Source organism: Arvicanthis niloticus, chromosome 14 (assembly GCF_011762505.2).
Source record: "Arvicanthis niloticus isolate mArvNil1 chromosome 14, mArvNil1.pat.X, whole genome shotgun sequence".
NCBI lineage: Eukaryota > Metazoa > Chordata > Mammalia > Rodentia > Muridae > Arvicanthis > Arvicanthis niloticus.
The window spans coordinates 53,326,593-53,398,681 of NC_047671.1; the positions used below are offsets into that span (position 1 = coordinate 53,326,593).

Genomic DNA, 72,089 nt, shown 5'->3' on the forward strand with positions numbered 1-72,089 from the left:
TGAAGGGAATTTCTTTTTCTCCCATGACAATAGGTCTTTAGGTTGCAGTCCAAGGCTAGAACAGCAGCTCAAAGATCTCATCAAGTCCCAGGCACTTCCTACATTCCATTGTGCCATCCTTAGCTCAGTGGCTCCTCCCGTCACACCACGTGACACAGTAGCTGTCTTAGTTCCAAGCTTGATTTTCCCATTTACTGCAGGAAGGATACCAGAGACGTGTTGTCCTTCCCTTTGTTAAGGAAAACAAGAACTTTCACTGAATCTCCCTATCCGTCTTCCCCGTGTATCTCTCTAGAAGAACCATGACCAATGGCCACCACAGCCACAAGAGGGGCCACAAATGAATGCGCAAAATTTCCTAGGCTCTATATGGGAATAGAGTAAGACAAAGAGAGATGGAAAAGGGTTTGGTCGGTCACCCAGCAGGGTTGATCTCATTTTCTGGCTACATCTAGTCAGCTGTTGCTTCTGTACGTTACATTTTGTGGAGCAGCTTTTGAATCTCCAAAACCAGAGTAGTTTCTATTTATAAGACACGTTTGCCGAAGTATTTGAGACTATTCAATTCTGCTAGAGGTGTGAAGCATTCATAGCAAGTAAGTGAGATTCAGGCAAAACTCATAAGATGTGTTGAGTAAAATAGTGGCTAAATTAGCAGCAGAGGGGACAGGATTCTTAAAATGTATTAACTGCAGATGGTTGTCTTTCCATGGGTATCTGGGAGCACAACACCCAGCTCGGTGTTGTGTAGAGGCTGGGCTCTTTGAGAATCAGTCTCTGGGATGGAGATGACCACACAGATGTCCTGGGGGAGTACCCTTGGAAGCCTTTATTATCCCCTCTAAGTAATCTCTCGGTGTGACATTGTTGTCCCTCACTGCATCTGAGGACAATTCCTAGAGAGTAGCCACTCTGACCTAGATCCTCCTGCCCTGATCTGAGGATACCACCAAGTCTGTGAGATTTCACCTGGTCTCTTACCAGCTCTCCATGTCATGTCTTTTCTTTTTCTCTCTTTCTCTTTCTTTCTTTCCTTTTTTTTTTTTGTTCTTTGTTTTTGTTGTTGTTGTTCCATTAAAGCCAAGTCCACTGAGAATCTGTTGTCCTTGTTCATGTATCCCAGCCACCTCCTCCCCCCTGCCAGGTGCACAGCATTCCTCCTTCTCCTATAATCTCTCAGCCATTGCTACTACCCTTCCGACCTGGACCTGCAGTTTCTCAGATCAGTGCTGTTCCCGTTCCCTCTGACTCCGAGCTGGTGGGCTAGCTCACAGGGAGAACAGGGCTGAAGCCCCATATGAGGCTCAGATGGAAACAGTGCTGGGACAGGAGAGCATCAAATGACATCTTCTCTCAGGATCCCTTCCAGCCTGTGCTGCCACCCCAAAGCCAACAACAAGAAACCGGACATCATTTTCTACCAGTCTATGCTGCCACTCTAAGCTGAACTTGGCCATTTTCATAGCAGGCTAAAAACACAGAGGGGGCGGTTTTTTGAAGATGCCCTGCAGCTGGATTTGTTTTATGCTAGAGCAGTTTTGCTGCCTGGCTGCTTCCTGCTGAAAGCACAGATGTGTTGAAATGCCGTCATTGTAAACAGAGTCACACTGATCAGGCAGAAGCCTGCCCCTTGCACTGACAGATCTACCTTGTAAATTGCTGGCAGTGGTATTGTTTGACAGATGCAGTGCTGGGAAGCAAAGGGCTTCAAAAATAACATCTGAAAGGGGGAATTCCTTAACACGGGCTTGAAAACAACTCACTCTGCAAAGGATGTCAGCCTTACCCAACACAGTGCCACTAGTTGATAATTGAAGAATCTGAAGCCAGGTTACGCTGGGTCAAATGAGTCAGGCTGGGTCACACAGGTAATGAACACAGCTTGAACTTGGCATCGAAGCTAATTTTTGTTCCCCTCCATTGTGTTTTAATTCATCACTTCACCTTAATGTCTCTGTTTTGCCATTGTGTACTGCAGAGGACCCTGTGCTATTCCCCAAAGAAAAATAAGTGAACTATCTTGCTGCAGCTGGAACGGCTATCGGTCCTGCCACAGGAAGGAACAGCTGACAAGTTCACTGATCGGCCTGTTGTATTCATGTCTCTTTTCAAGGCTAATTACTTGTTTAATTAAGGCATTTGTTTTGATCATAAATGTCATCACATAACATATCTATGAATCTAGGACCAGGGAGATGGCTCAGCAGTTAAGTTCTTATTGCTTTCACAAAGGCCTTGAGTTCAGCTCCCAGGATCCATGCAAGTGGCTAACAACTCCCCTGCAACTCCAGCTCCAAGGGAATCAGTATCTTTGGTCTTTGCAGGTAGGTACCTGCAAAACACACAAGCATATCCACACAAAGACACACATACCTACACATAAGTATTTAAAATGTGATGCCTCTTGACTGCATTTTGAGGATTTAACGCACAATAGAACTTCTAGGTAGAGAAGATAGCTTAGTGGGTAAGTGCTTGCCACAAAACTATGAGGACCTGGGTTCAAATCTCCAGAATTCACACTGGCTGCATCATGAGCCCAGTGCTCCTGTGGGAGATGGCAGGTAAGAGACAGGGGAATCCCCTGAACACAGCTAGCCTGGTGTAAGCAGAGGAAACGCAACAAAGAGACCTTGTCTCAAACAAAGTGGAAGGCAAGGACAGACACCCACAGTTGTCCTCTGATCTTCATATTACATCTGCTCCCTCCCTCCCACATCGCTGCCCCCTCCCTGCACCCCCACGCCGAAGTTTTAGAAAACACGACAAAAACTATAACAGCTAATTACCTTTGGGATGTTTAAGTCTTAAGCAGGTGCTGGAGAGAAGGCTCAGATACACATGTGGGCAAAACACCTACACATACACACACACACACACACACACACACACACGCACACATACACATCTTAAATAGAAACATATTTATGGATTTAAAATTTTTCTCTATTTTATATATTAGTTCATACATAGATGAAAACCCCTTAAATGTGTGGAATTATTTGTAAAAATCATAATCTTCTTGGTCAGGATTTCAACAGGCCTCATTAGGCTATTTGTTTGTTTAAGAATTCTTTGTGTTCCTATAGTCGCCTTTCCTTTTTGCAATGCAGAGTGCTTGATGAATATTAACTCAAGAATCCTCAGTACAGCATAGCCGAGGAGAGGGGCTGGCAAATACTAATGTACTGCTCTCGGTAGGAAAGCCTGGAGTCTGCCCAGAAGACCTATTGCAGCCGACTCGCATGCTGATGTATTATCCGAGTGCCCTGTGCACTGTGTGGAAATCATTTGATCTATATTTGACTGGTCATTTGCTTCTGGGCATCTTTTTACTTGAGAAAAAAAGAACTGGCAACAATACAGTGTACTGTTGAGCTAAAAAATAAATCAAGTTGTAAACAATATAGGATGTTCTTTTCTGAGGCAAAACCAAAAATAAAACACGGGAGGGGGAAAAAAAGCCACTGTTCTAATTTCATTCTGTTGCTGTGACAAACACCACAGCCAAAAGCTACCTATGGGAGAAGAGGATTTATTTGGTTTGTATTTCAAGGTTACAGTCCATCACTGAGGGAAGTCAAGGCAGGTACTTAAACAGAAACCATGGGGGACTGCTGCTCACGGGCTCCCTGTCAGGCCCTTGCTGAGCTGGCTTCCTCATACCTCCCAGGACCACCTCCTAAATAATGGTACAGTCCCCCGTGGGTTAGGCCCTTCTATAGCATTTAACAATCAAGAAAATGTCGTGCCCATAGGCCAGTCTGATCAGGAAAGTCCCTCAGTTGAGGCTCTTAATATAACATGACCCTGGATGTGCCAAGTTGACAATTCAAGTTAACAAAACACCCACCAAAACCTAAAACTAAGCAAACGCCTATCTTACATCAGGCTCAGTGCAGAGTGTGCTGCTGGTGTGTCTCTAATCTTCACACCTGCCCTGCAGGAGGTGCCGGGAACACAAGTGTCCTTGCACCCACTGGTCACCAGGGAAACCAGGAATGTTAAACATGCAGGATTGTCTTTTCAAAGTAAAAGATGTATAACCTGTTTTTCCACCCAGAAGGCTAGAATCTGGAGGTGATTAAAGGCCTGGTTATCTGAAAGGCCAGGCATATCAAGCTCCCACAACCAGGACAGGAGAAACCAAATAGTCTAGGTGACCCTTACATTATCTATATAGCCAGGGGCTTCTCCAGGCTCCCACCAGCAGGACCAGAGGTGGATAACAGCCCAAATGATTTCTGCATCATCTGTTCGACGGAGACCAAGCTGGATCCTTTACTAGACTGGTAAGCTAAGACATGTAGCCTGTCTCTAGAACTCATCTTCTTGGAAGAAATGACATATACTTGAGTTGAGTTTGGTGTAACTATGCCTCCTTGTGCACTGAGAATTGTGTCACACCAGGAAACTTTGTTTCCAAATTACAATGTATTTAAGTATGCTTACAATAAACTGCCTGGTGGCAAGGCAGGAAGTAGGACAGTTACCAGTTACGTGGAGGAGCAGTACCTGAGAGGTCTACAGTTTGATCCATAGGCAGCAGACAGTGAGTGTTAGACGGCTGTGCATGGTGAGAACAGATCACACCAGTTCCAAGTGGGGTTTATTCAGGAGATAGGGCAAAGATGGGGGTGGGGGGGGGGAGAAATAGAGGAAGAAGATGGAAGAAGAGAAGGAAGAAGAGAGGAAGAAGAGAGAGGTCAGGGGTTTTATATGGGCGGTGACATAGCCTCTCCCAGGTAAAGGTGAGATAGCCAGGTGGATTCTGGGAATGTATGGAGGTTGCCTTGGCAATGATGTGGGGGTCGCCTAGATGTGATGTCACTGGGTTCAGAGCCTGATACCAACAACAAGAAAGACACTGGGCCTGGGGTGGGCTTTTGAAATCTCAGAGCCTACCCCCAGAGACATACTTTCTCTTCGATCACACCTACTGCCACAAAGCCACGCCTCCTAATCCTTTTAGCCATTCTCAATCAGTTCCACTCCCTGGTGACTAAGCATTCAAATATATGAACCTATGGGGGCCACTTTCATCCAAACCACCACAGGTTCTAAGAAACTCCCCAAACAACATGTGCTTTTGTGATTGTCCTGTTACCTGCCATTTGAAGGTAATTGCTGAAGACATACTTTATGTACTTTGGACACGGGACTTGGATACATCGAGTGGAAACACATCTGGACAGTTCTGTTTGAGAACTGTTTCTCATCGTATCAGAAGACGTTATACAAATTGCCAAGGGAGAAGAGTAAGCAATAGTCCCAGCCAGCTACAAAGCCTACTGACCATGACTGGCTCAGCAAGATATCCTCATGGTATAATGGCAGCACTTGTATCTTGTGGTAACCAGCAACCATTTGAATGGACTTAAAGCCTGCTCAATAAGAGGGAGTTTATGCACACTACCACAAACCCGGCCAACTACCAGTGGATGGAAAAGGGCCACCGGTGGAAGAGCACAGATTCTGGAGGAGAGACCACTATTGCCACTTTCCTAAGCCAATATAATTTCTCACCTTACTCCAAACTAACTATCCTTCAACTTACAGGACTAAACTCTTTCAAATTCACATCTATTGGGACTTCTGACTGTGACCTCATTTGGAAATAAGGTCTTTCAGGATAAGGATTTACTTTCAGGCTCAGCATTTTGCCTCAGGCTCGGCATGTGGTAAGCTCCTTGCTCTTTATGAAGCAGTTGAAAACACACAGAGACAACTGAGGAAGGAGGCCTGGGGAAAACAGAGATGGCAGTGATGTAGCTTGAAGTCACCCAAACTAGGATTCTCCAGAAGACAGAAGAAGTGATGAAAAAATGATCCCACGAGACTCTGGCAGGGTTGTGTCCTCCGAGACCTTGTTTGTGATGCTAAGGGGTCATTTTCTAGGAAGATGCCACACATCTTCAGGTACAGTTCCCTTCCATGTTGGCATCAAAGCATGACCTCAGGGAAGGGAACCATTCTTTCCTGGGATTTCTCAGCGATGAAGCTTAAGCACCGTGCTTCACTTAAAACTGCTTTTACTGGGGTTGTCATGACTGCCCACCCCCCTCGGTCATTTGTTTGTGTTGGAGACATTCCCTTCCATGGTTACATTTGAAACTCCCTGGCTTCTGCTGTGTGGTCCTTGTTGCAGTCTTAAGCTGCCTGGAAATAACAGAAAATCTCAACAACATGGCTGCCTAAACAAGACCTGAACAAAGATGACACCAGCAACCATGCTAACACAGAAAGGGAACATCTCTTGGGACCTTACAGACAAAGAGCTACAGGCAACTGAGGAATTCTCAGAGTGGGAGAACACATTATCCCTAACAAGAGTTCCAAAACTGGTTTATCTAATACCAGGTGCTCAGCCCTGAAATCATACAAATAATATTATATGGACTGAGAAGACTGTGTTTATATCTTTAGAAACACACACACACACACACACACACATGCACATATATATGTATTATTCATATTCACCACAATTAAAGAAAAAGAGGCCAGAGACTATGAATTTGAGAGGGAGTACGTGGGAGGGGTTGGGGAAAGAAGGGAGAAAAAGGGAAAATGATGTAATTTTATTTTAGTTCCAGAAATAAAGTAACTATAGCATTGGAGAGTTGGCAGCCTGGAAAGTGGAATCACACCCATTTTCTATTCCCATCCGTCCCTCGACATCTACTTGGGGTCCCTAGACAAGGGCCTCAGAGACTGGCTTATAATTGTGCCTTCTCCTGAGCTCTTGAGCATTTCCCAGGGCCCTTTCCACAGTTTTCCTAAGTAGTCCAATGCGTGAAAAGTCTTTATGGGTGAGAGTCTGGGGAGTTACCCAGACCCTTTCCTAGCTTCACAACCTCGTCCAGTCCCGAGGGTTCCTCAGCAGGGCTTATGGGAGGGGACCGCACTGGGGTTGGGGTGACAAGATAACAATTAGATACAGAACCTCACACCATACCCCGTCTCAGTATTACTGCACTGCAGCAGTCAACGCCACGTGAAACAGAATCTGTCTGGCGAAGGGAACCTGTCATTCATTCATGCTTTAATTAACTCTGGCACAAATTCCTAACTTTCTCTAGGGGAAAACTTCTCTCTCTAGCAAAGTCTGTTAAGATGCTAGTAAGAAATGTACCATCCCTCCATGCACCTGTAACTTCATTTTTGCATTAAAAGCTTGCAAAGTCTTTCAAAGGTAGCTTCTTCGTGGGAAAGGAAACTGTCTTCGTTCTCTGTTTTATTGTTTCTGGTCTAGTATCTGGGCCCGAGGATTATAAACAAGATTGTAGTCTAGATCAGAGGAACGGAATAGAAAATAACGCAGATGAGGATGTCTCACATGCCAAGAGCCAAATTGCTGTAGTGATGAATAGATTGTAGTATGAGCAGTAATTGATCAAGGTAAGTGATGTGTTTATAAAGAGATAAAGAGATATAGAATATGTTCTATGGGGGTGTGGTGAGGTATGGGGGAAGGAGATGTCTCAGGGGCCCATGCCGGAGGCATCCCTTCCCCCTGAGGGACCAGCCACAGGGCGGTATAGTATAGAATAAAGTTTATTCAGGGCATGGGGAGGGGAGTTAAGAGAGTGGTAGAGGCAGAGAAAGGGAGGGGGTGGAGAGAGAGAAAAAGAGAGAGAGATTGAGAGAAGTAGAGGAGCAGAAAAGTAGAGGCCTCCATGACCATGTGGAGAGAGGGGGAAGGGGAGGGGAAGGGGCGAGGGGACAAAGAGGAGCTAGAGGCAAGAGATCAAGAGAGCAAGAGAGAGAGGAGGGGGCAAGCAGCCCCTTTTATAGTGGGCCAGGCTACCTGGCTGTTGCCAGGTAACTGTGGGGTGGAGTTTAGACAGAATGCTAACAGTAAGTGTACACCTAAGAAGAGAGACAGAAAGTAGCTCTGAGGTGTGGAAGGGCAGAGAAGAGCCTGGCTACTGGAAGAAACATAAACACAAACAAAGACCCTGGGCTGCTCAAGGCCATAACCTTTGCCCATCATTGGTCCACAGCAAGCACTGGTTCCACTTGAGACCTCGTTGGCAAAGTTGGTATGGTACCCAGAAATCTGTAGCTAGCCAACCTTCGAGGTAATACTGACTCATTCGTAAAGCCGAAGAACCATAGGGTTAAAGTTTTCTCTTCAGTAGGTAGACTCGGATTCAAGAGGCCTGGTATGGGATATGCTGAGGCAGTGTACTCAAGGATGCACGTGTGCTTCACATGGGCAACTGATTCCAAACATGTCTCCTGGCCAGGACTTAAGAATGTCTGGGAACTGAAGCCCAGGTGCCCCCCACCCTCACCCCAAGGGATCCTTCAGATTCAAAGGAAGACTTTAGAGCTGAGCCACCAAATAACTGAAGCCAGATTAATTAGTCTCTGGCAATTTCCCGTAAGACCTGGAAGGGCCTGTATAGAAACTAGCAACCAATTATCTCAGTGAAGCAGGGAGAGAGGGGACCAACATCATCGCTAAGTCCTATGAAAACCTTTCCCCTCCCAGAGGGGTTAGAGGCAGGCTTGTCTCTCCGTGTTAGTCTGAAAAAAACATTCTTTAACTGCTGGGAACTGGGCTCAAGAGGGGAAAAAAAAGGCAGGTCTTGTGTAAAGTCCAGAAAACTGTGTTCCCGGGCTGCAGGCTTGCCTGTTTCCCTTCCTATGTGTGCTTCCTTCCTGTGTCTCTTCCTTCTTCCACAGTGGCCTGGGGTCTTAGGTGCAACAGCCAATTCAGAGTCAACTGACCATGGCCAGTTGTAGATTCTGGAGTCTTGTGGAGACTTGAGTCCATCATTTTAAGCTTCCAAGATGGAATTAGATATTTACTTATGTTCCTTCTAAGTTTTGATAGTTTTCTGAAGAAAATTTTCAGTTGAGAGCTTCATTCCAGTGAAAGATGTATGTGGAGGTCTAGTCTTGTCATCTGCCTTTCAAGAACGCGCTAGTCCAGCAACTGTCCAGTCAGGCTACAGCAGCAGGAAGAGCTTCTCCAGCATCCTAAGGCCGAGAGGAAGAACAACAGGAAATAGCCATGAGGGCTGGTCAGTGTTCATAGGCGTCCATGCAGGGTGGTCAGTACCATCTCCCTCCTTCAGTGCGGATGTGCAAACTGACCACACCTCACTGCCAGGCCCATTCCTTCACCTCCCCTCTCACCCTAGCCATAGAGTTTGAAGCAGCCAATCAGAATGTATGTAGCCATATATAGGAAATGGGGTGGGGGTTTGGGGGAAAACCAAACATATAGAAGCCTCAACACTACATCTGGGGCTATGGCGTTTGAAGGATGTCTACTAGAAAGCTGGCAGCATAAGAAACTGCTTCCTGGGGGCTTGGAGGTTCCATTTCTTAGACTTGAAATCATGCCTCAAAGTGTTGCGTTGTAGTTAGGCCAGCCTCTTAACTGCCTTATCCGTAGCACAGACAGGATCAGGGATACTGAGTACACTAATTTCAACATTTCTATGTATACATTTTTAACATAATGACACTTGTATCTATTTTTCTAATGGTCATGGATATTTATTAGATTACATTTTTATGTTGTTTTATTTTATGTGTATGAGTGTTTTGCCTGCATGTATGTCTGTGTAACACGTGTCTGCAGTACCCACAAAAGCCATAAGAGGGGGGTCAGAGTTCCTGGAACTGGAGATACAGACGGTTGTGAGCCACTGTGTGAGTGCTGGGAACTGAATCTGAGTTCTTGGCAAGCATAGCCAATGCTCTTAACCACTGAGCCAACTCTCTAGCCCTACAAAAAATTTTTTTAAACTAAATTTGTGGACTGTAGACATGAGGGAAGTTCAGCCAGAGAAAGTAGAACATAATAAACTATGAAAAGCAATCTAAGAACCTTTGGAGTAAGGTCTCCAAAAAACTATATGCCTTGATCCAATAAAAATCGTGCAAGTCATTTACGGGATAGATTGCTTTTACCTATTCGGACACCACTGACTGTAAATTGTCGGGGGGTATGCATAGATAAAAATGACTTTGGGCTCATGAGGCTTTTGTTAGTGACCAAGTTGACAGAAGTGTATTTATGAGAATCTGATAAAAAGATTGAATTTCTGAGATTTATGAATAGGGATATGGAAAAACACGCAGAAAAGCAAAGATAAATTAATATTATTCTCTATAACTAGAGCCTATAATAACTGTTCATCTCTAGGCTGCTAAGTAGTCCATAATTTGACTTCCCACATACTCATAGTACCTTTCAAAACTGTCAGCTCTAAGGACTTAACAGGGTGGCTCCTACATGAGAGTATTTGTGCTGCTTAGTTATTTTCTTGCTTCTGCAGGGATGCTAGACCAGAGGAAGGTTGTCGTCAGCCTCACAGTGAATTGTTGCCTGTCACCGCCTTTGAAAATGTTAAGTGCCAGAGAAGGGCCCAGCAGGGCTTCTGCTAACCTTGTCTTATTGTTCTACCAAATAACCATGGCAATGTCAGGACATTCCCTACACGGAGTTTAACATATCATTTGCATTTACAGTGTAAAGTTGTTATTAAAGGCAGGATATTTTTACAGCACAAACATCTCTCTCCCCTCTTCTGTAGAGGCAGGGTACTTAAGAACCTGCTGCTCTGCCACCTGGTCATGTTTATTCATGTCAGGATCAAGTTCCCATCAGCAGGAGTTTTCTTTCTCTGATTGCAATGCTGCCCCCATGCATCCAGGCTGACCAACTTCAGAAAAGATGTGGCTTTGGGCTCAATACTTAGGATGTGAGCATGGCAATGGAGGGATTTAGTTAGGATGAGTCTCTGAGGCCAGGGACAAACCAGTCTTCTTGATCATAAGATCTTTAGGTAAAGGTACCTTCTGGTTCTCATGTTTTGACCATGCTACCACACATGCACACAACTGCCAGCAATTAATTTCTTTCTTTCTTTCTTTCTTTCTTTCTTTCTTTCTCTCTTTCTTTTTTCTTTCTTTTTTTTTTTTTTTTTTTTTTTTTTTTGGCCCACATCATCACAAATATAACTGAGTGAGCAAAGCTCACTTGCAAGCTAGTTTATGAACATCTGATGAGAGTCTGAGGAGCACAAGATCTCAGTCAGCCAACAGTAACCCATTCCAAAAGTGGGCAGAGAAAAAAGAAATGAAGTTATATAGCGTTCTTTGCCAATATAATTCATTTGAGGATAGTAACATTTTAGGACTGTGGAATGTTTTGTTTTTAATACAATAAAAGGTTGATTTTTAAAGTAGAACCCACGATGGGAGATAAAGATAGACAAGACCGTTTCTTGCTATTGCAGTCTAATTTATGCCTTTCTCTATTTAGCAGGAAGAAAGGACTGGAAAACAGATGGGGGAGGAGGAGAAAGGGAAGGAAAAATGAAGACAAAGATTGAATACAGTAAAAAAGGAGGAGGCTCCTGCAGAACCGTGTGTAACATGGGAAGCCCTACAGATGATGAGCAATGACCAGAAGAACCTTGGGTCTGACTGTGCTCCTAATGCAGGAAAATAGAACCAGGCTCAAAGAATCCAGTCTGCCTCAACACCCAGCCACCCTGAGCCTTGCTAGGGCTCTGTCCTTTGATGACTGCTGGGCCACTTGGGAGACAGTCTGAAGGGAACATTGTGGGTTGGTTATCAGGATTAAGACACTGATTAAAGAGGGGAGGTTGTTAGTATTCTGTCTAAACTCCACTCCCCAGTTACCTGGCAACTGCCAGGTATGCTCCTCCCCACAGTTACCTGGCAACCGCCAGGTAGGCCGATCCACTATAAAAGGGGCTGCTTGCCCCCTCCTCTTCCTTTTATCCTCTTACTCTCTTACTCTCTCTCTTACCCTCTTGCCTCTCTGTCCCCTCCCCCACCTTCCTCTCTCTCCACGTGGTCATGGCCGGCCTCTACTTCTCTTTTCTCTTATCTCTTCCACCTTCCTCTCCCCACCTTTGCCCTTTCCCCTGAATAAACCTCCCCCTTGGAACCGCGTGGTCTGGAGCTGTCTGTTCTGAACTGCGGACTTTTTCTTAAAAAAACTAATAGAGGTTGTTTCTGAAATGGAGGCAGACAGCATCCCCTCGAGTGGAGGACAGGGAGCACAACAGAGAGGACAGGGAGCACAACAGAGACTTGTTCAAGAGAGAGAAATGGTCCCTGGGAAGAATGGATGCTACAGTTGACCAGAGCCATTTCCTTCTCACACTGCCAGAGCAAGAGTGTAAGCTCCTTTTAAAACAAACAAAGCAAAACTAAACTAAATTCAAAAGCGATACCTGTTGGTGTGATGTTTTTGTGCACTGTGTGAAGATGTGTCTCTGCCCTTCCTTGCCTGCCTAAGGCATCTTCTGATTGGTTAAAATAAAAACCCTACAGCCTCTAGCAAAAGGCAGAATCGTAAGGTGAGGCTTCAGGACTGAGAGAGGAACTGTGGGACAGAGCCAGCCCATCACTATTGGGATTCACTTTCAAGACACAGAAAGTCAGACATGTGAAACCGAGGAAAGAAAAGCAGCCATGAAGCAGAATTTAGATTAGCATGCACTGGATAATTGAGTTATGCGCTAGTTGGCAACAAGCCTAGCTATAAGGCCAAAAGCTTATAAATAAATATGGGCTCCAAGTCATTATTCAGGAGCAAGGACAAGCATGGAGAGGCCCAGCTACTGATGGAAGTTCATTATTGATCAGCGGAAAATAAAGCTTCTCTAGAAGGAAGAAAATCATTAAAGCTAGTTAGTAAAAATTAAATGACTAGGAAAACCAAATAACATCAGCAAGTTATGAGATGAAATAGATCATCAAAATCACAGTGATTCTAGGTAAGCAGTTGTTTTTCCCATGGTTGGGGAATCAGATCCACAGGGAACAGGCTCTGGGCATGCGCACTCACAGGGAACAGGCTCTGGGCATGCACACTCACCTTCCTTTGTTACCTCTGAGCATTGTATTGCTGTCTGGAAGAGAGCATGGAAGAAATGGCCTCTTCTGGAAGCCAGCACGAGTTAACCTACAACTAGAACAATTCAAGTTAGATTGTTTATATCCACCACCCCGTGGGTGTGTGTGTGTGTGTGTGTGTGTGTGTGTGTGTGTGTATTGGTATTAGGCTTCGAACCCAGTGACATCACATCTAGGCATCGTTGCCAAGGCAACCGCCATACATTCCCAGAATCCACCTGGCTACCTCCCACCTTCACCTGAGAGAGGCTACATCACCGCCCATATAAAACAGGCAGAACCCCCGACCTCTCTCTCTTCTTTCTCTTCTTCCTTTCTTCTTCCATCTTCTTCCTTTTCTTCTCCCCCTCCCCCCCAATCTTTGCCCTATCTACAAATAGCTTGTACAGCCAGAAGTTGCTCATCTGTAGTCCAGCGAGAGTTGAACTTGGTAGTGGCCTCAGGGGGGCGGAGAGGGTCAATGCCGCCCTCCAGTGCTTGGCAGAGGCTACTATTGGTCTGCTTCATGTTCTGAAACTGGTGTTTAAGAGAGATAAGCTGTGAATCGAGACCTCGGAAGTGTGAAGTTAGCAAGGTCTGGGCTTCCTGATACGGCAGTGAGGCCTTCGGGACTCAGGTACATGCCCTTGGGCAGACGTCTCCAAGTTCGAAGTGGGTGGTAGCAGTACTGAGATACCTGGACCTCCTTCTTCCCAGGACCAGGCTGTGCATTCAGAGGTCTGGATGGCAGAATCTCTCGCTTGGGGTCTCCAGGATCCGGTTCTCCCTCCCTCACAGCTCTTCGTCCCTCTTCTAGCTCATCACTGTCTTCTTTGTCCTTGCGGCCATCCAGCCACCTGGCCTGCCTGTCCATCACACTAGTTCGACTTCGGGTCTTCTTCCAAGAGTAGTAACACTTCACCAGGCTGGGAATCAGCTTGTCAGGTAGCATCTGCTGGATCCGCTGGAAGCACTTGCCATGGAATCCAAAGGCCTGTTCAAACAGCACCTTGTCCTCGACCATCCACTCATCAGGGAAGGGAGTGAAGTTGGCTAGATCAGCCAGGGATTTGTCCACATCATGTTTATGCCACAGAAGCATGCCGAGTGCCTGTTCGTTTTTTTTAGCCATGCTTCTCCTTGGCTATTGCAGTGTACTTGTCAAGTTTGGCATCTGATACACAGTGGCTGGGTGACCACACCAGCATCCCCTTCAGCTCCTTGTTGCTATAGCACGCAGGGCTCTCAGGCTTGCACTCCGGAATTACTGCTTGGTAATTGGTTCCAACTCGGATCATGCTGTCATGAGAGTGCTCCTCCTCTCTGTTGTTGTCCTCCAAGTGCAGCTGTCCGCAGTTGGGTGCCGTCTGGAAAGGTATAGGAAACTTATGAAAAATAAAAAAAAGTTTTTATACCCCTAGATCTGAGCAAAAGAATGCAGGCTAGCTGGTTCACTAGTTCCACCAAGAAAGCAAAACTAAATGTGAGATTTTTAGGTCTTCACTGCCCCAGGATACATTCTACATTCCAGGAGGGGTACATTATCCCTGAGTCAGAGGACACTTGCTGGATTAACATTCAGGAGAGGAAGGGAGAGGCTGATGAACATTCCTCAGACTTCAGGGAAGAGAACCCACCTGCGGGTGGGGAAGGCCCAAAGCAGGGATTGTTGGATAAGGTTACATTCTTGCGAAAGATGAGTGTACAAGATGTTTCCGAATGACTGACTGAATTATGGGTTGGGACTTTTTTTGAGACATTCCACTGTTTTTATGTTATGTTTCCTTAGTTACCTCTTCACTCCCCTTTTGTGGGTTCCCCTATATAAGACCACCCCTAACCAGGCTGTCTTGTCAATTCCTCTGCTCCTACGTGAGTTATGAGTTGACCATCAGCCAGTTGATCCTGAAATATACCTCTTGCTGATTGCATCTGGATCAATGTCTTGTGAATTATTGGGTGGCTATGACATCCCGAGATTTGAGTAAAGGACTCCTCTCTCGGGGATCTTTCAGTCTTGGCCCGACTTTGGGCCAAGATCCCTGATCCCGGACTGGGCTTCTCCATTACTGAGTCCATATTGGTCTTGTCAGATACAGATGCTAGGATCGCGGACCAACCATTTCTTCTACCAACATCCCAAGACACTCTTTTCTACATACAAGACCTACAGGATTCCAGCTGTGGTGCTTCAGAACCAATGGGGGCCAGATGTCCTGATAGCTAAAGAAGATGGTCTTCCCCAGTTCCTCCAAGAAGAATGCTGTTTTAGGAAACTTCCTGTTACAAGATTACCAGCTGTTGTCCACAGAGGAGCCTGATGCACACATCTACCAAGTGGACCCCAATGGTGAAAGCCAGCTACACCTCAAAATGGTCTACACCCCTACATAGCAGGAAGTAGTTTAAGAGAGCCGGCACCCTGACTCCCCTTTCACCACTGGCTTCCCCTCCACTTTTTTCTTCTCTTTATAACAAGAAAAAGGGAGTTATGTTGGTATCAGGCTCTGAACCCAGTGACATCACATCTAGGAGACTCCCACATCATTGCCAAGGCAACTGCCATACATTCCCAGAATCCACCTGGCTACCTCCCACCTTCACCTAGGAGAGGCTATGTCACTGCCCATATAGAACATGCAGAACTCCCTGACCTTTCTCTCTTCTTTCTCTTCTTCCTCTCTTCTTCCATCTTCTTCCTCTTCTTCTCCCCACCCCCCTTCTTTGCCGTATCTCCTGAATAAACCCCATTTGGAACTGTTTGGTCTAGTGTGGTCTGTTCTAAGCCACGTGTGGACGTATTTCAGTGCGTATACACAAATACCACTGCATTTAATTAGGGCTGCCTCCATGCCTGCATAAGCATGGTGTGCATGTGATTGTTTACTTGATTAAGGGCAACTTTCTAGTAGCTACACCACTGAGGAATTTGACTATCTGTTCCCCAGCAACCATTAACTACAAATGCTCTCCAGTGGGAATGGAACTTTCTAAGCCCCTCTGCACAGGGAACCAGCGTCTTTGAGCCCACTGTTGGATGACTTCTACTGACCAACTGTGTCCTTTCTGACCATCCCTAAGCTAGGGAGTTAACATACGTGGATTGTGTTCTTGATCTTCTCACTGTCAAACTTCTAATTGCATTGACCAATAAAACATGCAGTGAGAAGCTCAACATCAGGGAATTAACACCCCTACAACTGCATCAAGGATACATGTTGCTTCCCAGTTCCCACCAGACTTCTTCTGTGGCTGCAGAGAGATAGCTGTGGCATCTCCAGGTGTCACAGGATTATGCAGCTCCTTTCCATGAGGAAAGACAGGCTTTCTCTGTCAGAGAGAACCTATAACATGGGAGACTACTTTAGAATGATTGGCTTTGATGAGGAACAGGCAAATATTGCCTTGGGGTCAAATCTGGCTTGTTGCCTGTTTTGGTTAATAAAGGTTTTTTGGGTTTTTTGTTTGTTTGTTTGTTTGTTTGTTTTTCCAGACAGGGTTTCCCTGTGTCCTGGCTGTCCTGGAACTCACTCTGTAGACCAGGCTGGCCTTGAACTCAGAAATCCGCCTGTCTCTGCCTCCCAAGTGCTGGGATTAAAGGCGTGCGCCACCACTGCCTGGCAGTTAATAAAGTTTTATTGTAACACAATTACACTCAGCCTTAAGTAGTCCCCTAAGGAACACAAAAGTTTAAATAAATGAATGGGGATTGGCAGGGCATTTATATACTACTTACAGCTAATTTTACAATATAGCAGCAGAACTGAGCAATTGTGACCGAGCCAGAGGCTGAAAACATTTACAGAACATTTAAATAATATAATAATACATTTTACAAGACATCCTCAGGCTTAGAGCCATCCATCGCCACCTCCTGTGAACACGAGGTAGAATGGACTCTATCCATAAATAGGGGATCCTACCAGTAAAGACAAGGGGAGCAGAAAATAGCTTGTTATCATAGGCAGAACAAGCCCGTGCTAAGGGGTTGGTGTTAGACAGGCACCGTGTTGCTGCTACACTGGAGAAGACCACCAAGTGGGGTTATGGGGGTATGCAGCCCTATGTCGGCTATGTCAGCTTCAGCCTTAAGGTAGTGGTGGTCCCTGCTCAAATCATCCCCTGTTCGCTCAGGAGACTACTGGGAGAAATGGCTGGAGAATGTCCCTGGGCTATCCCGGAGAAGCAAACTGTGGCCTTCTGCCTCGAGATTATGTACAGAGTAGAGGCTCTCTCACAGACTGCCACCAGAAGCTCCACAGAGTTGGAATTACAATGATCCAACCTGAGAAGGCCAAGCACAGGCTACCACCCTTTTCTATTAATGAAGTCTTGTCATGTAGTCCAGGCTAGCCTTAAACTCAAAAACCTTCTGCCTCAGTCTTTTCAGGACTGGGATTATGTCACAGCCCCCAACAGGATTATAGGCACTTATCACTATGCCTGGCTGGATGAGGCAGATATCTCTTTTTAACTCACACCCTCTGTCTTCTTTTCACCCATTGGCTGGTGAATTTATTTTTAATTGAACTGAATTTAGTTTATTAAAGTTCAGATAATTCTCACTTAAAATTTTTTTCCACACTATCACACCATTGAGTCAATTAAGCTCTGGACAAACCTGGACATAAATTCTTCAAATAACTGTATGGTATCACCATGTATGAACTATTTCATTTCTGAAGGCTCTTAGATTACTTTTTATATATGATATATATATATATATATATATATATATATATATATCATATGTATTATGCAAACGTATATATGCATGAAAATCTTTATTATATATAGATATGTGTGTGTGCAATGTGTGTGTAAGTGTGTGCATGCTTACACTCATGTCCATGTGTGAGGGTGTGTGTGAGGGTGTGTGTACCATGGTGTACAAGTGAGTCTGCAGAACAGCCTCAGATGCTGTGCCTGGTCTTCTAGCTTGTTTGAGACAAGCTTTCTTGTTGTTTGCCATTTGTACTCTAGACCATAGCCTTCAACATAATTATAATTTATATTTACCTTATTAAACATCCGGTCAGTGGTGGCGAATGCCTTTAATACCAGCACTTGGGAGGCAGAAGCAGGCAGATTCTAATCTAGACTTTGGTTCACTGGCCTGCAGGGGATCCCTGTCAACCTTCCCCATCTTCCGGTAGGAGTGTTGGGCTCACAGATTTCTAAGATGGTCAGGTTTTCTTGGCAAGCACTTTCCCCCCAGAGCTATCTCCCTGGCCCTTCTTTGGTGTTTTGGTGCTGGGGATAGAAGCCAGGGCCTGTACAGTCTAACCATAAGTTCTACCACCGAATCACATAAACTTTGGTAAACAGATTTGATCTGCTCTCCTCTTGCTGATCTACCTTTTGTTTATGGGTAGCATCAGCATCCACCCTTGCTGGTTGAAGAAGGATTACCTTTCTTCCCCGGCAGAGGTCGCTGAGAAACGGAGAAGGGAAAGCAGGATGTTCCAGGATCCAGTTATAGAAGCAGAGGAACAATTCCTGTCCCGTGGGAGGACCTTAGAGTCCTGGTTCTCTCAGGCCCTGGCCAATCATCCTTGAGCCAAGTGAGGGTTGAATTATTTGTGCAACGAATCCACGGGAGAGAAGTAGACAACAAAATCTGTCTTCACAGTCTTTTTTTGACCCTGATTTAATGTGAAAGCAGGAGAGAGCAGGTGGCTAAGAACAAAGGGAGCGAGGCCGAGCGCTCTGCAGCGCCCTTGACTCTGTGCGGTTCTCAGGAAGCTCACGTTTCTGTGGTTGAGTTTTCTTTTCTCTCTTTACACGTTGGGAAGAAGGTTTTTGTTGTTGTCGCTTTAATCCACGGACAGGAAAGAGATTATTGTTCAAGATTCTTCGAGTATCTTAAAAGGATTTTAAAAGTCACGCTCAGCAGATTTTTTTTCCCCAGTCAATGAATTGTATTTATTTGAACACTGTTTTGTGTTTATTTAAGTGATTCTGTTAGTTTTCTTATGCTAATGAGCACAACTTCCCTGTCTTGAGACTTGGAAGTCAAATACAATAAAGACCTAGCCAGTGTAAAATGGTTCCCTATTTCATACTTTGCAAATTATTGGCAGAAATCATAAAGCATCTATGTAAATAAAAATCTGTTTTTTTATATTAGATTATTTTTAAAACGGTGTGTGTGTGTGTGTGTGTGTGTGTGTGTGTGTGTGTGGCTATGGAGGTCAGAGACAGATATCAGGTGTATTTATAGCTGAATAAGATCCCATTGTGTCTACGACGTTGGCATTTCGTCTAGGCTCCGCCCCACAGTTACCTGGCAACCACCAGGTGTGCCTGACTCATTATAAAAGGGGCTGCTTGCCCCCTCCTCGATCTCTTGCTCTTGCTCTTCCTCTCTTCCCCTCTTCCCTCTCTGTCCCTTCTTTCCTCATTCCCCTCCCCCTTCTCCCTCCAGGTGCTCATAGCCGGCCTACTCCCCCCCCTTCTCTATCTCTACTACCCCCTCCCCATGCCCTAAATAAACTCTATTCTGCACCATACCGTGTGGCTTGTACCTCAGGGGGAAGGGATGTCTCAGCATGGGCCCGCAGAGGCACTCCTTCCCCCACACCATGCCGCACCCCCACCAAACATAGCCCTGGCTTTTCTCTCTTTTTTATAAAACACAACATAAGAACCTCATTTTCTTTATTCATCTGTGATGGGCGTCTAGGCTAGATCCATATCTTGATACTGTGAATAATTCAGTAGCCAACATGGATGTGCGCATATCAATATGGTGTGTTGACTTAAAATCCTTGGGGTATACGCTGAGGAGGGGTGCAGCTGGATCAGATGGTAGGTTCATTTTTAGTCGGTTGAGACGGCTCCATGGCAGCAGAACCAGTTGTTCATGCACAGGGTTTCTCTTCCTCCGTTCTCACCAGTATTTGCTGTTATTCCCCGCCCATTTAAAAAAAATAGTGTACAAAATAAACTTCATTATGACTCTATTGGCGGTTTTTTTTTCTCTTGAGAATGTAATTTAATTTTATTCTCTTTTCCTTTTTCTCCAACTCCCCTCCCCCCATATATTCTCTCCCACTTTCCTTCAAATTCATGGCCGCCATGAATAACCAGTTACTGCATGCACATATGCATTTGCATATACTTACATATTCCTAACTGTAACCTGTTGCATTCACACAATGTTACTTGTGTGTATGTTTTCAGGGCCGACATTTTGGGACTGGACAACTAATTGGTGTGCTCCTCCTTGGGGAGGATCGCCTCTCCCACCCCCTGCTTTCCTCAGCCGCCTGTAGTTTTTGTATAGGTTGAGGCTTCTTGGGCAGTTTGGTGTTGTTTTTCTTGATAATAAACAGCCATTCTGGTTGGGGTGGGATGGAATCGCAGCATATATGTATATCGCAGCATATATATATATATATATATATATATATATATATATATATATATGTGTGTGTGTGTGTGTGTGTGTGTGTGTGTGTGTGTGTGAGTGTGTTGGGGGGGGGGGTGTCCATTATCTGGATTCAGTTCTCTTCTGCCACCTTGTGGGATCCTGGAATCAAACTCAGGTTGCCAGGCCTGTATTCAAGTACCTCTTCTGGCTGAGCAATCTCACAGGTCTTCAACATAATTTTCATTTATATTTCCCTAATTAAAAATATAGCTTGGTGGTGGCAACAAATGCCATTAATCCCAGCAGAGAGGCAGAGAGGCAGAGAGGCAGAGAGGCAGAGAGGCAGAGAGGCAGAGAGGCAGAGAGGCAGAGAGGCAGAGAGGCAGAGAGAGGCAGAGAGGCAGAGAGGCAGAGAGGCAGAGAGGCAGAGAGGCAGAGAGGCAGAGAGGCAGAGAGGCAGAGAGGCAGAGAGGCAGAGAGGCAGAGAGGCAGAGAGGCAGAGAGGCAGAGAGGCAGAGAGGCAGAGAGGCAGAGAGGCAGAGAGGCAGAGAGGCAGAGAGGCAGAGAGGCAGAGAGGCAGAGAAGCAGAGAGACAGAGAGACAGAGAGACAGAGAGTCCAGAGGCCTGAGGGCGGAGGGCAGAGGCTGGAGGGCAGAGGCGGAGGCAGGCAGATCTCTGAGTTCAAGCCTGATCTACAAAGTGAGAACTGGAACAGCCAGGGCTATACAGACAAACCCTGTCTCAAAAAACAAAACAAAGAATATAACAACAGTTTTTCAAATCTCTATTGATTTGTGCTTCTTTTGGGAACTCCTGTTCAGTTCATTAGTTCAGCCATTGGTTTATGGCTGATATAAACTCTCAAGAATCAAATAAGAACAAAATGTCGGCAAAAGGAATAAAAGTAGTGAAGGGATGACATAAACCCCCTTTGTCTCCATTTGAGGACCAGGTCTAACTTCAAAAAGAAGGCCATAGGCACCAGCTCCAGGGACAGAGTATAAAATCCAGAAACAAGGCCATAAAGGCCCCTCCCAAAGAACAGCCTGGGGACGACCACAAACAGGAAAATATCTTATCTCAGAATGGGCAGCTGTGCTGGGCAGCCCTATCTCATTCTAGGGTTAAAAGGAATGCAGACCACTGACCACCTGTGACTCTCTAATTACATACCAGTGAAATTTTAGGTTACCTAATCCTTCTAGAGAGTTCTCCCCTGTTCCCTATAAGAAGGCCTGTACCACCTTTGTCTGGGATCGCCACTTGGAAGGATGGCTGACCCCAGCAAACTGGCTGTTTCTGCAGAATAAACACTCTGCCTTTGATACTGTCACTGTCTGAGTCTAGGGTCTTCCTTCAGTGATTTTCGGACTCTAACACGAGAATAAATGGAATTTTAAGACTAGGTCTCTAACGTCCTGGGCCAGGGTAGGGTTTGTGACCTCCTGAAAAGTGTCCTCCTCCCAGGAAAGGCAGATGTGAGGCAGAAACAGGAGCAAGGAAACTCTTAAGTTTGTACCCTGGGATAGAAACAGTGTCAAACAAAGACCAGGAGAGAATTTCAGATGCTGAAGAGGACACTGAGGTGATACCAAAGAGGTTTGAGATGAGTGGGAAGAGGAGCGGGGACCAGCGACGGGAGCCTCCTTAGTGAATGAATGAATGAATGAATGAGTCCCTCACACGCCCACAGTGCGCATGCGCAGGATTTTAAAGCTTAAAGATTAAATAAATGGGATGTGCTTTTGTTTAGTTAACCTGAATTTTGCCACTGTTGTCTCGGCCCTGAATCAAGCAGTATGTGAAGAAAAGAAATACTTTTTTTTTTCTTCCTGCCACAACCTAGCTAGGTAGATGTTTATGAACATGCTTTCCAGGAAATCACAAACCCTACCCTGGGCCAGGATGTTAGCGACCTAGTCTTAACTGGCTCTGATCACTGTCCTGGTCCAGTATCGGCAACTTCAGTAAGGAGACGACCAGGAGCTCGACTGAAAAGAGCTAAGACTAGAGGAATGGAGCCTAAGAGAGCAGTGTGGGCATCAGTAAATGGATCAGCGGAGTATTCCGTGATCCAGGTTTTATGCCTAGTCCTTCCCTCTCCAGGGATGTGAATGGAATAGAGTAGAAAAACCACAAACACCACAATGCAGTACTTTACACAAGTAAGGCTAAGATTTTCCTTAACTTCTGTTTCGATCATAAATAAAACTTTATGTGTAAGTATAGTAGTCAGTGTCCGGGTTTGAACGTGAAACGCCCCACTTGGTCCTCAGTAATGGCGATGTGGAGGTGGAGCCTAGTTGGAGGAAGTGAGATACTGGGATGGGGGGGTGGGCCTTAGGTTTTTACGCTATAGCCCCACTTCCTGTCCGCCCCCTTCACCCTCTTACTCTCTCTACCCTTCCCCTTCCCCTCCCCTTCCTGGTCTGTGGAGGTGGAAGGAGTCCTAGCAGCCGCCCTCACCATGGAGCTGCCTATCTTCAGCTACCATGGACATCTAACCCTCAAACTAATCCAAAATAAACATTTCTGCCTTCAAATTACTTCAAGTAATTGATCAGAGTGATGAAAAACGAAACTACCATTCTAGGTCACACACACACAAAAAATTACTGCTTGGATCGTTGCCAAAACAATTGATCTTTGAGCACATGGTATGGGCTAGCGGTGAGGGTTGGGGCACAGCTGGTGTGAAATGCTGAGGACAGAGCCAGCCAGTGTGTTCCAACTCATAAACAGACAGATTCAAGTCATTATCCTCACCCTGCTTGAACACCGTGCCATCTGGAAAGCTATACAATGTTACTGCCCTCTCAGGCACTAGTGATTCTAGTTAAGTTAAGCCTTGGGCTGGCCCTGATGTCAGGATTTTTAAACACCCAGGTGATTCTAATGAGTAGCTGCACTGGCTGGTTTTGTGTGTCAACTTGACCCAAGCTGGAGTTGTCACAGAGAAAGGAACCTCCTTTGAGGAAATGCCTCCATGAGATCCAGCTATAAGGCATTTTCTCAATCGGTGATCAAGGGTGGGAGGGCCCATTGTGGGTCCTGCTATCCCTGAGCTGGTAGTCCTGGGTTCTGTAAGAAAGCAAGCTGAGCAAGCCAGTAAGTAACATCCCTCCATGGCCTCTGCATCAGCTCCTGCCTCCAAGTTCCTGCCCTGTGTGAGTTCCTGTCCTGACTTCTTTTGGTGATGAACAGCAGTGTAGAAGTGTAAGCTGAATAAACCTTTTTCTCCCCAACTTGCTTCTTGGTCATGGTGTTTTGTGCATGAATACAAAGCATGAGTAAGACAGTAGCCAAAGCTGGGCATTGTGGGTTATGCACAGGGCCCTTGCTTCTAAAGCATTCCCTATGTCAAACCGTCAGTCTTGCCTCCCTCATCCCAGCCCCCACCCCATGCTGCTTAGTAGGACCAACAACATCTAACTCTTCAGGCTTTACAGGTTTCTTATAGGGAGCTGTTAGCAAGTCCATCCCTTAGTCCATTTGATCCTTTGGCTGGATAGATAGAGGTTGAGCTTTGTAAACACGTATTTGTGGTAAAATGCTCCTTGGCTTCTTAAGATAGACTCTCAGACACTGGCGTGTAAACGAGAGGGTTTTGTGCTGTTGTTTTGATCTTTGTTTCCACCTCTTCTCTGGTTTTGGTGGAATTTTTGAACTACTTGTTAGTAAAGTTTCTCTCCAGACTCTGTACTTCCAGCTTCTTGGTGTCTTGCTCAAAGAACTGAAGAAACAGACAGAAATAGCCAAGTAGCAAGGGAATTTTGTTAAAGAGCGAAATGAAGTTGCTGGCCAGATGAGCCGCAAGGGAGCAGTGGACTACTCCAGCTACCGTGTTGAAGAGCGCAGTTGGTTGCCGTTTGGAGTCTCCAGTTATGGGGTCCAGCAGAAGGAGGATTGGTTGCTACAGGTGAAGTGTGGATGGGTTTCCATTTTGATTGACAGGCTTGGGTGATGCAAGCTTTAACTCACTGCTCTCATCCTTTCCCATAGTGCATCTGACTTTAATCATTTTCACACTTAATTGTGTGCAGGCATCACATGCTGTAGTAGGAGGTTTTCCCTAAAAGTTCATTCCAAGGACACAGGTAGCTTGCACATGCGTGAGCCTGTGATGGATAGTGTCATCAGCTTGACACAAGTTGGAATCGCTTAGAAGATGGGCTCTGGGCATGCTTGGGAGGTTGCTATAGTGGCTATGGTTTAATTGAAGTGGGAAGACAATTCCCTGGGGGCGGGGGGGGGCCTGAATTGTATAGGACAGAGAATGGGAACCGAGCTAGCCGCTAGCATGCAGTCCATGTTACCATCTGCTTCTTATTGCAGACTCGGTGTGACTAGCCACTCTTCCCTGGTGACTCTCCTTCAGGCATGGCTGCTGCAACCATGAACTGTGAGCTGAAATGAACCCTTTCCCCTTCCATTGGTATTGTCAGAATATTTTATCACAGCAACAGGAAAGAAACCAAAGCACACCCCAAACCAGATCAGACCGGATCATCCTGTTTTCCTTAGTTTTGGATACATTTGGACCCTGAGGGGGAATTACTGAGAGGTTGCTGTGGGGTGGAGATCTGAGGCATCGTTCAGAGCCAGGTGTGTGTGCAGCTCTGTCCGTCCAGGTGCTAAGGGTCCCAGGTTGCTAAGAGCTTTATTAGTAAGGGTGTGTGTCCAGCTCAAACTGAGTGCAGACTGGGTTGCTAGGCTCCCCTTATGCCTGCCTCATACTTTACTTTTGCAGATGGTAGCTAATTCATACTAGTGAGATAAAAATATGGTCCAGCTTGAGCTATGGAGGGAAAAATAAATGAGTACAAAGTCATTACAGATTGTTTTGGATGACAAATGTAGTAGAGACCTAATTCTGTTATTCTTAATCAGATATTAATGAGGCAATTTTACCTTAAATATTAAGTAATGAAGAACCGGTCTGTAGCTCAGTTGGCTGAGTGCTTGCTTTCACAAAGGAGCCCTGGCTTTGATCTCTAGTACTGCTGCGTGTGCTGGCTTCAACCCCAGTGCTGGGAGGTAGGTAGAGGCAGGAATATCAGAAGCCCATCCTTAGGTACAAAGCAAATAGGAGATCATGCTGGAGTACATAAGACCCTGTATCAAACAACACAAAAAGCCAACTACCACCTACCAACCAACAAAACAAATAAACATCCCCCCCAACACAATCCTAAATAGACTAACAATCAAATAGACACTTAGAAACAGAAAAATGCTAGACAAATAGACATTTGAGAACATTGCATTTAAAAAAAATTACCACTAGCTATTTAGAGAACTCTAAGGAAATCAAAACACAAATTTGCAAAATCAGAGCCAAACTAACCAGCTATCCAAAGGAAATGAAATATTTCCCTTTCTGAAAAAAATCTAAGCGCTGTGCACAAAAGACGGATCAATTGGACTGATTTTCTATTACTATAATGAGATATTAAAGGTTACATAGTGTCAAGAGCCCAGTATCTTATCTGTTGTGAGCAGGTTGTGATAAGGCCTTAGTATCCCAGCAGGGAGAGGAGCAGCAGGTCCTGTGCACTCAGAGGTGGTACACTGGATTGACTGTAAGATTGTCAGTTCAACGAGAGGGGAGAGAGAGTACTCCAGAGATGGAGGGTTTGACATTCAATTGCTCTTTAATAATGCACAGCAAACAATATATTATTACCAATGCCAAGGCTATTGCCACAATGAGGTATTGCCACATTTCCTATGCATTGCCTCTGTCAATATCAGCACAGTGAACACAAATAATAATTGCTAATTACCAAAGAAACAAGCATAGCAATAAGTACATCATTCATTCATGGGTTATACGACCTGAGTCCTTATGCTGGTTTCAGGTTCAGGTCCAGAATCCGGAGGTCCAGCTGATTGAATTGATAATTTGACCTCGTAGGGGGCTTGACCACACAGTCAGGGGTGTCAGTCTCTTGGCTGCTGCTTTGATGGTCGATATTGCAGAAGAGGCTTGGGCGGAGGATCACGTTAGCCAGTCATGGCTACCAGTATGATATTGTGCTCTAGTCGGGGCTCCTCTTTTATGCTGAATTTGGGGTTACTGCTGACGTGCACGGCAGACAGCCAGACACGTCAGGTTATTGCCGGGCTATGACGTCATTGCAGGTGGTTATCTTACTTATTTAAAACAGCTTATTTTTACATATTTTGATTCATGAAGTTTCAAAACAACTTTTGGTTATCATAGTGCTTTAAAATATGTCATAACTTGTTCTCTTTCCTATTACAAAATGGAGTTGGTCCTGTTAAGGGCCTGCTCCTTACACATAACATAAAAGAGGTTTATTGTAACTCATGTTTCTGACTCTAGGTCAGGGACCTGTATCAGATGGGGGTCTTCCTGCTAGCACAGGCATCACGCGGGGAGAGAGAGAAATCTGAGGGAATACGTCCCTTGTCCCTTCTGGATTCTCTTTTCTTATAAAGCAACTAATATTCAACCATGACAATGACCAAACTAGCCCCCAAAGGCTCCATTACTAAATACTCTGTGTCTTTTTACCACCAAATACCTCACAGTGGGGATGGTATTTCCACTTGGGAACCCTAGAGACATACTGAGGTAGCAAAAAGGATGCCTTCTAGGCAAGTATGAGTCATCCAAAATGACCCCAGGGGAGAGATGTTTCAACAGATCAATTAAGTATTCCTTTTTCTTTTTAAAAAACCTTTTTTTGTTGATTCTTTGTGAATTTCATGAGCCCCAATCCCACTCATCTCACCTCCCTTTGTATCTGCCCTCCACACTTGCAAACCTCTCCACGCTCCACCAACAGAGGGGGAAAAAAATCTCACTGTGGAAGTTGTAGTGTGGTCCACAGTATTTCCTTTTGTCCACACTTCTTTGCTTGAAAGTGTTCATTGCAATGATTCTGTCTGCTTCGAGGCCTCTGGCTTCTGCTACCCCATCAATATTGGATCCTCACTGGGACTCCTCTTGGATATCCTGTTGTTGCCTGTGTCATGGAGATGCTGCAGCTTTGGATCTGTAGTACAGGCCTTCACTCACTCCAGCAGTTTATCAATGGGGTAGATGTTAGGATGGACAAGTCAAAGCCCCTGATCTGGACCTGAGAGATATCTGAGCTTGTCAGCCCACTGGCTCTCCTAGTCTCATGCCCTTGGGGCCAGTTTACACACAACCACTGAAATCTGAGCCAGCTCTACCCTGCTGCCCAGGTAAGGTGCAGGGCTCATTCTCCCAAGTGTTGCAGCCAGTGAGGGACACGGCCAGTTCTCCAACTCATGACCCTGGGGCCAGCTCTCCGGTCTGCCATAGATGATGGGTGATAAGGGTGGGGGAAGTCATCTCTCTGTACTGCCATACAGAAAACAAGAGACAAGGCTGCCTCTCCCACCAGCTCCCTGTAGGTGGGCCAGCTCACCTACAACCTTCACATTCAGGGTCAGTTCTACTGTGCTGCCCATGTGAGGTACAGGGCCCGCTCTCCCAAGTACTGCAGCTGGTGAAGGGCAGGGACAGCTCTCCTGATCTTAGGGCCCCAGGGCCAGGTCTTCCATCTGCCACAGATGGTGAGGGGGGGATGGGGAATGGGGAAGGAAGGTATCTTTCACTCATCCACAGGGTCACTCTCTCTTAGGGGCAGAAGGGTGGAGTCAACTCTCCTGTTCTCATGCCTATAAAGCCAGCTGCTGTAGGGCCAAGACCTAGATGTGGCCTCTGTGGCAGCACAGGTCAGGACCCTACTATGGTCCCAGGTGGCATCCCTGGCTACTCACCTTGGGCTGTTTCTCACCAGAGCCTTCAGTCCTGCCTCTCTTCATTGTGCCTACGCCCTTCTGTTCTCTTTCTCTTCCATTTCTTCACCACTTGCTCTTCTTAGTGGCACCTGGGGTCTCTCAGTGTCTGGGGTTGTCTTAGGAATTGTCTCAGGAGTGCTATGCTTTTTACATTATGGTTCATCTCGAGCATGCCCACCCATCCTCCCAGGCCTGCATAATGCCAGACTGGTGTTCATCTCAGGCTAGCTCCCTGTCTGGGCCTTATGGTGCTGGTCTGGTGGTCATCTTGGGCTTGCTCCTTGCTTGGTTTACCTGAGTCTGCCTTGGGCTCACTCAGACCCGGAGGTCCCGGGCAGGGTTCTTTTATTCTCTGGCTTGCTTCCCGTCCTGGGAGCCATCCAAGCTTGCCTGGTGCCACACTGGTGGTGGTCTCAGACTCACTTTTTTCAAGGAATGTCAGGCTACTAATCATTCAGACATTTGTAGGTCAGAGCACTGAGCACAGACATAGCCTCTCTTCTCTGCCACCTACTGCCGCACGTGGGACACAGCAGCCACATCTGCAATGCCTCTAAGGGCCAGAAGAGGGCGTCGGGTCCTCTGATACTAGAGTTTCAGATGGTTTGTGAGCCACCAAGTGGGTGCTGGGTCATCTTTCCAGGCCCAAGGTATTCTAAGAAAACTTCCAGGCCTTAAATTTTTAATAGCTGAAGGCAACACAGTCTTTAATGAGCAGTTAACCTCCGGGCTGCAGGAGAGCATTGGGAAGAGCCCAAAGCCTGTAAATGTGGAACAGTGACTAAGTCTGCTGTAGACCCTAAAGGGAAAAGCACAGACTACACTTTGTTAGGTCTCAATTGTTAGAACTAATGGCTAGCCTATTAACATATCAAAGCCGACACTGGTCAACAGGCTCTCAGCAAATTCCTGTTACAGAGTTCTGGTTTCCCACAGCCCTTCCCTCCCCGCCCCTACCCTAAGTCTCTCCTGCCCCTGAGCTTCCCTTACCTTCCTTCCTCCTAGCTTCTGATTCCCATGCAACTCCGTCATTTTTTCCTGCTCCTCTTAGTTTTCTTGCACCCTCTTGGCCTCTTGGCTCCGGGTCCCCTTTCCTGGCCTCTCTTATCTTCTTTCTCTCTCTCTCCCCCACTCCCTCCCTGGGCCCGGTTCTGTCTCTATCTCTCCTCTACAATAATACTTGATAGGTTATTTCTCTGCTGTCAGTGAAATTAGCCAATTCAAGCCAGATTAGATTATATTAAAGGCAGGTTTATTGGGAAGCTGCTCTCAAGTGGGTGAGTTCATTGGTTCCCAAAGGATCAGGGCCAGGGAAGTTGCCATGGGGAAAGGGGATGGGAGAGGGAGAGAAAATGAGAGAAAGGGGTGCTTGTGTGCAGAGAGAGAAGGGGGGAGGGTGAGAAGGAGAGAGAGAGAGAGAGAGAGAGAGAGAGAGAGAGAGAGAGAGAGAGAAAAGAAGAAGAAGAAGGAGGAGAAGGAGAAGGAGAAGGAGAAGAAGAAGAGGGAGAGTACAAAATGTCTGGGTTATATAGGGAGGAGGAGCCTCTGGGGGAAAGGAAGTTCGGGGTTGAGAGCAGCGTTGCCAGGTAGGGACTGAGGGATGCTGGAAGAACCTGGAGGCCACGTCTGCTTTGGTATGTAAAATATGCATCTCTGTCGTTGGTCTGCATTTCTGCCAGAATGTTGCTCAGGGGAGGCAGAATGCAGTCTAGGATAGGGGTCCCAGTCTGTGTTCTAGGTGAGAAAAAGTGAGATCTGGGACGGATGCTGTGATTCCCATCTTCCTGTATGTCCAGAAGATGCTGGGGACCTCGAGGAGTTGGGAACAGGGGTCCAAGGGCCCATCCTGAGCCCCGGACAAGGTAGAATCTGGCTTGGCTCTGAGTAAGTGCCAGAAGTATGGAGGGGCTGGAAGAGAGGCCTTGTCCCGGGAAATCTGAGTGAGACTTTTTACTACACCCCAAGCAGAGATCACTGATGATGAAGAAGATCGGCGCCTGTCCAAACTGTTTTATTCACGGCAGATAAGGATGCATATGTCTTATTCAGGGTGAATCAGGGATTAAATATCGTTAGTAGGAAGGGACACCCTGGAAGGGAAGCTCATTGGCTAAATACTAGGGGCCTGCTGAGACAGCTAGATACCTCAGTAGCATGGAGAACTCTAGGTTTTCATGCTATCTGCCCTGTTGTCATGGTCCTTTTAGTGGGGTGTCGTGGTCACATGTTCCAGGACAGGTAGTCTGGCCAGGAGCTGATTCTAACACCTACTGTTCTCAGTTATGAGATTAACCTGGGGGTTTTGAATCTGCTTCGACCTTACCAGTTCTCTCTGGTGGCACAGTTCCACTTGCTCACCCACCTCCGTCTCTTGTCCTGGGGTCTGAAACCAAACATGAAGGATGCTGGACACTTAACAAAACGTTCATTAGTGATTTTATTTCCTCTTTTGAAAACCTTCTGTTCAATTTCATCACACATATTTTTGGTTGGGTTGTTTGTTTTCTTGATATTTAGTTACTTGAGTTCTTTGTGTATTCTAAATACTAATTCTTTCTTTAGTATATAGACTGAAAGGATTTTCTCCTGTCCAGTAAGTAGGCTGCCTCTTTACTCAGTTGACAGCAGCCTTTGCTATATATAAGCTTTTCAGTAAGTTTATTCCCAGATAAAAATAAACATATTTTTAAAAGTCTGGGAGTGAAAGAAAAATGAAATTTAAAAATGAGCAAGGTAGCACAGTATGCTTCTTGTTACTGTATTGCGGTTTCTTTGAACTTGGAAGCATAAAAGAGGACTTCAGGAAAGAGAGAGCCCATCTCAGGAGAGAAGCATGCTGGGACCAGATATGGCTTTAAGAATAGGAGACAGAGGTGGGCAGATCTCTGAGTTCAAGGCCAGCCAAGGCTATATATGGTGACCTTGTCTCAGAAAACAAATAAATAAAGATGGGGGGTTGGAAGGGAGGGAGGGGATAGTGGATGACAGAATACAGAGTATTCCAAGTACATTAGGTGCCAGTATAGGTAAATTCAGGGTCTATTTCTTTTTGCACCAATTGATCAAGGCACTCTCAAAATTTCCAGAATTGGTTGGTCTTGGAACGGTGTGACAGGACAGAACACTTTAGTTGAGAGTGCTGGCAGCTTCCATGGCCTGGTCTGGCCCCCTCCGTCATCCTGATGGAGAACCCTTCCCAACAACCAGTCCTTCTCCATCTACAATGGTCAGAGTTTCTTCTAGCATGAAACGTTAGCCTATCACCCAGTCTCAAAACATTTATGCTGTTGGACATAGGAGCAGGTGTCTGTCAGCCATGGCTTACAGCACACGGGGTGTGCATGTCCATAGGGAGCACTCACTGTGGTCTGCATATCACTGCTCAGAGGACAATGAGCCAGCTGTGTGACGACTGCTGAGTGTCCTGCCCTATGACTGCAAGGACAGCCTCTGGCACCACACGTGGCTCCGCTCACGTGCTCTTTAACGGGTAACATCTTCCCCTCTGGGAACTGTCTGTATGGTTTTATAGTTTGAGTAGATAGGTGGGTTAACGTGTACCGATCAAAGTGCAAATGGGTTGCACGGAGCCACCCTGGCCTCTCCCTACACCCATCCGGAATAGAGGGGGCACACATCATCAGGAGTCAGGGCTTGAGGCCTGGCTTGCTCACAGTGTGACCTGGCCCTCAGCGTCCTCAGGATTCACAAAGGGTGGCCCTGGGTGTTGAACCAAATGTAAGCCTGAGCTCACAGACGTGCTTTATTGATCTGCTGTCAATTGGCTGTGCTGAGCAGAGGAAGTGGGGGGTGCTTCATGCTCCAATCTACATTCTCAGCTTCCTTTCACAAACCACACCTGCCTCAGATGACCGGCCTCGCCCACAGGGCAGTCAACTGCAGCTGCAGAGGCTTCGGTCTCTTTACTCAGCCTAGCCTGTCTTCCACAGATGACCCCCCCCCCCCCCCGCCCTCCACACTGTCAGAGATCCATCAGCATGATCTGCTGACCCAGCAAACACTCAGTCGCATTCTTTGATCATGCTCCAAGGTTTCTAGCACTTTTATAATTTCATGACTCTGAAATTTGGTCTGACTGTCAGTCCAGAGGATATATTTCTTTTCTGCATTGCTTAAAAGCCTGGACATTTTAAACTAATGTGGGTATAGTAAGCTCTGGCTGGCTGCTTTTCTTTCTTTCCTGTTAACTTGTAGCAGGCAATCCTTGGTTGCCATGGAGATTCACTTCCCTTAATGATATGCTGTGCAGGGGAGAGAGGTAGCAATGGTGGTAGGTATGCGAGCCTTCTCTTTCCCTCTGTTCCCCAGATGCTCCTCAGTGCCACAAAGGACTAGATCAGGCTGCCAATCAGTCTCTCCAGATACACCAACTTGAGAGCTGTCAAGATTTAAATTCCTGCTGAGAGTCTCAGTGCACACGTGGGAACCCAAAGAAAGGCTATTTTCAACCTGCGAAAGCAAAGCGTTCGGCAGCAGGGCTCACGGGACGTAATTAAATGGATGCGATCTTACTGGAAAGGGCTTTCATTTCTCCCACCTCAAGTGAGCATCCTTTGTGCAAAGCCTCCCTGCTTTATAGCTGCCCTGTGCTCACAAACCTGACTCTAGCAATCTCTGCCTGCTCTCTCTCGCTGCTGATATGCTGTGCCTGGACCCTGATGGCACAGAAGGTCATGAAAGGTAATCCAAGGGTTGTCGTCCTTCTGGGGGAGCTTGAAGCTCTGAGATGGAAAACCCATGCTGTCTTGGGTCCAAGCCCTTTGCATCCAGGGTTTGCTCCCTGGAATTTGTCCTGGTATGTTAAGGTGGACCTGCACCCTGCACCCCGCTTATAAAATTCTGAAGACCTTGATCCTCAGGATACTTATTATTTTTGACAGGGTCTGTAGTCTAGATTGGTCTTTAATTCATCCTTTTGTCCTTAAGTGCTAGGATTATAGGTTTCTGACAATCCATACCTAGCAGTTTTATTATTTATTTGTGTATTATGTGGTATGTATTGCATGCACACACATGAACATAGGCCAGTGGTTCTCAACCTGTGAGTTGTGACCCCTTGAGGGGTCAAATGATCCTTTCATAGCCTAAGACCATCAGCATATTTACATCATGATTCATAACAGAAGCAAAATTACAGTTAAGAAGTAGCAATGAAAGTAACTTTATGGTTGGGGGTCGCCATGACACAAGGAGCCATCTTAAGGGGTGACAGCAATAGGAAGGCTGAGAACCAGTGGCCTAGGCCAGACACGGCCATAGGTGTGCATCTCGGTCACTTTCTACCTTATTTTTTTTTAAGATTTACTTACTTTTATTCTATGTGTATGGGTGTTTGGCAAATTTGCATGTGTGTATATGTGCACCATGTGCCTGCCTGATGTTCTCAGATGCCAGAGAAGGCTTCAGATCCCCTGGAACTAAAGTTTTGGTTGGTTCTGAACCAAGCCATGTGGGTGCTGGGATCCAATTCCCAGTTCTTTGTAAGAACAGCATTGGTCGTAACTTCCGAGCTGTCTCTTCAGCCCCCTCTCTTAGGCTGGAGTTTAGGGATTTGGCTAGAATAGCTGGACAGTGGGTTCCAGGAGTCTGGCTGGCTCTGTAGCTCCCTCCCTCACCTCACAACCCTGGGCTTGTAGGCGTGAGCTACTGAACTGGCTTCTCTATGTGTGCTGGGTATTTAAGCACAGTTCTTCGTGTTTTCTTGGCAAGCACGTTACCCACGGAGTCACTGGCCCAGCCCTGGGGTCCAGCTTGGAATCATGACCAAACATGAACTAGCGAGCTGAAGAGAACTGAACGTGCAGAACAGAGATAATGTAGCCCACCACATAACAGTCTTTTCTCCTCCCTGCTTGCCTTTTCAAATTCCTACGTTGTTAAAATTCAATTGAAAGAAGTAACCGGTTGGGCGTGTATGGAAGTTAACAGGATCTAGGTGGACAGAGGTGTGTAGTATAAAACCATAACATCTCTGTATTTAGAATTTTAATTATAAATATTGGAAATCGATTAAGTAACTAAAGCCAAGTACACATATGGATGGGCCTTGCAAAGCCCACTGTCATGACTTACTTGACCATTCAGTGAATATCGAATCATTTGAAAGCATATAAATACCTGGAGACTTCACACAAAAAGAAAATCAGAATTTTTGCCAGGTATGGTGATGCATGCCTATGATCCTAGCACTCAAGAAGGGAGAGGTAAGAGGATTGCAAATCTGAGATTAGCTTAGCTTATGTAGTGACACTCTATCTAATATATATATATATATAATATAATATATATATAATATAATCTATATATATATATATAACAGAACATGTTATATATATATACATATATATGTATATATCAGAACAGAAGAGATGGCTCAGTGGTTAAGAGCACTAGTTTCTCTAATAGAGGACCCAGACTCAATTCCCAGCACTCAAATGGTGGTTCATAATATCTGTAACTTCAGTGTCAGGGGATCCAACACCTTCTTCTGACCTTCTTGGGCACCAAGCACACATGTAATGCACAGAATGAAGGTCAAACACCCACATCAAACTATATAAATCTAATTAAAAAGGTGGGAGGGATGGAGAGGTGGCTCAGTGGTTAAGAGCACTGGTTGCTCTTCCAAAAGTTCTGAGTCAATTCCCAAGCAACTCCATGGAGGTTCACAACCATCTATAATGAGATCTGGTGCCCTTTTCACTGTATATATAATAAAGAAATAAATCTTTTTAAAAAGTTAAAAAAATGTTGCATATACATGTATGTAAGTAAAAATTTAGAATCTGGATTTCCAATTTTTCCAGCCAAGTCGGGAGACCAGCTGGCCCTGAACTCTTGCATGGCAGCCATCAGCTGCGGATAAGTGGTAGTCATTTCTTTTCACTGAATCTTATTATTTCCATAGATATGAATTCCTCATTTATGTTACGTGAATAAACTAGCTTGGTTGGTAAAGCTGAGCTGGCACAAACTGAAAAAGAGGGAAAGTCATGAAAACAACGGCATCTGAAGTCTGTCAGGGCTACATGTGCACACACATCCTGTCACATCCAAACACTCTTACACATTAGCCTTTGCTTTGTATGGTTGAGGGCCAAAGTCAAAGCCACTGCCTCCTCCTTCTGGTCTCAGCCTACGATGCTGCTTGGTGCCACACCACCAGGTTAGTGAGCTGAGCGATTCACAAACACCTCTGGGCATGCCTGGATCAAAGGGGAAAAAAAAAGTTGGGGCTGGCGGAGCCTGGTTGCACTTAATTAGAACATCTGCCTCCATCGGTGTCCTAAGACCAGGTCTCCCGTCAAATCATCAACATTCATAAAGCCCCGCTGAACTCAGACGTCCTGGAGCCTAAACTTGGTGTGTACGTATCACGATGGGAAAACAATCTCTTTTGTTTTTCTTCTTGGCCATAAAGCGGATTTGTAGGCCCAAATGCCTTCTCAGAGAGAACTAGTGCTTGCCTCAGGGTTTAATGTTTCCAAAAATTGATTTTTCCCCTTTTTATTTATGCCTTTACCTAACAAAGATCTGCATTGAAAATGATGGCTTTTCTGGCATATATATATGCATGCCTCTGGGTTAGGAGGTCCTAGGGTAGAAGCTACATTTCAGTTCTAGCAGTGCATCATGGGTACTGCAAGCCTGTGGTGAGGGCAGACTTGGGTCCCTTCATCTTTCTTACATTCTTTCTAGTGTTCGTTTTATCAGCTTGGAACACAATCTATGTGTCTTTCCACGGCCAGCTGGTCCTCACAAGACCTGATCCTTCCTTATCTTCCAACGCTGTATTCATCCCTTCCCTTCCCACGCTCCAACCACACTGAAGGAAGCCTGTCTGCGTCAGGCGCAACCACACTGGGCTCGCCTGGTTCCTCTGCCTTGGCTGTTCTTGCTCAGGTCTCGGCTTTTGCATTCAGGTTTCAGAACACATGGAAGTTCCTCAGAGGCACTTTCTGACGACCACACTCTCTTTTGTACATCCTGGTACAGTACAGAGTTATTTTAAAATCACCGCTATACAAATATTCTCATGTACTTGTTTAATGTCTTTTCCACTTAAGTGCAAACTCCGCAGAAGCAGAAACTGTGTCCCCTGTTCACCACAGAGGTCCCCAGACCTAGAGCAAATATATAACTCACGAAACAAGAGAAACCCAACAAGTAGGCCACTCGCAGTCTCCTGAACTGTGTGTGTGTGTGTGTGTGTGTGTGCGCGCGCGTGTGTGCATGAGGTTGTCCCATTTATGCATGTTTAATAGTCCTCTAGTTTGTTTGAGTCTGCCTTCAAGAATAGCATTTGTCGATTCCATAAATGTAGACGTCAACGTCAATATTAAAATAAAGCTGGAGGAAAGGAAGGTTTGGATTTGACAACTCAACGATTTCCTTAACCATTAGTTAAGAGCTTTTATGACAAAAAGGCAAGGTTGCCCCCTAGTGTTCAGATGTATGGTTGTAGGTGTGACACCCACAATAATACCTTTACAAAAAATGGTATGTCCATAGAAAGGCAAACTTCTACAGTTTGCTATAGTACAGACTGAATTTGCCACAGAACACCCCCTACACACACACACACACACACACACACAGTATCACTTCACGTGTATTCTTTCAGTACTAGTCTTTCTGCCAAGAGTTGAGATACTGTCATTGTTAGCTATTAAAGAAATCCAAGCCAACTGGGAGACTTCTAGCTCAGACATCTCATCTTAAGTTGCACTGGTCCTCTCCCCCATCAAGGCACTGTGCTTATAAAGTCAGTGAAATCGGGTCTAAGGAAGGTGCCAACCACCACCACATCTGGATGGGGATTTTCTCTCGGGGGTTTAGATGATATTGGTATGTCCAGGGTGGTTGGGCCACAGACTTCCCTCAAAAATTAAGAACACCCCAAAGCATTCAGACTTGAAGGAGTTAAACCAAGCACAAGACAATGATGCCTTGGTGGGTAGGCCTGGTGTTTCCATTCCTGTGCCACACTGAAGACTGACAAGACAAAGAAAAGCCTGAGAGTGAGCTGGAGGAGGGTGACTCCGGAGGAAAGAGCCTGGGCCATTTATCGGCTCCTAAGATAATCTCAGGAAACAGGGTTCTTTCAAATGGTAGAAAATGCATGGTGAGGTGAGCCGGCGGGTGGGAATAACCATGGCAACCAAATTATCCTTCTCTTACAGCTTCTCTTTCCTTGAGTTCAAAGGTTGGTGGGTAGGAGGCCATTACAGACTAGCCAGCATGGTCTACATCTACGGCTGCCTCTGCTTCCCGAGCATGTGAAGCAATGCCCTACCTTGGAAGACATACCAAATGCCTCTTATGCCAACTGTCTATTTGTCTTCTATATGCTAACTCACTGTTCTATTTTTACTCTAAGATGTATTTTCATTTGGTGGGAGAGTCTAACTCTGTAGCTCAAGCTGGGCTGGAACTCACTATGTAGCCTAGGCCAGCCTCAGACCCAGGGCAGAGAGAAAACGCAAAATTAACCTAAGGAACACAGGGTTTATTCTGACTCTCAGTTCAGTGGCCGGTCATGGTGGGAGTGATACGTAGTATCTTGACTGATACTCAGAAGAGGGAATCTCCGTAGAGGAATTGCCTGCATCATATTGGCCTACGGGTGTGTCTGTTGGGCATTTTCTTGATTATTAACTGCTGCTGCTGATCTTGCTGGACTGCTGGGCCTGAGCTAAGACTGGCAGCTGAGCAAGCCAGTAAGTCACTTTCCCTTAGTGTTCTACTTCAGTTCCAGCCTTCCGGTTCCTCCCTCAGCTTCTCTCTGAAATGGACTGTAATCTGTGGGTCAGATAAGCCCTTGTCTCTCCCAAGTTGGTTTTGGTTGGTGATTATCGCAGCAGTAGAAAAGTTGAACAATGGGTGGCAGGAGACAAGCTGGCAGGAGCTTGCAGCAGCTGTCAGGGCACTTCACAGTCAGAAAGCCAGGAGCGGTGGCTTCACTCTGCCCTCGGCTCCCTTGCTGTTTACACAGCTCAGGATCCCACAGGAGAATGGTGCCACTCATAGTGGGTGGAGCTTCCCACCCCAATTAACACACTCAATGCCTCTCCACAGGCCAGCTTGCAGGTGACTCTAGATCCCATCAATCTGACAACTAGCACCAACCATGACAGCATTAAACCTAGGTTGTGAACATTTTTAGTAATATTGGCTCTTCCAACCCATGAACATTGCGTGTTTTTCTATTTTTGTGGCCTCTTTGATTTTTGTTCATTAGCATTTTATAATTCTAATTGAAGAGACGGTTCTCCTCTTCATTTAATTTGTTCATAGGTAATTTTTCTTCTAATAGCCAGTTAACTACGTGTGTCTGTGGTGACATGGTCTCAGGAGGATCTTAGTAGCCAGTTTGCTCTGCCCTAAAGATCTGTATTTAAATTTTTAAAATTACATTATCATTGTTACTGTTATTGCTATTGTTATTATTATTATTATTATTATTATTATAGTTGTGTGTGTGTGTGTGTGTGTGTGTGTGTACTTGTGTGCCATGGTATATGTGTTGTGTGGAAGTTAGAAGACAACTTTTGAGAGTTGGCTCCCTCTTTCCATAGTGCTGTGGGTACCAGGGCTCTAACTCAGGTTGTCAGGCTTGGTAGCAAGCTCCTTTGCCTGCTGAGCCATCTCCATGTCCCTTGAGAGCATAGATTTTTAAAAAATATTTATCTTTAACTCTATGTGTGCATGTGTGTCTCTGTGTGTGGGTATGCTAACATGCTTGCTGGCACCTCCAGAGGTGAGCAGGAGTGAGATCCCTGCAGCTGGAGTTACGGGCAGCTGTGAGCTTCCTGACATGAGTGCTGGGTCCTGAACCTAGGTCCCCTGCAAGAGCAGGAAGCCATTGTTCCAGCCCAAGATTCGTAGTTAAAGAAAAGAGTGTCTGCCTGTCCTGGCTTGGGTCCCATGCCCAGCCCTTGGGTGGGTGTGGCATGAATGTTGTCTCTTCAGAAAGCACCTAAGGGACCCAACTGGGAATCAAGCAGTTTTGCTAAAAGTACACTCAGGAACGTCCTAGATTTTCCCTAATGGTTTTTGCCAAGACCGAATATTTCTACATCTATTTTCTAAAGTGGAAAAAAAATGCCTTTAACTCGCTGCAGTATCTAGCAGCTCCCATGTTTCTTGGGGATTACTTCACTGCCTCAGAACACACCCTCAGGCTCTTGTGGCCTGTGGAGTATAAGTTACGTTGACTCAGTGTCAGATTCTCTTCACGCTTCCAGGTGTGCAGCCAACCAGGGGTCACAGCATTAAAGAACACTGACTCTACCTCCCATAGCAGCCACTGAATAGATACTAACAAACTGCTCCTCAGCTAGGGGTGGGGGTGGTGACCCCTCCCCTCCATGCTGGACTGTTGACTGGCTTGACTTGTGCAGGTCTTGTGCAAGCAAGCACAGATGCCGTGACTCACAAGTGTCCAGAAGACCCTGTTTTACCCAGTCCTCACTGACTCTTAAACAGTCCTCCTCATCCCCTCCTCTTAAAAGTCCTCCCCATCCCCTCCTCTGTCTGCTTAACAGTCCTTCCTGTTCCCTCCTCTGTCCTCTTAACAATCCTTTCTGTCCCCTCTTCTGTCCTCTTAACAATCCTCTCCGTCCCCTCTTCTGTCCTCTTAACAGTCCTCCCCGTCCCCTCCTCTATGATGTTCCTTGACCTTTTAGAGAGGGGTGTGTGTCTAGTCAGGGTTTCTATTGCTCTGAAGAGACACCATGACCAAAGCAACTCTAATAAGGACGACATTTAACTGAGGCTGGCTTACAGATTGAGAGGTTCAGACCATTATCATCAAGGCGGGAGCATGGAGGCATCCAGGCAGGCATGGTGTTGGAGGAGCTGAAAGTTGTACATCTTCATCTGAGGCTGCTAGAAGACTGGCTCCCATGTGGCTAGGAGGAGGGTCTCAAAGCCCAGGCCCACAGTGACACACCTACTCTAACAAGATCACACCTTCAAACAATGCCTCTCCCTAGGCCAAGCATACTCAAACCACCACAATGTGGTACAGATATGCCCCATGTATGGCCGAGCACCCTGCAGACCCTTATTCTCTGCATTTTGACCAGTTGTGAGTTTTTCGTTAACTGTTGTCCACTGCACAAAGAAACTTCTTTGATGAGGTGTAAGACTTGCACTCATCTATGGGTATAGAGATATGAATTTAGAGGGAAGTTTGATACTATGTCTGTGTAACAAGATATCAACTTCACCCTTGGCGCCTATGAGTTCTGTGATGGTTTGAATATGCTTAGCCCATGGGTATGGCACTATTAGGAAGTGTGGTTTTATTGGAGGAGGTGTGGCCTAATTAGAGTAAGTGTGTTATTGTGAGGTTGGGCTGTGAGGTCTCCTCCTATGTGCAGGCTCCGTGCAGTGTGGAAGAAAGCCTCCTCCTGGCTGCCTGCGGAGGCTAGTCTTCTCTTGGCTGCCTTTGGATCAAGATGGAGAACTCTTGGCTCCTCCAGCACCAAGTCTGCCTGCACACTGCCATGCTTCCCACAATGATGATAATGGACTGAACCTCTGAAACTGTAAACCAGCTCCTGTAACTTTTAATCTTCTCAAACCCTATTTTTAGTGATGGTTCTTAAACACTTCAACCTCCCTTCTGGCCCACCAACCCCCAGAGGTAGTGGAAAAGAAAGGATACGGGGTTAGTAGAGCTGTTTAGAAAAGGTTCTTTGGAGCAAATGCCAACTACGTTGTTAGGAAATCAGCAGTTGGGTTCACGGGTCAGCAGCGGCAGCTTAATCCACTCACAAACACTTCTCGGATACACCAGCAGTCCAGTTCAGTAGTGTTGGGACAGTAGCAATGGTGGCACAACCTAGGAGGAGCAGCCAGGCCTCAGCCAAATCGGCACGAGTCAGCAGGAGGGATGAAAGCAAACAGAGACACCAGGAGAAATTCTTGGCTGTGCCTCTCTTATCAAAGCAAAGATCATAGAAGACCAAGGAAGACATGAGACCAATAAGCGTTTAGCTGTGGAAGCAAGCCAAGCCAAGCCAAGCCTCAAGCTCCTCTCAGTCCATTGAGTCCTATTTATACTCCCACCAAACATCACAGGATGGGTCTTGCCTCATCATGTGTCTTGCCTCAGAACGTGAGTCTGACTTAGCAAAGCTTCACACGAGTCTCTCTCAGCTGATATCACTCTGCCAATTGGCCCTAGTCCTTGGAAGCAGCAAGAAGCCACAGCACATCACCAGGAGGTTTTTGGTGCCTTTCTCTCTAAAGGGGCTCAGCTATGCAATGTAAGGTGGACCAATGCATGCATGTTGTTAGCGAAGAATCCTTCATCACATGTTTGGCTCAGCAAAACACCATCCAACACAACTGACTTTCCAAAGAGCCTGTAAGTTTCCACTTCAAGCTCCAATGAAATGTTTGCCTATGTAAGAGTTGCCTTGGTCATGGTATCTCTTCACACCAATAAAACCCTAACTTAGACATGTTCCAACCATGATTGGCCAGATTTACAGTACGAGGCATATGTCTCCTCCTGTTGATAGAGCCTTAAATCCAATCGGAAAGTGGTTGGTTTCAACCTCCCCATAAAATTTGTGCCACTATTGCCCTCATAGGCATGTCATGCCTGGCTGGTCTTTATTGTGGCTCTTAGTGTTCACAGCTGAGTAAGAATGTTAGTGACTTTTCTTCCCCCACCAGAATACATAGCACTTGAAAACTATGAAACTGTGGAAGCTAGCCAGCAGGGAGAAAGCTACATCAGTATACTAACTTGATTTCTCCAGGTCCTGTAACCAAAGTGGCATCCTTGGCAGTAAGCTCTTATCATCATCTTCTGGTAGGCAACTGAGAATGGTGTCAATAGCCTGTATTGTTTTGGGGGGTCACTAGAGCCCATCTGACCAGCATCTCAAGTGGAGGTACCCTGTATCTGACACTGAGCATTTTATGTAGTAACCGACGGCTTCTGGGAGGAGCATCACCCTTTGTGTAACTGCATTTAAGCTCTTCTATATGAATATATATGTATGACATTTACAAAACAGCAACTCTCCATATGGCTTTTAAAAAGCATCCTCAGTGTGAGCTACCCCTCCTCCTCTACCCCCTCCTCTGCCCTGCCTGCCATGTTTTTCCCCAGTATTCCCATTCAGTAGGTGTCCTACTACCGCTCATGATCTCCCCCACCCCATACGCAGATGGCAAGATTATTAGTTACTTTCAAATTTTAGGTTAACATACAAAGTAATGAATTTAATTATTGTGTATGTATTAGTTCGGGTTTTCTTGCTGTGAAAAGACACCATGACCAAGGCAACTCTTATAAAGGAAAACATTTAACTGGGGCTGGCTTACAGGTTCAGAGGTTTAGTGGTCTGTTATGATCATAGCAGGAAGCATGGCAGCTTTCAGGCAGACATGGTGCTGGAGGAGCCAAGAGTTCTCCATCTTGATCCAAAGGCAGCCAGGAGGCTGGATTCCACAGTAGTCGGAACTTGAGCAGAAGAGACTTTCAAAGCCCTGCCTACACAGTGATGCATTTTCCTCCACCAAGGCCACACCTCCTAATAGTACCACTGCCTGTGGCCAAGCCTTGAAGCACACGACTCTATGGGGGCCAAACCTGTGCAAACCACCACAAATTCGTCATTATACTTAGTTTTAATTTGTTTCTTTCGCCCACTGCCCTCTGCCGCGCTCTCTGTTCTCTCTGGTTGATGAGAGACCAGACCAACTCCATCTTAGAAAACCTGACCTAAGGTTAAACTCGAGTTACTCCCCAGCAAACCTGCACACCTGGCACTAGTTTCCAGGTTACTCCCTAACAAGCCTGCACCTCTAAGTCACTCCCTGACAACCACCAATGAGGAGGAAAGCAGAAGTTAAGTTTATGGTTTGGCTCCCAGCCCTAGCCAATTATTTTAAAGGGCAACAAAATTTCAGAATAACTCCCCCCCCCCAATCAGATGTGTGCCAGGCTAGAACTCCCTCTTGCTTGTTTGCCTCTATAAGTGTTTGCTCGTCCTGCTGTGTCAGGGTTGGCTGTGAGCCCAAGCTGAGGCTTGAATAAAAAGACCCTAGTGTGATTGCATTGGAGTTCGCTCCTTGGTGGTCTTTTGGGGTTTGCGAACAGGCACAACAGTTGGTTCCCTGTTTTCCTCCAGTCTCCCCTTTCTGCTTTCAGACCCCATGTATTTCATTACCCTTGCCCCCCTTAAATGTCTTTTCTTCCTCATGTCCCCTTTCTAGTTTAATGACATATCTATGCACACACACACACACACACACACACACACACCTAGGTTCAACACACAAAAGAAAACACACAGTATTTATCCGAGCCTGGCTTGTTTTGCTTAACATAAAGATTTCCAGTTCCATCCACTTCCCTGCAACTATCATGATTTATTTTTTTCTGTACAGTTGCAAAAAAAAAACCTCCATTGGTAATGAGGACCATGCGTTGCTGGATGGGTATCTAGGCTAGTCCCATTTCTTAGCCATTGTGAGTTGTGTAGCGATACATACGGACTAGCAGGTGTTTCTGTAACATGTTGGCTTACAGACCTTCGGGTGTACATCCAGGGGTGGCACATCTGGGTCATATGTTAATTATACCTTTAGCTTTCTGAAGCCCCTCCACACTATGATTTACATAGACTCGCACACTTGCATGCCCACCAACGGTGAAGGAGGGTTCATCCTTCCCCCACAGCCTCACCAGCATTTGCTTCATATGTGTTTTGATAACAGAGATTCTAACCAGGGGGAGACGGAATTTCAAAGCAGTTCTAATCTGTGTTTCCCTGATGGCTAAGGACCACTTTTGTGGAGACACTTTTCAAGTGTACATTTGGTCATTTATATTCTTCTAAATGTCTGTGCTATTTGCTGGTTCCATTTACTCATTGGCCATTTAGTTTTTGATATGTAATTATTTAGTTCTCTGTTTCACCTCTTGCCTGCCAATGGCTCTTCCATTCTATACAGCGTGTCTCCATGGTATGCAGCAGCTTGAGGTTATGGACTCCTACTTGTCTATTTGTAGAATTATTTCCTACACTGCCGGAGTCCTTTCCAGAAAATCTTTGCATATGTCTTTATCCTGTGTCTCCCTATGTGTAGTCCTGGCTTATCTGGGGCTTTCCCTGTAGATCAAGATGACCTTAAACTCAACAGATATCTGCCTGTTTAACCTCCTGAGTGGTGGGATTAGAGGTGTGGGCCAACATCCTGACTTCATTTTGAATTAATTTTTGTGAATGAAAAGAGATAGGGACTTATTTTCATTCTTCCATATGGAAAAGGAGAACTTTCCCAGAACTATTTGTTCAAATCTCTGTCCTTTCCAGTATACGTTTTTGGTACTTTTATTAAAAAAAAAAAAAAGGTAGGGAGCTGGAGAGATGGCTCAGCAGTTAAGAGCAGAACAGTTAGGAGCATCCGTTGCTTTGACGGAGGACCCAGGTTCAGTTCCTAGCACTTGCATGGTGGGTAACCAAATCCATGAGTTCCAGCTTAGGAAAAGATTTTGCCTTAAAGAAGTAAGACACAGCATAGTAGAACATCGGCAGAGGCTTCCTCTGGCCTCCACCCCACAAACAATAGCAACACCCCATTTCCCATTTCTCTTTTCAGCTCCCTTCTGTTTCTGTTTCTATCCCCTGAGCTGTGTCTGTTGGTGTCTTTCCAGTAAGTAACTTTTTATCTTTATTTTTGCTTTAGTTTTTTGAGACAAGGTCTCCTTTTGTAGCTTTGGCTGGCCTGGCCCTCCCTATGTAGACCAGAATGGCCTCAAACACATAGAGATCTGCCCGCCTCTACCTCCTCAGTGCTGGATTAAAGGCATGGACCTCCAGTTAGATATTTTGTGTCTCTTTATGGATGAGTTGAGGTCTTTTACATTTAAGGTTATCATTGAGAAATGTTCACTTATTCTTGTAATTTTCTTGGTTGTTTTGATTCTTGTTTGCTCATTTCTTTTTTCGGTGGTTTGAATAAGAGTGGCTCCCAGAAGCTCCTAGGTTTGAACATTTGATCTCCAGTCGGTGGGACAGTTTGGAAAGGATTAGGACGTGTGGTCTTGTTGGAGGAGGGGCTAGTGGGGGCAGGCTTTGAGGTTTCATTCCCAGTTAGTTCTCTCTGCCTGGTGCATGTGGATCACACATAAGCTCTCAGCAACAGCATCATGCCTGCCTGCCGGCCTACAACCATTCTCCCTGCCATGATGTCCAAGACTCAAAAACAGTGGGCTAGGAGGGGATTGAACTGCCTGAGAGCCCTTATTAAAAGTAGGTTTTGAAAAATCTCAACCTACAGACCCTTTGCTCAGAAAGATTCCCATCACTGAAGCTTAATGTCCTGACATCACTATTTTGAATTTTTAAAATAATTTGTTTTTGAGTTTGTGTAACACAATAATGATGGAGAGTAGACTGGGATCTATGGAATCCTTTATCCTGGAATCTAATCCCTGGAACTCACATGGTAGAAGACTCCCACAGTCTGGCCTCTGACCTCTAACCTTTGTATGTACAATATGGCACTCTAAGAGACAAACAAACAAATACATGTAAAGCAGAAGTTAAAAAAATAATGACTACAACCAAAATTAAACCATTGGCTTAGTTAAGAGAACATCATTCTAATACAGGCATTGACAAGGGGATGAGCCAGGCGTTGAGCTGCCTGCTTCTCCTTGCCTCTGACCTCCTCCCTCCCATGAGCAGATCTGCAGCAGCCCTCACCCTGCTGCAAACAACTTCAGTGAGCAGTGGCACCCAGGTGCTCTCCTGCCTGGAGCATGACTGGGAGGGTGGGAATGGCACGATCATGTCACACAGGTGATCCTGAGTCTCAGTTCCCCTAAGGTCTCTTCCTGGACCAGAAGGAGTAAATAGGAGTGTCAGATAAAAACCACCTTAAGGAGCAGAGAAAAGATACAGAAAGAAGGAAGAAAGTGCTTTCTTCTGAAACAAGAAGCCCCACATATTAACATGCAGTGGGCCCCACATTACACAGCTGACATGTGGTGGATAATCACAACCTAGAGAGGTTAACCCCAGACTCAGAGTCAGATATGCCAGGTAAATTTGAAACCTGGAATTGGGGCAATGGGATACCCTTATTCTGACGCAGGGGAGATAGTGAAAAAGTGTAGGTGGGACATCGCTTCCTAACTTAGGGCGGTGGGTCGGTGTTCTAGTCTTCCTGTCTGTGTGGGTCAAAGTTCATCTGACCCACATTGCAGAAAGCGAGGCCAGCAATCGCTGTTTAACAAAGCCCTCCTTAATCTTTGAGAGAAGAAACAAAGACAAAGTATTTTCCTGATCCTGAAGGATTTCACAACAGACTGTTTTTCTGTCGACCCTCCCATATGGTAGGTGGCTTCCAATAAGGAAAAGTAGGTTAGTATACATATAATATGTATGTGACTTTTGATAACTCCTATTTAATATTTTTTGTAATCTCTAGAGGAACACACATACATGTGTATAATCTCTCAGCTTTGGGCAGCCTTTGTCATCGATGGAGGACATCGGTACCGGCCATTCCTCCTGATCACAAAGCCTGAAGACAGACAGTAAACTCACTCAGATTTGAGTGTGAGGGTCTCACATCTGCAGTTTTCCTATTGCTCTGAGGCTGTGCTAAGTCAGGCAGGAGGTGCAAACACTGCCTGGCACCTCTGCTTATTTTTAACAGAACGGAATTTAATTAAATCTAATTCATGCTCTTGATTTATTCTTTTGAAGCTTTTGTAGTTACAGGTTCATGGGAGGAAGTTTCTTCACTGTATTTTGAAGATTTGATTTATCAGAATGTCAGGGGGTGGGAGGAGGTTTGGAAGGAAGCAACATCTGGTTCAGCTGCTGCTTTAAATGTGTGTTTATTTAACAAATACTCAGACTGCCTGCTATCATGCTGGGCACTGTTCCAAGTGCTTCACAAATACCAATTAATTTAGCATTTATAACAATCTGGGCCAACTTATTTAGGAGGCACAATGCCTAGGGTCCACAAAAAGTTTTAATTCTCTTTCAAAAATCACAAGAAAAATAATTGAATATAATTATCATAATAAATAAATAATCATGATTCCAGCCAGATTGTGTCTTTCTTCTAATGTAGTTATAAGGTATGATTTAAAATGTTTTATGGAGAGAGAAACTGGCAATGGCCAGTGTATCTAGGGCCTATACCTATTGTAATACAGAAAGTCTACCGTGATATTTACTTTATGGATGAGAAAACTGAAGCACAGTTAAGCAACTTGGTGAATTTCACACAACTAGAGATTGCCAGAGCTGAGACTCAAGTCTAGGCAGTCTGTTCCTAGTGTTCTCAGAATACCATGCTGCTCTACAAGAATACACTCATCAGTAGTGTGTGTGTGTGTGTGTGTGTGTGTGTGTGTGTGTGTGTGTGAGAGAGAGAGAGAGAGAGAGAGAGAGAGAGAGAGAGAGAGAGAGAGAGAATGTGTGTGTGTATGTGAGTGTGTAAGTGGTGAATGTGTGTGTTTATGTGAGAGAACATGTGTGTATGTAGTGTGTATGTGTGTGTGTGAATGGTGAATGTGTGTGTGTTTATGTGAGAGAACGTATGTACGTGTGTGTGACATGTGAGTGTGTGTGACATCTGAGTGTGTGTGAATGGTGAATGTGAGTGTTTGTGTGTGAGAGAATGTGTGTGAGTATGAGTGTGAGTGTGTGTGTGTGTGTGTGTGTTTTCCAGGTAGCTACTGTCTTCTTTCCTACTTTTTGTTGGTGGTGCTGCTAATGTCGTCCTTACACAGGCTAGAGTTATCTGGGATGTCTATGGGACATCTTCTTGATTAATGATTGATGTGGGTGGGCCCAGTGCATAGTGGGTAGTGCCACTCCTGGGTGCACGGTCCTCGATACTGTTCCTCCATGGCTTCATTTTGGTCCACATTTTCAACTTCCTCAGGGAATGGAACCTGAGAGCTGTAGGACGAATTAACCCCTTCCTCCCCAAGTTGCTTTTGGTCAGTGTTTTATCACAGGCATAGACACCCTAGGACAGCGCCCATATTCGGGTCCTTGCCTTATTTTTTAGATTACCCTGAATTAATCTATGTTTCATGACAATGCAATGTCTTTGTCTATAACTAACCTTTACAGAGTGCTTTTGTTTGGTTTTAATGTCCCTAGCACCCTTCTAAAATTTCTACACCTACGAACTCACTGAATTTGCACAATGGTATGATAAAGACTTTATATATAAGGAAGCCAAAATTAAATAAAGTTATTTAACTTCTTGCCCAAGTTCATCTAGCCATGGTAGTATAAGGCCTAGGCGCCTGAGCCTCCAAAGCTGACTTTTCAAGCAGGGCATATGGCAGCGGCTTCATGTGCCATCAAGATGGTCTGAGGAAGTTGATTTCTACTACCAGTGTCTTCAGACTGACATGCTACCTCAAGTTTTTCACAACATCTGCCATTTTTTCCCTGTTGCACAGCTGACAACTTAGCTGTGGTTTGTTTTAAATATTCAACTTTACTCATCTGATAAATTGTTTGCTATTTCCAAACCACTTCAACTGCAAAAAAAAAAAAAAAAATTCCCACCCTCTCAGACTGTGTGTCAAATATCATGAACATGCTCTGGGTGGTAAGTATTGCTATTGTTAGTCTTTTGATTGTTATCACTTGGCCTTGGGAAGGTAATTTTGTATGCTTTCAGGATTGAGAGATAATTATTTCAAAGGTACAAAGAATGACTTGATACCACACCGATCAAGAGGCTTTATGGAATTAGTTTGCCTGGGTACTGCAGAACCTTCACAGTGTTTGTTGAATGGCATATAATTCAGGGTTCTCTCTAGGGACAGAACCAATAGAATGAGCCCACAGAGTCAAAGGACATGTATTAGGTTGACTTACATAATATTATTCTGGGTAATTCAACAATGATTGTACCCTGGAGAGACTGAGAACCCAGTGCTTGGGGTGTATGAGGCTAGATGTCCCAGCAGATACAAACCGTTGCAAAAAGCCAGGAGAGTTTTCAGGGAGTCACTGGTCTTCAGCCTGCACTGGAAGTCCAAAGAATCTAGGTTCTGACACCAGTAAGGAATGGCCCAGTAGCCACAGGGCAAATGACCTCACCAGCAGGTCAGCAATGACATGAGTACAGTTAGACAGTGATGGGGGCCAGGAGCCTGCATGAGCACCAGTTCTTTCTCTGTAGGGCAGTGACTTGGGGAGTGTTGGTGTTGTGTGTGTATGTCTCTGTGTATGTATGTGTGTGCGCACTCACACGACTAGGGGAAGGGGTGGTGGTGTGTGTGCCCTCGAGCAAAACTTGGTTTTGCAAAAATAAAAGTTGCTTACTGTTAATAATATTTACCTTTCTTGATTCTTCATTATTCTGGGGCCAGAAGCCAATGACTTCAGGTGATTAACACCTGTTGCTTAACAACATGTGGGGGTACCTAGATAAAAGATTTATTGCTAGTCTCCCTTCTCTGGCAAGCTAGCCAGGAACCCCTCAATGGGCAGACTTGTTAACTCTTTGTGAACCAGAGAGGAAAGAAAGGAACGAGAAGTCTCTCTCTCTCTCTCTCTCTCTCTCTCTCTCTCTCTCTCTCTCTCTCTCTCTCTCATACACACACACACACACACACACACACACTGAAGAGGAGAATGACTACTTTCACACATTTGGATGGATGGGGAAGATGCCCTAAGCCATCCTCTTTATTTTTTTTCCCTCTGGCCTCTTTATACCTTCTTAGACAAAAATTCTTTGGAAAATTACTTCATAGGTAAAATTTACACAAAATGGAGAGTTTTGGAAAAGTATCAACAACAAGTTCAAAGCAACAGTTTTCACGTAGACTTGTCTTACAGTGTGAACCTGTGGCTTTATCCTTGGACGTGAATGTTTTTCCTTGACACACATCTGTCCCAAGCCTATTTCTCTTTTTAGTGTAATTATGAAAGCTCATTGTATATTTTATTATGTAGCCTTTACTTACTATTATGAGGAGTGGGCACATTCTATTCTTAATTCTGACTTTATTACATCTTTTTAGCAAAACAACTAAAACCTTCTGTCTTAGTTAGGGTTTTACTGCTGTGGGTGAACAGACACCATGACTACTGCAAGTCTTATAAGGACAACATTTAATTGGGGCTGGCTTATAGGTTCAGACGTTTGGTCCATTATCATCAAGGCAGGAGCATGGCAGCATCCAGGCAGGCATGGGACAGGAGGAGCTGAGAGTTACGTCTTCATCTGAAGGCTGCTAAGAGAAGACTGGCTTACAGGCAGTTAGATCAAGGGTCTTAAAGCCCACACCCACAGTGACACACCCACTCCAACAGGGCCTCGCCTCCTATTAGTGCCACTCTCCAGGCAGAGCACAGACAAACCATCACACACCATCTCTTAGAACTTTCTTCCTAAGATTATTTGAATCAAATCAGGAATTCTATAAAATCATTAATTCATCTAAACAGCATTACATTAATTCATGAAAATTCATCTTTATGTTGTTCTGCAGGAAATCTGACCAATACAGTAGGGTGATGCTCAAGAATCATTGGACAATGTAATAGTGACAGGAGAGGCGTATCAATTGCAGGGTACAATCTTGAGATGAAGTCTCTTGAGACCTTTGCCTCTCAGAACTCACCCATGGCTCCTGACAGATAGGTATATAAATTGTAGCAATAACAGGGCTGTTAATACTTAATAGACGAGTGGAGGGAGGGTCATTAAATCTTTATGTGGGATTCCAGCCCTCCTCTCCCTCCTGCCCCAACAGCCTATGATCTTGAGGGTTGCTAGAGTCTATAGAAGGTGGAAGGTTAGCTGAAGGCAAAACTTCATAATGCAGCTTTGGAGAAGTCATGCTGAAGTGGGCGCTTTTGAATATGTGGGGTCACCCACTCCCCTGTTAGCAATGCTTTTCACTCATGTTCTGTGAATGAGATTGGATCACTAAGCAGAGCGCGGATGGAGCAATACAGCGGTCTACTGCCGCTGTCCTACCTAGGGACATTGGAGTTTGCTCTCCTCTCCTCAGGAAATTAATTCAATAACTTTGGAACCCTTATGCTAAAGGAATAAAACCAGACACAAAAGGCCACATATTGTATAATTGTATTCGTATAAAATATCCAGCTTGGACAACTCTGTAGAGATCAGAGGTCACTGGTATCTGGGAAAGAAAGGACTGGGGCTCACTTTGGATGATGGGAGTTTTTTTGGGGATTGTACAAGTGTTATGGACTTAGTGCTGTGTAACCATACTACCAACCTTCAAGTTATACACTTTAAAAGAATGAATTCTATCACTTGTGAGTAAACAAGGCACTAGACTGCACTCAGAGTGCCTCAGTTCAAGAAGATCTGGTCCATAGAAGTGACTTCGTGCAAAGAAGAATTAAAGACAGAAAAAAAAGTGACAATAAAGGAGCATCTTCTAGACATCATGCTGTGGACATGGAATGATTTATAGTCTGTGCCCTGCGGGATCTAGAAGCCTAATAAGGATGAATCGTGATATAAATCACGAAGTGCTGTCCAAAGAGCCATTGGCAATTAAAAAAAGAGAGAGAGAGAGAAAGTCAGGGCTCAAAGTGAATGAAATGTTATAAATCACACAGATGATGAAGAACTTATACGAAGAACATATAAAGAACTTTTAAAACCCAAAAAGAAGAAAATACAAACTCCAATTTAAAAACAGACAAAAGATTTGAACACATGCTTTACAGAAGAGGACATAGCTGGTAAATAAACATATGAAAAGTTACAACTTTGTCCCTACTGAAGGAAGGCAAAGCAAGACTGTATCTGTGCCACTATAGAGCAGTCAGAATGGCTAAAATGATCAGGCTGAAAAATACCCCAGCACCCAAATAGTTACGTTTTCATCCATGTATTTAACATACACGGTTATCGTAAATGTTAAAACACAGAAGGGGTAAGCAGGGGTTGGGGTTCTTTAAACACATGATTGAAGTTAACATTGAGATCGGAAGCGAGCTCCATGGAGCCTGAAGCCATCAACACGTGTTTGTCTATATGAGAGAAAGCCAGGCTGAATACACACTCCTGTGCTCCTAGCACTTGGTAAAACGAAAGCAAGGGCTCAAGAGATCAGCGTTATCCTTGGCTACACAGTGAGCTTGAAACCAACCTGGGATATGTGAGTCTCAGAAAACCAGAAGAGAGCCAGTGAGATGGCTCAGAGGGTAAAGGCACTTGCTGCTCAGCCTGATGAATTATGTTCTACACACACACACACACACGCACGCACGCACGCACGCACGCACGCACGCACGCACGCGCGCGCGCGCTCGCACATACACGAAAGATAGAGGTAGAGAGGGAGGGAGTGGGGGGGGATATATGATGTGGGATCAGAGACTTTCATCCTGTGGCCACAGTCAGGGAACACCAGGGGTCCCCAGATGGGGACAGACTCTTCTCTAGAACCTTCAGAGAGACTGTGGTGTCAACTAGACCTTGGTTTTTCTCAAGTACTACTGATTTGGACTTCAGGCTTCCAGATCTGTAAAAGAATACATTGCTGTTATTTTAACCAACAAGTTTGTTTTAGTTATTGTTGGATGTAACAAAATACCCAAATGAAAGTAACTTAAAGAGGGAGAGGTTTATTTCCACTTCAGTTCAGGGGTACAGTTCAGAGTGGTGGGGAAGTCATGGGAGACAGCTGGTCACACTGAATCCACGTCCAGGAAGAAATGACGCCAACCACTTGCAGGGTGGGCCTGCCACCTCATTTAACCTATCACGGGGCCCCTCACACGCATGCCCAGAGGCTCTGTTCCGAGGCAGGCTTAGGTTCTGACAAATTGACAACCAATATAAATGGTTACAGGGTTCATGGTGATTTGCTGCGGCATTCTTGATATAACCAAGGGAAAAATAGTGATAATTTCTTTCTTTTTTGTTTTTTTTTTTTGTTTTTTTTTTTTTGAGACAGGGTTTCTCTGTGTAGCCCTGGCTGTCCTAGAACTCACTCTGTAGACCAGGCTGGCCTCAAACTCAGAAATCTGCCTGCCTCTGCCTCCCAAGTGCTGGGATTAAAGGCGTGCGCCACCACCGCCCGGCGAATAGTGGTAATTTCTTAACAAGTCAAACATGCAGCTGTTCTATGATCCAGCCACCCGATTCCTAGCTTTTACCCCAAAGGAATGAAAGTCTTTGTTTATCAAAAGATTAAAAAGATTAAAATCTATGACATCTTCTTTTACTGGGAACAGTTCAAATGTTTCTAACAGGTGAATACAGAAGCAATGGAGTATTCCTCAGAAACGGGCTATTGGTGTCTACTAAACTGTGGATCAGTCTCAAAAGGCTTCCGCTGAGGGAAAGCCACCAGACAAAACACATTCTGTAGAGGGTCACGTATGTAGACACATTTTGTAACCTGGATGGGGGAGGGGGCTCATTGAACACCCCACAGAAGGCTGTGGGTTGAAGGACATGAAATAATTTCTTTGCTAAGTCTTTCCTCTGCCCTCCACACCTCAGTCAAACATCTACAGGTCATCAGGCTATTTCCGGGCAATTCCCCAATTGCTCCAAATCCACAAATCATGCCGATGTCTACCCCAAAACTTAAAAGAGCCAAGAAAGACATGCGATAATTTAGTGGGATAACGCCAGGGGCATGTTCTTGAGACATGCATTCCTCTCTGTATGTGCTTGGGCTCGGCTGTCGTGAAGAGCTGTCGTGAAGAACTGTGGATTCTGGCTGACACGATTAGCCTGAAGCTCAGATGAAACCCTTCAGACAGCAAGCTCTGAGTGCCGCGCGACATCTGCTGTGGCCCGCGAGGGAAGCGCGCTTGTTAACTTCACAAATGGCATCACTTTGATTTGTAAAGCTTGTTAGCCCTTTTGGCTCTAGGCATTCGTGCAATTAAATTTTTTCCCTTTCCCCTAAAATAAATTAAGTACTTTCTGTAAAATATATGACATATGCTGTAATTGACCGAGTCAGGTTGAATCAAGCAAGGACCCGGAAAATAAACTACAGTAAATAGACATTAATCCTTGACTTCAATGACAAATATCAGTAGTTTTCTTATAGGTGTATATTGAAAATTAAGCCTTGTAGCTAGGGACCCTAAATCTTTTGGTTAAGTTGAATTGTGTCATGATTGCATGACATATTTCTGAAGGTAACCATAAATTATCTCCTCTTATATTAAATATTCTGGCCACAGTGGAGACAGCAGGTGCTCGCTGGGTCAGTTAAATGTATCCAAGTTTTGCCACATCCTGGGAGCTGACTGGTGAGCTGCATGCTTCTTCTTCTGACTTTTAATCTGCCAGATGTTTTCTTTTCAGTTTTTACTTAATATTAAAGTAGTATTACTAACTTCAACAAAGTAATTCTTTTTTTTAAAGTATTTTTCTGAGCAGTGGTGGGGTACACCCCCTTAATCCCAGCACTCAGGAGGCAGAGACAGGTGGATCTCTGTGAGTTTGAGGCCAGTCTGGTACAAAATGAGTTCCAGGACAGTCAGAGGTACTCAGAGTAACCTTGTCTTGAAAAGTTAAAAAAAAAAATAAATTTTTTAAATGTGTTTTGCCTGCACATAGCCAGGTGTGTGAGCCAGGTGTGTGAGCCAGGTGTGTGAGCCAGGTGTGTGAGCCAGGTGTGTGAGCCAGGTGTGTGAGCCAGGTGTGTGAGCCAGGTGTGTGGCATAACTCCTGGAGCTGGAGGAAGAGTGGCAACCATGGTACTACAACTTGAGTTGCCTATTAGAAAAGAGTACCTCAGCAGCACACTTAGATTCCCTCTAAAGAATGATCCATGCCTCACTTTCATATCCTTACTGGGACTTTAACAGAAAACAGCCATGGCAGGTCCCTAAGGAGACAACTGGATAGAAGCATCTGTGATCACAGCACCAAGTAATGGCCTCCCTCCATCCGCCGGTCTTCATGACTCCAACAATGTGGGACTCTAAGCAGGGAAGGTGCTGGGGTTGGGGAAGAGGAATGAAATGGAATCTCATCCAGTAAACAAATGGATTAGAACCAAAAAATTCTAAGAAAGTACCAACGTAGGCACTATTCTAATCTGTCTCTGTTGTTATCCATGTAAATGGTGCAAGTGAGAAGGTAGTGGAGGTGTCTGACTACCAAGATCCCATATTCCCAGCCCTCCACCACAGCTACTCTTGAATTAGGGATTTCTGCATGTCTCAAGATGAAAGCCAGTCTGAATCTCACTTCTGACCTAGTGTTTGAAGATGTATTTAAAAGTAACTGTTTGCTAGGTTGGGTGTAGTCGTGCCTATTATAGGAGACCTTGGATAGGCGTTTAAGGTCAACCTGGGAAATGTTGTCAGTTCAGAGCCAGCCTGCTTTATCTGGGAGCCTGTTTAAAAAGATAAAAGATTGTAGCTGGAAAGACAGTTCAGGAGTTAAGAACAGAGGCTGTTTTCACAGGACCCAGGTTTGATTCTCAGCATCCACATGGTGGTTCCCAACCATCTTTAACTGCATTTCCAGGAAAGCCAATGCCCTTTCCTAACCTCCATGGGCACTGCAGACACATGGCACACATAACATGCAGGCAAAAAAGAGCCATATACATTAAAACAGATAACAACAACAACATACTCTGCCAGAGCATAATCTTAAACACCTTTGTGACTTTACATAGAACGTCCTTCTGCAAGGACTTTTGCCCAATCACTGCTCAAGCTTGTGCCCTTGTTTCAGATCATTTTAAACACAGATGATTGCTTCAAGAGTAACTGCATGATCCTTATTTTATCTCGAACACTCTCTTGCTTCCATCTCTTTGGTTACACAGTTTGCTATGACATAGGTGTATCCATTTGCAATCTCCATTCCCCAGTACAGATTCTCTCTAGCATTTTATATGGAGAGAATACTTTTTCATAAGGTAAAAGGCTGACCTGTATTGGCAGAACCTATACACAACATTGGGAGAGGTCTAGTAAGTATGAATGTATTATCTGCCATGCTTCCCGCCATGATGAAAATGGACTAAACCTTTGGAACTGTAAGCCAGCCCCAATGAAGTGTTTTGAGTTGTCTTGGTCATGGTGTTTCTTCACATTATTAAAACCCAAACTAAGACAATGATAGATTTTTTTTTAAGTTAGTTTCTCCATTCTTTCCCACTAGGTAGAACCACCCTATATATTATATAGAAAACAAACGTAAGAAGGGTTTGAACATAAGGGAAAAATACAGTTTTTGAGAGCTTTGAAACACAACTAACTGACAATGCAGTGGTAGGTTCTCAGAGTTTCCACATCCCAGGCTTGGAACTGAAAAAATGTTCAAACTCAAAACTTCTAACCAGACACAGACAAAGCAACCCCAGCAAGTTCATATCCAAAGGAATCTTTTATCTGTACAGGATCAAAATGAAACAAAAACTTGTCAAGAGAGAACACTTACACAGTAACAAACAGCATGAAGATGCAGTGGCTTCACGCTACCTGTGCCAGCAAAAGCCGAGTGGGAAGTCTAGGCTTCTGCATTTGTGGGGCTCTAATGGGACATTTAATGCTTCACTGTGGGCTGTCACCTCTCCCCCTGTTCCTGAAATAAGGTTTCAGAAGAGGCTGAAAGTGAGCCAGGGATGTCACCAGGGCCCTAGGCCACTCTAGTTATAGTCAACTACAGTCAACACACGGAAATGCAGATGTAAGACATAGCATCACTTACAACTGCCACCAGACAACATACTGTACATTGTCTATGCATATAGCATGTTTATGGATTGAAAGTGAAAGGTGCAAGTTCTCCCTATTAACATACAGGATGACAGGATTCCTGACAAAATGCCAGCTTTTTTCTTTCTTTCTTTCTTTTTTTTTTTGTAAATGTAGACAAAATTATTTTATTTGTTTTGAGAGACATAGGAAGTAAAACAGCTTTTTAAAAAGTTACTATGATAGGATCAATAAATCACTCAATTCAATCAGTTTCAACGTTTGTACACGATAGTAATGGTCTGTGTAGTATTGGAGGAGCGACTCTCACAGATGAGTGGAGCAAATGAAGAACCTAGAGTCAGGCTTGCAAAGAAGTGACAATTCTCTGCATCTCTGACAAGTAAGAGTTTAATTTAATGGAGGAGACATGTTCAACACATGGGGTTGGAACAAGCAGACAGAGGGAAGAAAAGAGAGAGAGAGAATTAACACAAATCTTGTACCTTCTGTTGAAAAGAAACTCAAAGTGGATCAAGACTTAAACATAAAGTATGGAACTATGAAAGGAGAAAACCAGGAGGAGCCCTTCGGCAACTAAGGCTTAGCAAAAAACCTTAGGCTCAACACCAGAAAGCAAGGTCAATAAAACAAGTTAATAGATAAGACTTCATCAAAATTAAAATTTTATTGCATGAAAACCTCTGCTGAGAAGAAACCACGCTAACCTTAGAGGAAGCATTTACAAGCCATGCATCTGAGCAAGGAGCTAGTATCTGAGGTGCAGGGAGACTCTTAGATCACAAGAGTAGAGGAGCCAACCATCCACTAAAACATTAGCAAAGAACACGGAGAGGATTGTCCCAGAGAAAGTCTACAAGTGGCAAGAAATCACAGGAACCAATGCCCAACATCATGAACATGGGAATGCAAATTAAAACCACAGTGAACGGCTGCTAGGCGGGGAGGGAGAGAGGGATGAATAAAGAGAACACAGAGGGTTTTTATTTTAAAGATTTTTTTTTAAAGAGCAATTTTAGATCTACAGAAAATTTGAGAGAAAGGTTGGGATACCCCATATACATGCTGTCTTCCAGATGCATAGCCTCTCATACACCAGCATTTTCCTACAAAGGAATTTCAGACAGTGAAGCCACCCTGGATGCTGCTGCAATGGCACATGCCTTTGTCCATCCCATGGGGTGTAAGATGCTGAAAGGGAGCCCTAGGTAGACCTTAAACTGGCTGGCCACAACCTGGAGGTTCGTTCATTAGAGCATGTTTGTCACTTAGGGGTTGTAAGGGAAGTCCATGAACTTCCTGTATATTTTTCTGTGAAAATAAAATGATTCTAAAATGCCTACTAAAAAAAAATGAAGTGTCACTACACATCTATTAAAATGATCTATGAAAACAAAGTAGCAACACCAGGGAGGGCGTGGGAAAGTGTTCACTTGTGTATTGTTGATAGGAATGTGTCTTTGTTACTTTTCTATTGCTGTGACAAGACACCATGGGCCAGCCAATTTATAAAAGAATGCATTTAGTTTAGGGCTCATGGTTTCAGAGGGTTGGAGTCCATGACTCTCATGGCTGCTAGTGTGGCAGCACACAGGCTCAGGCATGGCATGGCAGCAGGAGCTGAGAGTTTACATCTCAGAGCAACAACAATCACAAGGCAGCCGGAGACCGGGAGGGGAGGAGAGCGGAGGAGAGGGGAGGGGAGGGGAAGGGAGGGGAGGGGAGGGGAGGGGAGGGGAGGGGAGGGGAGGGGAGGGGAGGGGAGGGGAGGGGAGGGGAGGGGAGGGGAAGAGAGAAACTAACTGGGAATGGTGTGGACTTTTGAAGCCTCTACGTTTACCCTTAGTGACATGCCTTCTCTAACAAGGCCACACCTCCTGATCCTTTCCAAACTGTTCTACCAACTGGGAACCAAGCATTCTAATATATGAATCTAAGGGAACCAATCTCATTCAAACCACTATAGAATGTAAAACAGTACATGAGCTCTCGAAAATAGTTTGTCAGTAGTTTCTTATGAAACCTAAATCATAACCATCTCAGAAATCAAGCTCTTAGGCATTTATCACAGGTGAATGAAAGTGTGTGCACGTAAAACCACTTATATATGAGACAATGAGACATATATCATATATAACACATATATAACACATATACAACATACATATATTGGATCCCCAGAACAGGAGTTACAGACAGTTGTGAGCTGCCATGTGGGTGCTGGGAATTAAGCCCATGTCCTCTGAAAGAGCAGCTAATGCTCTTAATCTCTGAGCCATCTCTCCAGCCCCCATATTTTCTTTTTATGGTTTGACCTTTTGCATTACACATAAGTGTTGGTTGTCTTTACCCCCTAGTCTCCTAATTCTCCCAGTGATCCTTTCTTCTCAAGAAAGTTACTCCTTTTCCTTTGTGGCTCCTTGTTATGTGTGACCTACTGTGTTTGATTAGAATTTCCTGCCTGGGTGTGTGTGTAGGGGAGGCTATTTATTGGAGCAGGGCAACTTCTCAGCAGCCATGCTTCTGAGGAACATGACACCCCCTTCCCAAGCAACCCTTAGTGCCAGTATTTCCTGGGAGAGGCTTCATGTACCCAGTTTTGTGCAGGTAACTGTACCTGCAGTGAGTTCACAAGAACAATGGTCATCTTCTGACCAGAAGATTTCCAGCTGTGTGTCTCCCATCCATCCTCCAGCTCATCCCTCTTTCCCACTCTGCAGTGCTCCCTGAGCCTTAGAGGGAGTGGTACAGCTTGTTTCATTTAGCACGGGACAAGCACTCTGCCGTTGCTTACTCTTGGTACTTTGGCCAGTCCCAGGTTTCTCCAACTGAAGCCGGCCAAAGCTGTAATTTCTAACAACCAGAGCTGATGTCTTGGTTCTGATAGTGTGACGGCTACAGTTTGGTAAGCTGAGAGGAAAACGGCTAAAGGGCGCTTCCTACAACTGTGTAAGTTCTACAGTTGTCTCTAAATTGAAAGTTTACTTTAAAAAATTTAAAATCAGCTCCTGCTAATATTCCCAGGCCACTGGACAAGGAAGAAGAGAGATGAGCAAACCCTCTGGTAATGTTGTTTCTGCACTCAGAGAGAAGTAGGTCAGTGACAGTTGTGGTCTGTGGTCTGTCCCCGAACTGTCTGTGCAGCCTCCAGATACAGTGATCAGAGCTCCGTGTTTTTTTCTGACCTGGGAGGAGTCACATAAAGGGGCCAACTGAGCTAGAACACTTTTAGGATAATTGATTTTAAAAAATATCTATTTTTGATTCTTTTCCCCACCTAAAGTTCAATTTTAAAGAAGCTAGTTTTTTCTTATTTATTACTTTTTTTCTCTTGATGCTTAGCTTCTTATGAAAGTTTATACCAAACCTTACTCTTTGTTTTAGTATTGTTATGAGTAAATTTACAAATTGGCTTCTAAAACATCTAATGGCCAACGACAAGCCCGACACGTCTCCTTACAGCGCAGCCGGCTCTATTGAAGCATAAATTAAGCTGTGATCACATGGATGCTTATGAGTTAATTATTAATTGGCCTTTCATTAAAGGATCCATAGTACAGAGAACTAGTAGAGATGAATAAGGCATAATTTCTTTTATTTGATGAGCTCACATGCTAGAATACAGACACATAAAAGCAATTACACCAAAAACAGAAGCTATTCAGGGAAGCTCCCAGTGTGAGGACACCACTGAGGAGCCATGTTAGCCTGTGCTTGGTGGCTCAGCCTATGCTCAGTGGCTGCCACCCAGGGCTCACACAATCCTTTGCGGGTTTTCAGAAGATCTTGAGGTTCTTTCTTAGTTTCAAAACTGTTTCTTTAACTGTGAGCAATTACAGGACACTGTGTGGTTTCAACTTAGAATCAAATGCTTGTGTTATCTTCCACCAATTTGCATAAAGCCTCACTTTTATCCAGATATTGTCCAGAGTGTTGGTGAATTGAGAGCCCAGGCTTTTGACTTCTTGGGTTTGAATCCCAGATCTGTGGCTTGTTGTTTGGCCAAGTCTAAGTTACTTAACTTATAGCTCACTGTCCTCAGTTGTAAGATGGAAGAGATAAGATACATCAGCCTCTCACTAGCCATCTCCTCTGATCCTCACCCCCCAGCAGGCCCGGCTATGTGGTTGAGGCTGCCCTCAAATTGTTAGTTCTCCCAGAGCTGGGATTACAAGTGGGACTTCCCTTCCCAGTTTACCTCTCATTAATTTTTAAGACCACTCACGAATATGAATGACATAAAGTATTACAGAATTTAAAAATATTTTATATAGCTTTTTATTGTTTGTTTGATTTTTATTTTTTGAGACATGGTTTCTCTGTATAGTCCTTACTTTTCTGGAACTTGCTCTGTAGACCAGGCTGACTTCAAACTCAGAATCTTTCTGCCTCTGTATCCTGAGTGTTGGGATTAGAGGCCACCATGCCCAGTTTTTATATGGGTTTTATCTCTGTGTTAATAATAGTTCTAGCTGTATAATAATTATAACATTCAAATGATTTCATTCTCTATCTACCGAAAACAAGTTCCACATTCTTTAACTTTTGAAGATGTCATGGCGTCTTTTCCTGAATGCAGAATAGAATAGCTACACACACATTTGCCTAAAGACAAATATATTGGATGTTGTAGCAGATAGGATACTGACAGGAAATAGTGACTTTGGAGTCGAGTGATTTGAAGATATAGGGAGGAGAGAGAGAGAGAGAGAGAGAGAGAGAGAGAGAGAGAGAGAGAGAGAGAGAGAGAGAGAAACATAGCCATTGTTGGCCCAGAAGGGTGAGGGGAGGGAGGGGAGGGAGGGGGCTGTTGGCTGAGACAGCTGCTGGGCAGGAGCAGCCCAGGATAACACACTGAGGAGGACTGGCTAAAAGTCGGCTCTGATCTCAGTCTTGCTCTGAGCAGCTTCAGATCCCAGCACAACAGAAAAACCAGAGGCAAGAAAATCACCGAGGCATGCCCAGGTCTGCTTCTCAAGGCCCAGAGTAGAGCTGAGATTGGTTCTGAAGGAACAAATCAAAGAAACCCAATGCAGAAGCCTAGTTATCCCGGGGAAATCATACTGCAAAAGCAAACTCAAAACAAGAAAATTCATCAGAGAAACAAAACGAACTCGAGCGGGCTAGCAACCTGTCACTAGCAGTCCCTAAGGTTGAATTTAAATCTACAGAAACATGGCTGCAGATGCTGAGAAGCGTCCAGGGAAATGTTGCTTTCAGGTGGAGCTAAATGAGAGTTCACCGGAAACGTCTCCTTCATGATATATAGCCAGAAGATAAGCAGGATTTTCCCAGAGGGCAAAGCCAGGGTCTGAGAAAAGAACCCCCCAGCCTAAGCAGCAGGGCCTCATTCCTGCTGTCTGCAGGATGAAATGTGGCCTGTTTTCTCCATCTGTGACTTTACAGAATAGACTGCTGCTAGCCTTTCTTCCTCCTCCGCCCCACAGCGCACGTGTTCAGAGCAGACATCTTAACTTTTCAACACGTGCTCATAAGGACATGTGGACTCGAGATCTAGCCTTTGATCTGCTCTAGGAGCTAGATGACAGTCTCGATCTGTTTCTGTAGAAGAAAAAAATTAGTGTTCCAAGTGAACTGAACGCAGGAGAGAGGGAAAATGGGAGCGCCACGGATCAAAGGTTAGAACGGAAGTGGACATTGCAGGTGGTCGGGCGAGTCTGTCACAGCCCTTCCCTTGGCTTTTTCTTACTGTCACACAGCTGAGGACAGGGAGATGCACCAAGGATACGCTGAGGAGAAGCTACTTGTTTCCTTTCTCCTTACAGGTGTGATGCTTAGAGCAGCTGTCCAAGCTCTATGTGAGAACCAGAGAGCAAAAAGATAGACGAGGCATTTCTTGGTTGTTATTTAGCAAGATTTTCAGCCTGCGCATCGTGATCTATATAGATTTAAATAACGAAATAACCGTCTTGTTGCCAACTTTTTGTCATAAGAATTCTGTTGCACTAAGCGATTAATCTTACTCCATTTGCCCGGGTGGCGCCTGCGCACGTTCCTCACTACCTGCTTTGATGTTCTGGGTTCCCGAATGAAACACACACGCACACACACACACACACACACACACACACACGCACGCACGCACGCACGCACGCGCACAAACCCTTACCCTTATATTTTAGTAAGCCATTTAGGCTCAGTGGCTGAGACTCTCCTCTGATACTCCTGAGTTATTACTTACTACAGTCATTGTTGCCCTAGACCCAATGGGGTGGGGGTGGGGGGCGGCCCTGAGGCCGCTCTTGCCCGGCTCTTACATGATTGGTATGCCTCTCTTCTGTACCTCTCAGGCCTGGTCCTTACTCCTTTCCTGGCATGACAGTTTTAAATCCTCCTTCCGCTCTCAGTCTCCTTGCTCCAGAACCCTAAAGTCCCACCTCTGTTTCTCTGCTCAGCCATTGGCCGCTGGCAACTTTATATTTACCAATCAGAACCAACTGGGGACGGGGACCTTTATCATCTTATACGGGGAGTCTTGTACAATTTTGGGAACCCAGTTAACATAATACAAGTGTTACACCAAATCCACAACAGAACTCTTTGAAGTCTATGGCATTTCAGGCCAGTGAGATGCTCAGTGGGTAAACGTACTTGCTGCCACGCCCGACGATCTGAGTTTCATCTCCAGAGCCCACGTGGTAGAAGGAGAGATTCAATTCCTGGAAGTTGTATCTTGAGTTCCACGTGGGCACACCCATACCCCACTCCATGCACATATACACAAATAATAAATGTGTATCTTTCAAAGCATGCCTTTTCTGTAACAGTGACGCTTTTGTTGTTTTCATGATTTTTTTTTACCCTCAAACACACTAAGTACATATGATAAAGCAAGAGACATTTTGACAATACAGTCCTAGGTAAAGACACATTAAGATAAATCTTGGCCAAATAGTTGTAGCCAGAAAGTTAGATGGAGAGCAAATATAAATTGTGGACCCATTGAAAGGGTTAAATTCATTAAAAATGTAACTCTTGCATGATGGTATAGGAGGGCCATCTTCATGGGAACACAACACGTAGTGTTATGCAGGAGCCTAGAGCCCAGAAAAGTCCTGTGCTCAGTTTAATAACTAACGCTGTCATCTTGAAAGTCTTTACTTTGTTTAATTATTTTGTTTTACACATATGGGTTCCTGGTCCCCTAAGGGCCAGAAGACAGCATTAGGTGCCCTGAAACTGAGGTTACGGACAGTTGTGAGCTGCCATGTGGGTCCTGGGAATTGAACCCTAGGTCCTCTAGAAAAGCAGCCAGTGCTCCTAACCACTGGGCCATCTTTCCAGCCCCTATCTTGAAGGTCTTAATAATTTTATCTGTAAACTTGACGGAACAATAGAGCCTGCATGAGCACAGAGATACACATAACCGTGAGTCAGTCCTTCCTTCCTTCCTTCCTTCCTTCCTTCCTTCCTTCCTTCCTTCCTTTCTTCCCTGTTGCCTCATCCACACACAGTGTCCACCACACCACACAAGCACAGGGTTCAGGGGACTCAGAGCCAAGAACAAGTTAATGACATCATACATGCAACTGAGGAAGATGGTTACACCCAGGCTTTCTACTAACCCAGCACTGTTCTGCTTGCAGAGAGAAGGAGATGGGGTTCACAGAGACACAGATTCAGAACCCTGATTCACAGCATCTGAACCTATTATCTCCCAGATTGCAATTCCTAAGAAGCCTACTTACTTGCCAACTTTTTAATTCTTGCTAAAGAAGAGAGAAATATAAAAGAGAGAATAATATAATATATAAAAATATAACATATAAATAATATATTGGATAAACATAGAAATAAAAATCTATAAAATAAAATATAACAAATATAAAAGAGAAAACAAAGCAGAGAGAAAGCTCACCTGGCCTTCTCTACTGTTTCTTCCCTGGGTCAGCTGTTTGCATTGGAAACCATAATGGACACCATGAAGGGGCAAAAAGACAACCCTTTTTCCTTGGCTTTTAAGCCCGTTTCCCAAATCAATGAGGTAAAGACAGAGTGCATTGGCAGACTATGCATGGACCAGGGAGTAAATCAAAAACTGCTGAGTTTATTCTGTGCAATATTTCAACATATGAATTCAACTACAACACACAAGTTATAAAGTTCTGTGAGTGTAAATGTCGGTTAAATGTTCATCTATTGCAGAGCTGTCTGTCTGCCTGGACACTGGGGGTGCTATGGCCTCTCAGGGGAGACAGAATGCACTTGGTGATAGGGGCCTCCAGGATACATTCTGGGGATCTCTGGTCTGGCCAGAATGAAAGTTTTCTGGGGCGCTGGTCTGGCCAGAATGGTCAAAGTGTTACAGCTCTCCCAAGGGAAGCCCGTGCAGGGCAGATAGCCAAGGTCTCTCCTGCTACCATAGCAGCATCAATGCCAACAGCAACAATGGTGGAGGGCTGTGGCGAGCAGCAGCAGCAGCAGCAGCCAAGAGCTGAGCCAGAGCCACTAGACAAGCGGCCGGTAGTGGCTACAGCTGGCAGCAGCGGCCAGGGTGTGAGCCAGGCCTGCTGGTGCATCCAAGGTCCAGCAATGAATGCTTTGGGAGAGAAAACTCTTCCCCAGAGTGTTACAGCTCAATAAAAGTCACCCTCAGATGATTCTTGGTGAAATAACTCGTACACTTTATTCTATGTAGATAGGGACTTTATAAACATTGAGGAGTAGGGTGGGATCCAGGGACAAATGCTTCCCATTGGCTCAGTCTGAGACATTAGGGATGCTCCATTTGCCAGGAGAAGGACTTCAGGTGTTGTTCCTTTCTGACTGATTGTCATGGACCTCTTGGTGGGGTGTCATGGTATTTCAGATCAGGTAGTTTGGCAGGGAGCTGGCTCCACACCTGCCATTCTCAATTCTGAGATTCCCTGGGGTCTGAGCCTGCTTACTTCACCAGTTTTTCTGTCTGGTGGCACGGTCCACTTAGCCCACAATCTATCTACCTTTATAGCCAGCAATGCAAAAACTCAAAAATGTCCCAGGCATGCTGGGGATCCCAATAGTTCTAGCACTTGAGTGACTGAGGCAGGTGGATCACTGGAGCTCAGGAGTTCAAGACCAACTTGGGCCATAGCAAAATTGTCCCTCCCCTACACACTTTAAAAGCTTTGTGACATTAAATTTTCTTTCCCTAGAATGTTTATTAAAACACGGGTGAAGCTGAAAAGGCATAAAAGAAAAAAAAGAAATCTTATATTTTTAGTATCTTTAGTAGCATTTTTAAAAGATGTTGATCAAGGAACCTGGTATTTTGCATTGGGCCTTGTCAATCATGCTGCTAGACCAGAACATGATGGGCACTTACCTCCTGCGCATGAACCATAATGATAAGCAGTTATGATTAACTAACAAGAATGCCTCAGTAAATGGCCCTTGATTGAGGGGGAAAAACACATTTTTGCTGAGATTCCGTCCTCACTACAAAGCATAGTTTAGCCATAGAGTCAGGTTCTGTAACAGCGAGAAAAAGACATCTTCACATTTGTTCTGGTCCAGCCTGTTGTTCTATGTTCCCTTGAAATAGAAACCACAGGTGTGTCAGGCACCAGGTCTGTTACAGGATAAGAATGATGAAGGGCAGATTCCCCACATAAAATCGATGTCATGAAATCCAGTGAAGACAAAGAGCACTGCTGGAACCAGAGCCTGCTAAGTCATCAGCGACCTGCACTGTGGCTGAGCTCTGAAGCATGGGCTTTAACAGTCTTGAATGCTCACCTTCACCGAAGCCCCAGGACTCACACCAATGAAAGCGAAAGCGTCCCCGTGGCCACAGAACCATCACTCTGCTCTGCTGTGGGTTTGAGGATTTTCAAGAGATCTCCAGAAGGCAGACCAGCAATCATGAAAGTCAGTGAGCAATAAAGGTTCGTCCTACTACTCAAAGACAGAAGCTGGGGCAGCTGGCAGGTAGACCATGAACTTCAAAGGCTCAGAGTTCCAGATGTTTCTGCCAGGTACAAAAGAATGTATACAAAGGTCTGGTGGCTTTTATGTTTTCCTTTTCTATACGGGAATCGCTACTCAAGCTGTGCGCTCTTGTGTACTCTCTCTAACTCTCTCTCTCTCTCTCTCTCTCTCTATCTCTCTCTCTGACTTTATATAGTTTTTTGTTTTTGACTTGGTTGAATCCTAAGATTACATGTGAAGGAAAGCTGAATGCCATCAAGGGAATCTAGACTCAGAGCCCATCGAAGGGCATAAAAGGTACCTGGGTCAACTCCCCCCTGGGAACTATGGCAGGAACTGCCTTACTGATATCCACAGAGGTCATGAGGGCCACTGAGATTGTTCTGATCCCCATGCCACAGGTGGTGCTTCCTCTTCCCTCAAAACTTTAATCCCAAGTTACACTCCTCTTTTCTGAGGTCTTAGTGTTCCACAGGCACATGGCGCCCTGTACTTACCTGGAAAGGTATACTCTCTTTCCCACTGTGGCATAGAAGCTACACTGATAGCATCTGTATGCCTCACAGTCTCCGTATCCTATGAGAGTGGATGCATAGGTGTCTGCCTACAGCTACTCTTTCCATAAGACTCAAACTCAAATCTTCACCTGGCCAAGGAAACATCACCCAGACTCTGCCATGTGCCATCACATCTCTCTCCAAAACGTGGGTGCCTACCTCCCTTCTTGTTAACCAGGACAGAGCAAACCCTTCCAGCAGGCCTGCTGTACTCACGTTAGCAAATAAGGCTGGTGCTGTCTAGTATATGTCACCGTGACAAACTGACTGATATGTGAGCGTTCTGCTAGTCTGTGTTTTGTTGTTGTTTGGAGACAGGGTGTCTCCATGTAGCCCTGGCTGTCCTGGTCACTCTGTATCCAGTATGGCCTTAAACTCAGAGATCCACCTGCCTCTGCCTCTCAATTGCTGGGTTTCATAATGTGCACCACTGCCACCCAGCCCTCTAGTCTAAAGGCCTCTATAATCTTGGCATGTTTGAGCAGAAAATAATACTCAAAGGGGGTTTGCTATTTCATTTTTCAGTATTATGTCCTAGAATTAAGCAGAAGCAATAAATGAAACATATTTATTAACAGGTGGGAAGATATGGTATATCACAAAGGAACAAGATAGTTTCATCTATCTTAGTTTCATCTGAGGCCTAAGTGTTGAGAAGTATATGGAAAGAGTCCTTCTGTGGAAAAAGAGATGCTAAACCATTCCTTAGGATTTGCAGAGACGATTCCAAACACACCATGCTATCTCTTGTAGTTTTAAACAGGGTACGCCTTAGATCGGTACGCCTTAGAAGCCTAGTGAGGCCTATGTTACGGCCTCACTGTAATCTGGGATGCAACCCTCTCTTACCTCAAGTCTAACCCCTTAGGAATGGAATGGAGGCAGGTAGGACCTCACAGAAGATTCTGACTAGTGTCTGCCTATGATTGGAGGGTCTGGGGGCCTGACCCATGCCTAGAGGTTTCTAGGCTGTGAAATCCTATGAGGTTACCTTAAGCTGGGAAGAGTGAGGGGCTGGCTGCAGTGGAGGCAACGTGGCTGCAGTTAAGGTGAGGCAGACCCTGTGGGTCAGAGGAGTCACTATGGCTATCCTTATCGAAAGAGCCCATATGGGTGCTCATCCCAGGAGTTATGAGGCTGTGGAGTAACCAGCTATTCTGGGAAGCCAACTGTCCACATCACAGCACAGCCCGTGATGGATATATCTGTGGGCATAATATGGAAGGGCTTCCCACCCCAGATGAAAGCAACTTCAATGCACTGCCACGCAGGGACCAGGAACAACAGTGCCCAGAGTCAGACACATTTGTATCCTCTGTGTTTAGATTTTAAGTATTCCCCAGTCGCTCACATCAAAGGCTTGATTGTCAGCCTAGCATGACTGGGAAGTCCCAGAACCTTTGAGAGTGGGGCCTTGTTGGGGCACCTTAGATCACTGAAGGCCATGAAGGGGCATTGGTAGCATAGTTCCCTGTCTCTTGCTTTGCCTCTTAGACTGCCTCTGCCATGTCTTTCCACCATGATACACAGGGCCGCTACAGAGAGAAAGGACCAGGGGTATAGATGAAAAGCTCTGAAATGGTGAGCCAGAATAAGTCCTTTCTCCTTTAAGCCATTTATTTTGGTCGTTTTGTTACAGTGATTTGGAATGTTAATGGACACACCCCTGACCTGTCTCTTCTATCTCATTTGACCCCAAGGAACAAAGGGTGCATAGTCTGTGGAAGAGGAAAATGCAGAATATGAGTTGAGATTTATGAAGATACAACGGGCAGAGCCGACTCTTCTCTCTTCCCTATGGCTGGCTGCAGACAGTGATGGACAGAAGCTGGAGAGATTAAAGTTTTCATTTTTATCACACTGTACTCATTAATCCTGGACCCAATAAGAAAACCCTTTTAAAATCTGAAAAAGATCGAAAATCTTTGGGATATGCCAAAGCCCTCTTCCTGGGGCAGAGAAGGGAGATCTGACAGAAGATACCCAAAGATCAAAGTATGAGAAAAATGAGGGAGCCTCCTGCCTGCATCCCACTGAGCTGGCTCATTCAAAAGGCTGTTATCTTTCGCATCCCGCAGAGAAGCTGGAAGGAGAGGCAGCTCATACATAGAGATCTCAGGTAAATGCTGCACTGGAGAGAATTTGTATCACTGTCTCCTAGGATCTATGTACTTCACTGTTAAACTTTCAACCTCCAGCACCAAATGCGAGTCCCACTCAAGCAAAATGACAAGTCCTCACACCTTAGCAAGTCATTCTTGTAAGTGGAAAAATTAATGACTGTGTATGTGCATGTGTATGTGTGTGTGTGGGGGGGGTACATGGTGTATGTGCACATGTGTGTGCAGGTGTACATGCTTGTGCCAGAGATGGATATCTGGTGTCCTGTCTGCCCCATTCCCTTGAGACAGGGTGTTTCACTGAACCTGGGGGCTGTGCTGGCAGCCCGCTCTGAGGTTGCAAGTGTACAAGTGGCCATCCCTGGGTTTTCTTGTGGAAGTGTTAGGGATTTGAACTCAGATCCTCATGCTTGAGTAGCAATTTTTTTTTAACCACCGAGTCATGTGGCCAGCACCATGGTTTGGTTTTTATGCTTAACATACGGTTATAACTATTTTCCTTTTCTTCTGTGTGACATATTTATTTTATAATTATATCTTATAGAAAGATTTCTTTTTCTGTTTTGGTTTTTATCACTTGTAAGTACTAAAGCTTTAGGCCGAATTTCTTTTTTAAGACATTTAGTTTATTATTTTTAATTATGCAAACGTGTGTCTGTTTGTGGGTGTGTGCACATGACTGCAGGCGTGCAATGAGACTAGAGGCGGTGGATCCCCTGGAGGTGGAATTACATGAGGTGTGAACCTCTTGATACAGGTGTTGGGAACTGAACTTGGGTCCTCTGCAAGGGCAGAACATGTTCTTACTCACTGAACCATCTCTCCATACCCTAGAATTTCTTTATTTTTTGTTATAGCCCAAACACAGTCGGACTTTTTAAAGTATCTCAATTATTTCATTTTGAATTCATGGTATCTCAAGGCATAGTGAAACTTCTATTAATTAAAACTAATTTTTTTTTTTTTTTTTGCATGGCCAATTCCAGGGCCTTGTTGGTTAGAAGAGACACTGTTAGTCCAAAACTTGATTTTAAGATCAAGAACTCATGGATTAATAATCTATCCCATGAGGAATGACTTTTGTGTGTGTGTGGAGAGATAATGTATATTTAGAATTAGCCATCTGGACTCAGTTTAGAGGACGCCAATCACCTTGGCAACATCCAGAGCATCATAACCAGGAGCCAAGGGAACACACGCCTTCTTCTCTCCACCAGGCCTTAGCAGGGTACTGACTTTGGCCGCGTCAATTTCACAGTGTTGCCTCACGGCCTGTTTGATCTGGTGCTTGTTGGCCTTGATATCCACAATGAACACAAGTGTGTGGCTGTCCTCTGTCTTCTTCATGGCTGACTTGGTGGTCAGGGGGACTTTGATGACAGCTCAGTGGTCAAGCTTGTTTCTCCTGGGTGCACTCTTTCGAGGCCGTTTGGGCTGCCTCCGAAGCCACAGGGTCTTGGGCCGGCGGAAGGTGCGTGACATGCGGATTTTCTCCTTTCTGTGGCTGTGAACACCTTTCAGCACCGCCTTCTTAACTTTCAAGGCCTTCGCTTTGGCTTCGGTTTTGGGAGGGGCAGGAGCTTCCTTCTTTGCTTTCTGCGCCATCTTGGCGAAAAGCAACGAACTACCTTTTTTGTTGTTAAAAGAAATATGTTAATTGTTCCGGTTGTCTGTTTCTCTTGCTCCTTATTTTCACATTACATATCCCATTAGCAGGGAATTTCATTTAAAGCTATTTTATTGGAGTACATTTATATTGCCAGACTCAATGCTGTCTTTGGGAATTCATAGTTATTTTAACACATAGGCTAGATTTTTTATATATATAAAAGCGAAGTCACTCGTGTAACATATGAAGAAATGAATGGTGATGTAATCACTTAGAAATTTTCTAATAGTTCCTCCCCCCATGAGACTCGGGCGGAGTCACTCGGGGAAAATGGGATTCGAACTGGGAGAGAGAGAGAGACCAAAGGGCAAGGGCTCGCCCTCTGCAGGAGCTGCGCCATCGCTGGCTTGCTAGAAATTTTCTAATAGTTAATCATGGAACTTTCAATAAGTCATGAGTGGAATGAAGCACTCACTGAAACACTTTGCCCAATGTAGCTTTATAAGATAAGCCTGGTTTCAGAGGAGAGAGAATAGCAGGAGCACCAAGCGAAGCCTGCCATAACTCAACTCTGCATGAATTAAACAACGTCGAAACATAAAGCTGGTGCTTACAGAGCCACAAGTAGCTCCATTATCTTTAATTTATACAGGACAACATGGAAAAAGGTACCAGACTTCCAAAGTTCAACTTGAAGTTTTGGCAATGTGTCTTTCAGCAGAGAAAGTTGGAGTCTTCCCCGTTGCCTTTGGCAATGAACCTCACCGTAGCTGATCTTCATGACCTCATCCTGGAATTTAGCTCCAGGCTCAAATGACCAGCTTTAATCAACCTGAAAATAATGCTTCTTTGTCTATTGGGAAACAAACGGCGACAGATTGGCTCTCTCTGTTAGAGCCATAGCTCATCAGACTAGCCTTGCCCGTGAAATTCTCAGGGAAGCATGAGATACAATTTGAGGAGTTAGCTGTGTGTGAAAATCTTAATGAACCCAGCCACCTTGTAATTTAATGGCTAAGAGGCAGCTGTTGGAACAGACTAGCTATTAAATC

General features: G+C 44.9%; 1 long non-coding RNA gene, 1 other non-coding gene and 1 pseudogene across 4 annotated transcripts; 1 reads left to right on the forward strand and 2 right to left on the reverse strand.

Moving 5' to 3' along the window:
* Positions 1-4,046: 4,046 nt before the first annotated feature.
* LOC143434351 (uncharacterized) lies at positions 4,047-15,659 on the forward strand. 2 transcript variants are annotated; one of them, XR_013103797.1, is made up of 2 exons: positions 4,047-4,292; positions 14,991-15,659. It is a non-coding gene; the product is annotated as an uncharacterized LOC143434351 (long non-coding RNA). The 2 variants fall into 2 exon arrangements; XR_013103796.1 differs by lacking the exon at positions 14,991-15,659 and adding an exon at positions 11,291-12,230.
* LOC117720003 (REST corepressor 2 pseudogene) lies at positions 7,743-14,607 on the reverse strand (annotated as a pseudogene). Its single transcript, XR_013103795.1, has 2 exons — positions 12,881-14,607; positions 7,743-8,991 (listed from the first exon to the last, which is right to left on the reverse strand). The product of XR_013103795.1 is annotated as an REST corepressor 2 pseudogene (transcript).
* Positions 15,660-28,507: 12,848 nt separating the features above from the next.
* LOC117720233 (small nucleolar RNA SNORA17) lies at positions 28,508-28,637 on the reverse strand. Its single transcript, XR_004608266.1, has one exon. It is a non-coding gene; the product is annotated as a small nucleolar RNA SNORA17 (small nucleolar RNA).
* Positions 28,638-72,089: the final 43,452 nt, after the last annotated feature.